A 72,089-nucleotide genomic window follows, 5' to 3' on the forward strand; every position below is an offset into this window, starting at 1 on the left:
AATTTTACTTCTGTTTCTTCTGTATCTTTTTCCAGAAAACCGTGTTTTCCCAAGATGAATAAAGAAGCATTGTTATTGCACAGGCTCCTTCTTAGAGGCTCGCCAGCCTCCCATCCATCACTTCAGGCTGGCCAAACCTCAAAGGCTCTGTCAGCCGCAGCACACAAGAGATGAGGTATTGTGCAGCTTCCAAAGCTGCTTTAGAAAAGGCAACAACATTTCAGTTTGCGATGCCATTGTCTTTCTTAATAGCTACCATGTAAGAAAAGGGAACACCATGCAGAGACAGCACAGCAAGTCCAGGATCTCCACACAGGTTTCGTTTTTCTTTTGGAGCCAGTTTCTTTTTTCCCTCCTTGCTAAGCCACTAGCTCCCTGCTCACACCCCTGTGGAGATCCAGTGATTCTTGGCTGATCTCTTATCACTGTGTGAAGAGTTCTTTTCTCTAAGTGCCATTTCTTTCATAGTGTTTTACCTCATGAAAGATTAGCTTCAATTCTTACTAGTTTTATATGAATTTTCCTCATGTTACTCGTCTGCCTTTGATTTTCCCTTTTTTTTTTTCACAGTTTGAAAATACCATTTTATTTTTTTTTTTTATTAACTTGAATATTTCTTATATACATTTCGAGTGTTATTCCCTTTCCCGGTTTCCGGGCAAACATCCCCTTCCCCCCTCCCCTTCCTTATCGGTGTTCCCCTCCCCACCCTCCCCCCATTGCTGCCCTCCCCCCGACAGTCTAGTTCACTGGGGGTTCAGTATTAGCAGGACCCAGGGCTTCCCCTTCCACTGGTGCTCTTACTAGGATATTCATTCCCTTTTTAATGTGGTAATTTTACATAGATATTTCTAACTTACTTCTTAGATTTAAATGGAGGTAGTTCTTCTGGGAAGAGATAATTTATTCCTCTATAAATAATGTAGGGAATGCCTGAAGAGCAGGGTTTGCCTTGCAGCAATTTGAGCTTCCTTCTGTGGTCTGAGGAAGCTTCTTGTCAGCTCTTGTCCATTGGCCTGATTTGGCTTCCTGTAAGTTGAAGGTCCCAGTGACTCAGAATTAACCTTGATGGAGATGGTGCTTCTAACTGTCGCTTCCCTGATACATCCATCTCCTCAGATGATGGAAAATTGGCAGGTGAAGATCTTTTTGGAGCTTAGAAACTTCGTCCTTTTTGACACAGAGATAGACTTGCTGGGAAAGGTGGTTAAAGAGCTATTTCAAAATACATTGTTATCTTTCTGGTTTGCCTTAATGTTAAACTGGGTTCAGGATAGTTCTGGATATCTACCCAGTTCTTCATCATGTGTTTACCTTTTTGCAACCTAGCATGAAGAAGATGGATAAAATTACATATTAGTAATATGACAGAATATTTGGAACATTCGGTAGTATGATACTATGTAATTCTCTCTCTTGCTTATCAATAAATTTCTATTATCTAATTATCTATCTATAATTTATTATCTCTCTGTCATGTATATGTCTATAATCTATCATCTATCTATCATGTCTATCATCTATCATCTATCTATCATCTGTCTATCATCTATTATCATCATCAACTATATTTTTACCACCCATCTTCCCATAGATTAAAAATATAAAGAATAAGGCTAGGTTAGAATAGTAGAACATACCTTTAATTCCAGCTTCTGGAGGGGCAGGTGGATTTCTGTAAATTTGAGTCCAGCATGACCTACAAAGCAAGTTCTAGGACAGCCAAGGCTAAACAGATAAATGCAGTCTGAAAAAAACAATAAACCAACCAAAATAAATAAATCAATAAATCATATATGGCTGTGTTAGCACAGACAGTTTCAATATACATGTACATATACATACTATATTCTGTATGAAAGTATTTAAATGAGGTTAAATAGATCTATTTCTTTAACTGTTGTTTATTTATGGTAAAAATGCCATTATTCTTTCCTTATGCTTTGTGAAATATGCAATATGTTATTGTTCTCTGTAGTTAACCCAAAATACAGTAGTAGCACACCAGAACTTCTTGCTCCTAATTAACAGTAGCATATTATTCATTGATTGCCCATTTCTCATCCCTCATATCTCTCTACTATCTCTAGCTTCTCGTCAGTTCCACTAAACTCTAAACATCTGTAAACTCTATTCCTTTAGATTCCACAGAGAAGTAAGACCATGTATGTCTTATTATGCCTGGATATTTTCATTTAACATAATGATCTCTGTTCCCCATCTGTGTTGGTACTTATGATAGAATGTCATTGTTTTATGGCCGCATAACATTACACTGTATATTTACCAAATTTTCTTTATTCATTCATTAATCTATAAGCATCTAGTTTGTTTTCATGTCTTGGCAGTTGTGGACACTGCTGCATTGGGTCCTGAATAAACAGATCTCTCTGTGACATACTGACATACATACTTCATTTCTTTGACTCTCTACAGTGTGATTGCTGGATCCCATGGCTGTTCTATTCTAACTTTGGATGATCTCTGTACGTTTTCATGGTGGCTAAATCTTCTTCTTGAAGTGTGCAGGGTTTCCTCTTATTCATAGACTTGCCAGAGCTTATGTTTAGAGTTTAATTCACCTTTCCTTAGTGATTAATAATGATGGAGTGGCTTTTTCATATAACTATTTGCCTCTTGTAGGGCTTCTTTTTAAAAAAAAGTTTATTGATATTATTTAATTATATTATTTGATTCTTTTTCTCTGGTTACTTTCATATGATGGAAAGGAAATCTGAGCTTGCAAAGATTCGCACCTGTCTGTGCACATCTCTTCACAGTAGGGTGATATCATGCATTGTACGGGTTTTTAATTTGCTGTTACTACATTCATCTCTTTGTCTTCTGTCATTCATTGACTATACAGACAGATCTAGATTTTCTGTGGCTCAAGAGACATTGATTCAAACATGCTTGTTTTATTTGTAACTTTTAAAAATGAAATTTTACCATTCACCTCTTTGACTTGTGCCATTAACTCTGACTTTCATGTAAAGTCAATTGGACAATGACCCATTAGTTGAGTAGTGTCCCTCACTTTAGGGAAATCTTTATACTGGTAACTGTCTAGAAGAAACTACTACTTCTTTAGTGTGAAATTAGAGAGAGGGGTTGGGGATTTAGCTCAGTGGTAGAGTGCTTGCCTAGCAAGCGCAAGGCCCTGGGTTCGGTCCCCAGCTCTGAAAAAAAAAAAAAAAAAGAAAAGAAAAGAAATTAGAGAGAAACAAAATTGTAATTTCCAGGATCTCATAAAAACTGAAGAAAATTCCATATATAAATTATTTAGTGATAATCTCTCTGATAATTGACTACTATATAAAGGAAGACAAAAGTGAGGGTCTGAAAATTAGTTGAGGAGGTTAAATGAATATATCATTATTGGTAACGAAGGGAATAAAAACAACTTGAGATAGGTCACAGAAATAGAAATAGCAACTGTTTACAACTCTCTTGAGTTACAACCCTTTCCATGAGTTTCCATGATAAGTTAAAGAAAAACTATAATGTTAAGCATAAAGATCAATGTGACTAATTTTCTATTAATTTGATGGAAGAAATCCAATGGAGTAATGAGTTTGTAAAAGATGATGGAAAAGAAAATACTTTTGTGTCTCTGAAACTTCAGATAGTTGATTTTGCCTCTGTCAGTTGCAAGGCCCAGGACGCTTTTCTTTGTCACCGGTAGTATGATGGATACCCATGGAATCTAGAGACCACAGTTCAGAAAAGCTGAAGAAAGTCCTCTAGGCACAGAGCACCACACTGCCTTTCTTGGTATGGAATTATCTTGCAGCAAGTGACAGTAACACTAAGATAGAGAAATGCTGCTCTAAAATGAAGGTGCAAACAGTTTGATGCTTTAGTCTGGGGCTCATAAAAGAAGGCAAACCTAAGAGCCATATTTTTAGGGGACAAATTTCATCCTGAAGCTTGTTTATTCATTTGTCTTGATGTAAAGATAGCATACACATACATCGCTTTCTCTTCTGCTAGGCAAGCCTTGTTCTTAGAGCACCAAGCCATGGCATCAGAAACAACAGTGGTTACTGCTCATAGGGTGGCCTTTAAAACACCCTACTCTCAAGTCTCCACATCTTTCAACTAGTAACTGGCTTATGTTAAGCGAACTGTGAAGCCAGAAGATAACAGCAACATGGTGGCCCATCCCACAGAATTTTCTTTAGTACTAGGTCAGCTCTTGGAAGAGAAAGCCACTGCCTCATTAGGAACATTTGCTGGGGACCTCTTGTCAGTGTGAAATAAACTACTATTTTGGGAGTTGAAGAATTTGTAGTTATAATAGTCATCTATTTCTGCACAACAAATTGCCCCACAATTTAGCAGCTAACAACAGCAAACATTAATTGTGACACATTTCCCATAGGCCAGGAATCTGGGAGCAGCTTTGCTGGGTGGTGCAGGCTCTGGAGCTCCCAGGAAGTTGATGTCAAGTTGTCAGCTTTGACTGCCATCATTGAAAGGCTTGACTGAGGCTCAAGAATCCTCTTCTAAGCTTACTCACAGGGTTGCTATCATTCCTCGACTTCTCATTGGCTGTTTTCCTGAGGCCTCTGTGTTCTTTGACACTGGAATTATCTACAAGCCTTCTGAATGTCATCCTTCCATGGCAGATGACTTCAATCAGAATGAATAATAGAGAAAAGGGATAAGAAGAACACACATACATGCACACACGCACACACACATACAGAAAGCAAGAGAGGGGGGAGGGAGAGAGAGAGAGGCCCATAGCAAGAGTGAAGGACTTATGATAGAAACATGCCTCTCTTGTAGCTGTTTCTCAGAGATGCTGTGCCATCATAGTGCGACATTGTGTCCTTATACTGTTCAAACTTGGTACGAAGTGGTAGAACACTTCGGGGTTGTGGACAGGATGGATTGTATGAGAAAATAATCCATTTTCTATAAAAAATTAACAGGAATTAACAGGAAAAGACAAGTACTTCAGAATTAAAGTTTACTAGGACAGATGTAAATCATTATATAATGTAGTCTAGCCTTATCTACACCAATAGCTTTGTTTTTCTTTCATTAAAAATATGTAGCATTTCTCTCTTTGTATAGATTCACTTGCAGTTAAACAAAAATTCAGTTAAAATGAACACACACATCAAAAGCAGCAAGTGTTTTAAAGAACTGGCGAAGAAATGGAATATATGCCCACCCCCACACAAGCTAATTAATTTGTCTAACTCCACAGCCAGGACATTTGCAGGTATGTTTTTCCTTAAGAGTTAATGGTAATTAAAAGTTAAATGGTATCTTGCAAGGAGGTCTATGATCTAACAGAACTCGCATAATTCAAAGGAGACTCAGTCTCTCGCTCTATGAGGACACAGGGAGAAGATGGGTACATGTCTTCAACACCAGGTAGCCAAGCTGGTATCCTGACCTGGAGATTCAAGGAGATGCTTTAAAACTCAGAGAAAATATTGCGGCTTGAGCTACCCAGAGTACAGTATTCCCCCGTGGCATTCTGAGCTAATGATTAACCATTTCTGGAGGTCACCTCATGTGGTACAGGAGAAGCACAAAGGACTATGTTCTGAAAGAGTCCCTGCTATGGCACAGAAAAAGCCACACATGGGGCATTCCAAGAACAGACTGCTGAAGACTTTCAGAATAGAATATAGAGTATGGGCTAGAACCCAGAATGGAGCCCAAGTGGAGCTTATGTTATTTGAATTCAACAAACAAGGGCTTCAAATAGTAACCACTGAAAATAACCGGAGTACAAAAGAAGCTCATAGTTAAAATCTAGACCTTTGTTCATCTCTGGCAAATAATGATGTTAATGTACGATCATCATTAAATAATGCAATTTTGACCAAGTTATATACTTGCCACTGTCACCTCTAAATTTAGGAAATTAAAATGCATGCTGCAAGGTCATTTCAGAGATAAACTATCATGCATAAAGAGGAACAGTGCAAAGTGTTCATTACATAGGGACGAGTAATTCAGACAGATACAGCATGAGAAATAAACCGGACATTTTAAATTCGTCTAAATTTTATCATAGTCTCCACTTACAATAATAGAAAATGATAATCACAATAAAAGTTAAAGTTTTGAGGTTTTATATATTGAAATTGTAGAGGCTGTCAGCTTTAATGATGACATCTTCACTGTCCACATTTGAATAAATGCAACATGATAGAAAATAATAATGAATGTCAGGAGCTCATAAACGATTTCACTAAAATTATCTCCTTAAAATTTTCATCAAGAATCTTTGACAAGTTCTAAGGTCATGTTCTCTATTTGATTCACAACAGAGAAGCTTAGAATTATCCTCAAGAAAATATAATCAGTTAATGGTGAGGAAATAATAAACTCAAGACTCTGCCTTCAAAGTGAAGGCATGATACCCGCTATAAGATATATTTTCAGTACAAAAATAATGAGAGAAGGGGCGTACAGAATGAAGACTACCAAGGAGTTTTGAGTTAGCAAGATGATCCGGTCCTCCATTGTTCTTCGCATAGCACCCTCCATCTAGGGCTTCTCGTTGTTTATGATTCTTAAGGCAGTTGTCAGAATTTTTTTTTATTTTAAAATGTTAAAAAGAACTGAAATTGAATAAAAGATATGGATTTGAAACAAAAAGTCCCTTATTGCTTGTATCAACAGCAAAGCGGGACATTGCACGACAGGTCACTGTTCGCTTATAGGTTTGTATTCTGGTCCTGTTGAAGAACATGTGCACTATATGTGTCATTGATGTTTGACCAGCCTTGGTAAGAGGACTTTTGCCTTGTCTTAGTGTATCTTGTTTTGTCTTGCTTGGCTATTGTCTCTTGGAAGCCTGTTCTTTTCTGAAGAGGAAAGGAATAGGGAGTGCATGGAGAAGGGAGGTAGAGGATAGCTGGAAAGGGTGAAAGGGAAGGGGTTGTGGACAGGATGCATTGTATGAGAAAAGAATCCATTTTCTATAAAAAAAGACCCTGATTTGGTCCAGCTAATTGTTAGCCACACAGATCCCTTTCACTATTTAAAATGAAGCATAGTTCAAACGCAGTGAATTTATTGTGTATAACTATGGATTTTCTGTACTGAAAAGCCTTGGAAAACTAGAGAATAGCTATGAAGGGGTTTTACATGGGTAGAAAGAAAGTTGGAAAGAAAATTACTGTTCTGTAATGGATATGTTCTGTAGATGCTTCGTAGCCTACACCAGAAATCATGTTTTGACAGAGATATAGGTAGGGGTGGTGAATACAGGTTTAACAAGTCAGTTTATGTGGTGGTTACTTTTTTCTTAGGATTTCACTGACTTTCCTTTCCTACTTTCCGCAATTCATTTCGCTGGCCTCTGACACCCCCTGCTGATGGTATCAGGTGGTTAATTGTGCTCAGAAAAAACAGATTGCAAAAGTGAGTGTGACATCACATCCTGTCACCACCTAAGTCTTTCACTTCTTTATCTCATAACTCAGCATTGGTCTGAAGAGGTTGGCCTGACTTCACAGTCTAATCAGGAAGTCTAGTCAGTCTAGAAAGAAAATACGTCCTATTATTGAATAGAGCCTATGAGCCAGGCACTTGGAAAGAAAGGAACTGCTAAAAATGTGGACACTGAGCTAGGGAAAAGATACTTTAGCTTCTCACAAAGGCAGGATTGCTAAATGGCTGAAGTGAGATGGGGCCGGGGTGGTGGGAGTCCTAACTTTATAGCATGTGCATGACTATACCTCCCTCAGGACTGTCCATTTCCACAGGCCTGTGCTGCCTCCTTTCTACAGCGTCCCCGCCCCCTACGCTCTCTATGCTCTAGATTTTAGTGCTTTTAATACTGCAGTCAGCGACAGGTGGAAGGCTGTTATGAAAAGCACAGGCAGAAACATTCTTGTTTAGCCTCTTTTTATATCTTTTCCCCCTACAGATTAGGGTATTTTTCTCAATTATGCGTACTTATTCATTCTGCCAAAAATTCTTTTAAGGCTGTTAAAGATGTAGACAATTTTCTCAGTTTGATGTTCCAAAGAAACCTGCTGTGTCTTTTTCATTCTTTGCAAAAATAGGCACGGTAGGACCCAGCAGCTGGGAAAGTCACTGAGAAGCTGAAAACTTTCTCTCTGCTTTGGCCATGGTTATTCTTCCATAGTTTCAGAATTCGAGCCGCACTTAATATGGCTGTTTTATGTTTTTCTTCAGAGAGTGAGCATGCTGTTATTTGTTTGTAGTTGTTACAGAAATAATCCCAACGAGAGAAATTATTCTTCAAATATTCACGAACACTGAATACTAAGTAATTCAGCAGCCTACTTTTTGAAAACAAAACCAAACAAAAATCCCAAAAAAGCCAAATAAACAACCCGAAGAAGCCTTACCAACAGAAAGAGAGTATGGAGTCTTAGAAGTATAAATACACATACATATGCATCAGCGACACTTTCTGTTTGAAATGAAAATATATTTTCTGTAATTTCCCTGGGGAAAATTCATGAGTATTTACCAGAAATCCTAAATTTACCTATACATTCTGATCTAGAAAAGTTTACACTTTAAAAATTCATTAAAATGTACCATATAACATTTTTTTTCTTTAAAGGAAAACATCAGAAATAGAGCTAATGATCAACTGTGAGGCATTTGTTGAATTATTTATGATATAATACAAAATAATGTACTATAGAGCCATTAAAAGGAGATCATTGATAATGACTCATGGTAAAGGGATTCAGTCATTCATAATTAATAATTAAAACACTGAACAAAAACAGAATCTAAGAACCACCAGGAACGCTATCCCAAATTTTTATAAGGAAAATATCTTATAAATATTTACCTGGAAATCTTCTCATTTTTACAGCTCTCCCACCTGAAAGTTATTATTGCCGTTTCTGTTATCTTTGAAATGATTCATTAGCTTCTACTCATGATGTCTTTTATACATGCTAGAGGAGTAAGATTTGTGCCTTAATGATTGCCAGTAGCTAACTGATACAGGTGTTAAGTAAACGAAACTCAATCTATGGAGATTACTAAGAAGGCAAAGAAAAGGTAGGATCTTAGGTGTTAAAAAAAAAGAAAATATTTGGAAACATCAAATTCTTGGGATAAGATTGACATAAGACTAAAGACTTTTTTGATCTTGTAGCATGGGTGTATTCCCTATGTCTCAGCGCCTTCTTCCCTTTTGTATTGAATTAAAATCATCTTTGTACATGCTTTTAATCATGATTTATATTTACTATGTAGTTCAGAAGACAATAGGAATGTAAATGTTTTCCTGAGTTCCTTGCACCAACTTTTGATCTGACTGTAGACTTGCTTGCAAGGTTTATCTTGTGCCTGGTTACTTGCTGAAGCTACAAATTATACCCAAGTGTTTTATCATGAAGCTTCCCTGCCTTTGAAATGTAGGAGCTTATTGTAAGCAAATGTGAGTGACTTCCTCCTGCACTATTTCTCTTTGCTTTTCTTCCAGGCATTAACTTCATTCTCTAGGAATAGTTATTTACCTCACTCCTCATCACTACGTTTTGAGTAGATTTTATCCACCTTGGTAGGGAAGGTGTGGTGGCATAAAGCATGGCGCTGTTTACTGACGTCTCTGTAGAAAAGGAACTATGATCAATACCTACCCCACTATCAACAGTATTTTTCAATTTCTAACGTAATTTCTGGAAACCAGTGATGTTTTATTTTCAGGTTTATATATTTTTAAAATTTATTCTTCTTGTATGTAACACATTTCAACTGCAGCTTCTGCTCTCTCCATTCCTCCCAGCACCCTCATATCTCCCCTCTCCCTAAGACCCACTGCCCCTATGTTTCCTTTAAGAAAAGAGCAGGCCTCTCAGTGATAACAAACAAATACAGGATATCAAGTTGCTGTAAGACTAGGCATCTTCCCTTATAGTAAGGCTAGATGAGGCAAGGCAGGAGGAGGAAAAGGGTCCCAAGAACAGGTAAAAGAATCAGAGATACCCCTCTCCCACTTTCAGGGACCAACAATTACCAAAAGTTAAAAGTCCACAGCATGTTTGCCGAGGACCTATCACAGACAAATTCAGGTTCCATGGTTGCTGCTTCAGTCTCTCACAGCTGCCATGAGCTTTGATTAGTTGATATTATGGGTCCTGTTGTCTTGATTTGTTTAGCTCCTATAATCTTTCCTTTCCCTATTCTGTTGGGTTCTCCTAGCTCTGCCTAATGTTTAGCTGTGGATCTCTGCCTCTGCTCCCATCAGCTCCAGAGGAAGGCTCTCTCATGTTTATTGTGCTAGGCAATGATTTAGCAGAAAATCATTAGGAACCACTTCATTCTAAAAATTACTATGTTGGCAGAAACAATACTGAGATTCAGTATAATTTTCCCAAAATTGTCACATGTAGTCTTAACAGTAATAGAAAAGGAAATGCTAACATTTTTAAGAAAGTGTAAAAGATAGGAAATAGGGAAATGATTTTCTGTCAAACCTTCAAAGCAATGTTACTCAGAGAATGTAAATATTATGCATACATCAGAATGAAACACATACTTGTTGTTTAGTTAGAAAATTACATAAGAGCTTAATATATGTTAAATGATAAAAAGTGATAATGACCTCAAATATTGAACTATGTTTCCAATAAAGTAAAATTGAATTGCCTACATCATTTTATTCTCTTTCACTTCCTATTGTTAATTTCTCCTATCTAACCTTTCTAACAGAAATATTTATCATAACATCTGCTATGGTAATGTATTATAAATCTAGAATCTAGATTTTGGAAGAAGATATCTCAAATTCTAGACTCTGTCTTGAATAAGCTAATAACTATGTACCTTAAATCAAGTCCCAAAATGCATCAAGAATCACACAAAATTAATATCTCAAAAGTTTATTATTTTCTTCATATTCCATTGTCACCTCATATACTTATAGAAGTTCATTCCTCGAAGAATGACTTGTATATCTTTAAATTTCCAACATACATTCTGGGTCAAAATAATAATAAAAAAGGATATTTTTTGGGAAAAGAAAGAAAGAAGGAAACACACAGAGAAAGACCTTGCCTACCTAAAAGCAAACAGAAAAGTTGGTTTTGTGTATTATCTAATTTATTTTTTTATAAAATTGAACATAACCAGCTTCAAAACTCACACACGCTATTCTACTAAAGGTTTCTTGCCCATGGCCATACCTTTTAATGGCACAGTGAGCAGATAATATTGCTTCTAGAGTGCTTCCTTGATCGATTTCTTCTATTTCTTCAATTTCCTTCCTTCCTTTCTTCCTTTCTTTTTTAAATTGGATATTTTATTTATTTACATTTCAAATGTAGTCTCCTCTCCTGGATTCCCCCTGAAATCCCCTATCCCATCCCCCTCCCCATGCTTCTATGAGGGTGCTCCCCCACCCACCCACTCATTCCTGCTTTCTTGCCCTGGGATTCCCCTATGCTGAGGCATCAAGCCTTCACAGGACCAACAGTCTCTCCTCCCATTGATGTCCAACAAGGCCATCCTCTGCTACATACGCATCTGGCATCATGGGTCCCTCCATGTGTACTCTCTGGTTGGTGGTGTAGTCCCTGAGAGCTCTGGGATACTGGTTGGTAATGTTGTTGTGGTTGCAAACCCCTTCAGCTCCTTCAGTCCTTTCTCTAACTTCTCCATTGGGATACCTGTGCTTAGTCCAATGGTTGGCTTGCAAGCATCCACCTCTGTATTTGTCAGGCTCTGGCAAAATCTCTCAGGAGACAGTTATATCAGGTTCCTGTCAGCAAGCACTTCTTCGCATCCACAATAGTGTCTGGGTTGGGTGTCTGTATATGGGATGCATACCCAGGTGGGGCAATCTCTGGATGGCTTTTCCTTTAGTCTCTGCTCCACACTTTGCATATTTCTCCCATGAGTATTTTGTTTCCCCTTCTAAGCAGGAGTGAAGAAGCCTCCACATTTCCTTCTTCTTGAGTTTCATGTGATCTGTGAATTGTATCTTGGGCATTCCCAAGCTTTTGGACTAATATCCACTTATAAGTGAGGGCATACGACATGTGTTCTTTTGTTACTGGATTACCTTACTTAGTATGATATTTTTCTAGTTCCATCAATTTGTGTAAGAATTTCATGAAGACCCAGAAATGAGTTCACACACCTACGATCACTTGATCTTTGGCAAAGGAACTAAAACCATCCAATGAAAAAAAGATGGCATTTTTAACAAATGGTGTTGATTCAAATGTCAGTCAGCATGTGGAAGAATGGAAATTGATCCATTCTTATGTCCTGGTACAAAGCTCAAGTCCAAGTGGAACAAGGACCTCCACATAAAACAAGATACACTGAAACTAATAGAAGAGAAAGTGGGGGAAAGCCTCAAACTTATGGACACTGGGGAAAATTTCCTGAACAGAACACCAATGGTTTATGCACTAAGGTCAAGATTCGATAAAGGGAACCTCATAAAATTACAAAGTTTCAGTAAGGCAAAGGACACTGTCAATAGGACACAATGGCAAACAACAGATTGGGAAAAGTTCTTTACCAATCCTACATCCAATAGAGGACTAATATCCTATATATACAAAGAACTAAAGAAGTTTGACTCCAGAGAATCAAATAATAATATTAAAACATGGGGTCCAGAGCTAGACAAAGAATTCTCAACTGAGGAATATTGAATGACTGAGAACCACCTAAAGAAATGTTCAACATCCTTAGTCATCAGGGAAATGCAAATAAAAACAACCCTAAGATTCCATCTCATACCTGTCTGAATGGCTAAGATCAAAAATTCAGGTGACAGCAGATACTAGCATGGATGTGGAGAATGAGGAACACTCCTCCATTGTTGGTGGGATTGCAAACTGGTACGACCACTCTAGAAATCAGTCTGATGGTTCCTCAGAAAACTGGACAATAGTACTACCTGAGGACCCAGCTATACCACTCCGCGGTATACTCAAAAGATGCTCCAACATATATTAAGGACACATGCTCCACTATGTTCATAGCAGCCTTATTTAATAATAGACAGGACCTGGAAAGAATCCAGATGTCCTTCAAAAGAGGAATAAATACAGAAGATGTGGTATATTTACACAATGGAGTACTACTCACCTATTAAAAACAATGCCTTCCTTCCTTTTTTATTTTGAAATTTTGAGATAGGGTTTCTCTGTATAGCGCTGACTGTCCTGGAATTCGCTCTGTAGACCAGGCTGGCCTTGATCTCAGCGATCTACCGGATTCTGCCTCCTAGACGCTGGGATTAAAGGCTTGAGTCACTACTGCCTAGCTAGCTTCCATTTTTATTGGGTAATGTTTTGCTATACGTCTTACTTTTCCTCAAAATTCTTCCTTTTGGGAAGATCTTCCTATAAGAAAGAAAGTGGTTTTTTTCTCCTAGGATTCTGTTCTCCATTTCACTGTAAAACCACATCTTTCCTCATTTCTCTAAGCTAAAATGAACACTAATCATATTTTTTTTTAATTTTTGCAATTGAACCCATTTTCCTGCTTAGCACTTATTGTTCACCAGTATTAGCTCCACCCCTTACCTTGTGTGGATGCTCTCTTAATTCACTTGAGTGTGTGCACGTAACCTCCTTTCTTCCACCTCAGCACCTTTGTGGTGAATGATTTTGCTCACTCTTCAGAACTTAGAAATACAGAGTAAACACATTCCCAAGAAATATTTTGCAATAACATTAATCTCTCTTAAATGTTTCATGACCAAGGGAAGCATGGCTGTGAGTAATGTATGTTATGATAAATAGGGAAGAAGGCTCCGTGAGTCAATATGTATATTCCTATATGAAAATAAAATATTAAAACAGTTAATTCTCCCAACATTACCCAAGTCTTATAAATAGATACCTTTTGTTTTTCACATCCATCTTGTCATATGAGATCATTGTTTAAAATCCCGTAAGAGCTCAATAATACTTTCAGATGCTATAAAGAAATATTTTATAATTTAGTATGATCGGCCCTCTTCATTATGGTATTATGTGTGTCTAAAACTTGCTTCTCATCTTAGACTGTCATTAAATAAGCCAGTGACCTGGGACAAATCTTTTAATACTGCTGACTTAACTGCTTCATCTTTAAACGATGAATAATAATATGAGTCCTGCCTGTCATAGAGGATTACAGCACGGCTCCACTTCAATAATAGCTTTCATTTTATTAGCTGAAAATCACTCTGTAATGGTGAGTGGCAGCCTGGGATTAGAGACATTCCAGCAAAAATTGGGACCAATTTTTTGTTCCTAGCATTTCCATTGTTGCCACGATCTCTTTAAATTAGCTTCTGAATGTAACGCAGAGGAGTGACACAGTTGTTCATTTTTAACATTGTTAGATAGAGGGATATTTTAACTACCACAATACCACATTAATCTAGTGAATCTCATTAGGAAAATAGCGTGGGATATTTATGCACTGCCTAAAGATCTAAGAGAACAGCTCATAAGACTTGCAATTATTGGTGAGAAGCCAGGGACTGAGAGTCTGGCTGAATAAGGAACCATTCACATCTCATGGAGATCCTGACTAGGAAGTAAGATTCCTTGGCTGAGAGAAGAAAATCATGGGTGGCAAAGTGTATGGGAGACAGGAAGAGGAAAAATAGGTGTCCACATTATTTAAAACATTTCAATTTTCCCTTAATTCTTTGCTGCCTTTAGAGAAGCCATTATATTGCATAGTTGGTAAAATTAATAAGAACTATGAGTGGGTAGTGCTCCAAATGCGAATGGCAGTGCCAGAATCACTTTGAAGAGATTATTGATTTGAACTTGTTCTGTCTGTTAGATGTCCTTGAATATAAGTACTTCCTTAATACAATTTAAGACTTCAAATGTAGTGTGAAAGTCAAACAGATGCCTAAGTTTTATTCATTTTTAAAATAATTCAATAATCCATGAATTCTTAAAATGCGTTTATAGGTAAAATCTACCATCATTCCCTCTCCTCCACTTCTCCTCTTATTCCCCTATCCAAAGAATTTCCCCCAGAACCTCTTTTGCTTTGTTTTTAAACACACAAAGTCCATTTATGTTCCTTGTATACATGAGTATAGGGTTATCTCTTGGAGTATGAGTAGCCTTTCCAATGCCCCATTCATGAAGAAAACTCACTCTTCCTCCTGAATCCATTATCTACTAATAACCCTCCAGCTAAGGGTTGAGGCCACTCTCTGTGCTGGTATTTTGGCTGTGATAATATGGCATGAAGGTCTTGTGCATAAAGTCTCAGCTACTATGAGTTCATATGGACAACAACACTTGTATGTCAGCAAATGGTGTCTTGGTACAGATGACCACTACCTCTGTATCTTTCAATCATTCCAAATTCTCATCACAAATGACCCTAATGACCCTGGGTGTAAGGGGCTGTGATGTAGATGTTCTATTTAAAACTAGGAACTCCAAAATCTCTTATTATGAACACGTTAAATAGTTGCAACAAGAAGTTTCTCTTATGAGAACTCAGAGATGCACTATTTTTTTAGTAAAAAGAGGTATGAAATTAGGATGAAGTTTATGTGTACATTTTGAAGAATATAGCATTAGGTAATGTCTGCAAATAATCATACATAAATGCAAAACAATTAAACTTAAAAGGAATTATCAGTTTGTAGAAGGTGTGACTAAAAAGACACATGAAAATAAGTGCCATATTCCTTTTTATGATGAAACATGAAACATTTCTGAATCTAAATTGTGATGATGACTAAATAACACACACATACACACAAAGATACACACACAGTCACACACATATCACACGCTCACACTCACTCTTGCAAATTCTTGCACATAAACATTTACACACTCACAAACACGCACACCCCACACACTGACATTCACACAAACGCATTCACACATGAAGAGACACACACACACACACACACACACACACACAGAGAGAGAGAGAGAGAGAGAGAGAGAGAGAGAGAGAGAGAGAGAGAGAGAGAGAGAGAGATTATAAAAGCCTTGGAGATCTGAGTAGGACTTGAGTCTGATTGAGTTGGGACATACCAATGTCAGTGTCTTGATCCCCACAATGTTCTGTTATTATATAAGATACAACCAGAAAATCAAGCTAGGTAAAAAAATGATTCTATTTATTGTTTTTGCAACTCAGTTTTAATCAAATTATTTTTAAGATTAAAAATACTTCATTAAGTCAAAATATAAAAAGTTCTATCAAATTCTTGTTTTTTATCATTATGCCAGTGCTATATATTTAGATCCATTATTATTCAACTTTTGGAGATCATAACCCTATATTCTGCAAAAATGCTATAATGTTATGATTTCTGCTTTGTCGTATAGTTACCACGACATATGATTTAATGCAACTTCATGACCAATAACCTGTATTATTCTCCAGTGTAGAGGACTGTTTTAATTAGTTTTCTGTTGTTCTTAAGTTTCTAAATAGGATCTTACTCAAAAGAAGGAGCCAAGATGAATGACAGTTTCAAACATTCACTTCAATAAGGATGACTCTGTCTTTCTGGAAGTCTACATTCTTTCCTATTATTCAGCTCCCACATGGGCCTTAAAGAGAAAAACTTGAGATTGCTAGCTGACTTACAGGGAAGCAATCCTGTGTTGTTTTTATTATACCTAATTACTAGCTTCTGGACTTGAAGTATTACCAGCTGAATTTATTTTTCTTATTTACATATGTACAGTGCATATTATATCTAATTATATATAATATATTACACACATATATTAAAACATATTATTGCATATGCATAATAATATATTATATATAATAAATAATAAATAAAAGTATTCATTATTTTCAGTCTATAGTTTAATGAAATTAGCAGTCAGTAACAATTGGGTCATCTCTAAAAATAAATAGCATCCTTTTGTTTTATAATAGCACCAGTGGGCTCAGTAGCATATAAAATTTGGTGCCTACAAATACCTCAAAATGGGGAAATCATATATTAAAATCCATTCTCAAGTAATTTCTGCTTTATAGTATTGTTTCTTTTTGAGAGTAGATACTGTGTTTTCTTTTTTGAAAGCACAAGTATAGGATTGGGCCCAAATGAATTTTATGAGGAGTGGGGAGGGTGTATGGTTATTATTATATGGATCATTTAGCATTTTAATAAAATTATAAGATTTGAATTAAAAATGTACCAAAAGAATTAAGCATTTCTGAGCTAAATTATATGAGGACCAACTAAGGAGTTTACATATCTTCATTTTGAATAGACATATATAGAAAGAAATCATAATGAAATACAACAAAATATATGAAAGTTTCATCATGGTACCCATGTCTTCTTTACCATATGTCTGTATTATAAACAGAAGGATATTGTGAGAAGCTTGAGAGAGAAACTGAAGATGTGAAAGCATTTATGAACCTTTGCAGTAAATACTAGAGCCAAGGTGTGAAGCAAAAAAAAGTGAAAGCATTTATGAACCTTTGCAGTATATACTAGAACCAAGGTGTGAAGCAAAAAAAATAAATAAATAAAAACCAAACAAATTTACAACCATTTTTTAAATATAAATTTTTGGCTTCCAATCATAAACTTACATCTTATACAGTTTTTTAAAAGTATTATGCAAAGCATATGATAGTTGGGTTTTCTATCTTTCCAGATTTTATAATACGTATTCTATTTTAAATTATTGATTACTTATTTACTTTACGTCCTGATCACAACTTCCTCTCGCTCCTCTTCTCCCAGTCCTTCCCTCTCCTCTTCCCTCTGCTGTTCCCATCCTTCTCTTCTCAGAAAAGGGGGGAGGCCTCCTATGAATATCAACCAGCTTTGGCATATCAAATTGCAGCAAGACTAAGTACATCTGCTTCTAGTGAGGCTAGACAGGGCAGCCCAGTTAAAGGAAAGGTAGCAATGGCAGGCACCGTAGTCAAGTCAGCCTCTGTGTCTGCTTTAGGAGTCCCACATGAATACCCAACTGCATAACTGTTAGATATGTGCAAAGGGCCTAGGTCTGTCCCATGCGTGCTCTTCAGTTGGCAGTTCAGTCTCTATGAGCCCCTATGGGCCCAAGTTAGTCGATTCTGTAGGTGTTTTTGTGGTGTCCTTGACCCCTCTGCTTCCTTCAATCCTTCCTCTCCTCTTTCACAGGATTCTTTTTTTTTTTTTTTGGTGTCTTTTTTTTTATTAACTTGAATATTTCTTATATACATTTCGAGTGTTATTCGCTTTCCCGGTTTCCAGGCAAACATCCCCCTCTCCCCTTCCTTATGGGTGTTCCCCTCCCCACACTCCCCCCATTGCCGCCCTCCCCCCAACAGTCTGGTTCACTGGGGGTTCAGTCTTAGCAGGACCCAGGGCTTCCCCTTCCACTGGTGCTCTTACTAGGATATTCATTGCTACCTATGAGGACAGAGTCCAGGGTCAGTCCATGTATAGTCTTTAGGTAGTGGCTTAGTCCCTGGAAGCTCTGGTTGCTTGGCATTGTTGTACATATGGGGTCTCGAGCCCTTCAAGCTCTTCCAGTTCTTTCTCTGATTCCTTCAACGGGGGGTCCTATTCTCAGTTCAGTGGTTTGCTGCTGACATTCGCCTCTGTATTTGCTGTATTCTGGCTGTGTCTCTCAGGAGCGATCTACACTTCTGCACTTCTTTGCTTCATCCATCTTGTCTAATTGGGTGGCTGTATATATATGGGCCACATGTAGGGCAGGCTCTGAATGGGTGTCCTTCAGTCTCTGTTTTAATCTTTGCCTCTCTCTTCCCTGCCAAGGGTATTCTTGTTCCCCTTTTAAAGAAGGAGTGAAGCATTCACATTTTGATCATCCGTCTTGAGTTTCATTTGTTCTAGGGATCTAGGGTAATTCAAGCATTTGGGCTAATAGCCACTTATCAATGAGTGCATACCATGTATGTCTTTCTGTGATTGGGTTAGCTCACTCAGGATGATATTTTCCAGTTCCAACCATTTGCCTACGAATTTCATAAAGTCGTTGTTTTTGATAGCTGAGTAATATTCCATTGTGTAGATGTACCACATTTTCTGTATCTTTCACAGGATTCTTATAGCACCATTCAATGTTTGCCTATGGATCTCTGCATCTGTTTCCATCAGTTACTGGTTGAAGCCTTTAGGGTTACAGTTATGTGAGGCTCCTGTCTGCAAGTGTAGTGAATAACATTAGTAGAGTCAGTGTGGGGTCTTTCAAATGACGTGAGCCTCAAGCTACGTCCTTCCCTCAAATTCTGTTCCATCTTTTACCCCTGTACCTCCAGTAGGCAGGACAAATTGGGGGTCTAAGGTTTGTTGATATTTATAGCAGAAGTTATTGATTGTTGGTGGGCAAAAATTGATAATGCCTATGTGCCAATAAATTTATTGATTTTCAGACTCATTTATATGGCATATACTTGAGTGGTTGTTAGAGTGTTTCTATTTTAGTGCTTGGAAGAAAAATAAACAAAGGTGTGTTTAATACTTTGGATGATGGGACATCCTGCAGTTCAAAAATAAAGAAGAGGAGATAGAATCAATGAGATGTGCATTTAGAAGAGATTATCCGGAAATAACAGAACTGAGACATTAGCACAGGACTTTGGAGCAGCCGAAAAGATAATAGAGGAAATAAATGTGGGAGGAATATTCCAGAAATTTCAGGAACTATAGAAGGCTAATATGATTGCATGGAGGGATGGTAGTGGCAAAGACTGAAGGAATGGCCATTCAGAGCCTGCCTTAACTGGGGATCCAGCAAATATATATATATGGTTGTATGTATATATATATGGAGTATGGATTTTCTTCATTTATTTTATCTTGAATGATACTCATGTAAGCTGATCACACTTTGAAGTTCCAAGGCCCGAGCTCCTATGCCATGTCATGACTTACGCTGAGTATTATGGGCTGTATTCATCAAGTCTCAGCTTTCTAAGCTTATGCACATAATCTTAATTTGCAAACAGGGCCCTGCACATCAACTTATCATAAGGTCATCACCTGGGCTGTAGAAACACACATATAATGAATTGGGAGAGGTAGTACAGTTCAGTGGTAATAACTAGGATCTATAGCTATGAAGCTAACTGGGTGGTAGACAGACAGATGTGGTTTGGAGCGATTAATGACTGGAACAGGATAGCAGCATGAACATCATCAGAATGTGCTTGAACTAGGAAGGAAAAGATTTGTTGGTACAATATATATTGTAAAAAAAAGAATAAATTGCAAATAATTTGCAAGTAATCACCATGAGGCTGGAATATCTAAACTGTGGATGAGGAGAAATTGTCAACTTCTGAGTTGGGGAATGTGATTAGGACATGGGGAGAGAAGTGGTAAAGGCTGTTGTTGGATTCTCTACACTTTGAGATGTCTGTTATGCTTTCAAGTGGATAATTAGGCAGCTTAGCATGAGTCTCAAGTCAGGAACAGAGGTCTCAGCTGGAAATATAACTAGTGTGAGTCATTACAGAAGAGCAAATGTCTGGCAATAATACGCTTAAAAGTTGACATTAGCAACAGGAAGGACATATATGCCCTAATGCCACTTAGAAAATACAAAAGGTCATGGATCTGACCTGTGACCCTTCTGACAATGGTTGTAGTCACAAGCTAGAAGTAAGAGCGGGGTGTATTCACTGGGAATTTTCTCATTCTCAACTCCAACATTTTATACTATTAAAACATTTCAAAAAGGCAGGCACACTACCTGAGAGAAATTTTATTATTTTTTTCAAAACAGATTTGATACTCTATTTTTTGTTCATATAATTGATAACAAAAAATAAGAATATGGTTTTGTCATTACTTAATATTTGAACTAATGACAATTACCTAAAATGGTGATTTAATTCTCAAGATTACAGTTAAAGAAGTGAAGTTATATATTTATGAAGTTCCTACATACCTATATTTCATCACACGACACACACACACACACACACACACACACACACACACACACACACACTCACGCACACACACACACACACACACACACACACACACACACACACACACACACACTCTTTGTATCTTAGGAAGATACTTTCTCCTCACAAATAGCCAGTGAGATGATTCAGTGTGTAAATGTGCTTACAAACAAGGCTTTTCAGTGATTGGTAGAAGAATAGAACTGACACCTTAAAGTTACCCTCTGATGTTCATACCCACAACACATCTTGCACACGCACACACACACACACACACACACACAGACACAGACACAGACACACACAGACAGACAGACACACACTCACCAATACACATTCAAAATAAAGTATATTACCATCAATAATGGTTTACGTATGTCATGATACTTCAGCCATCGCTTAAAAGAATCTCCTACATATTCATAAAAACAATAAAACAGAAAACATCATTACTTAAAAGACCCCCTAGCAACTATTCAAAGAACAAAGCTGTTGTTTCTACTTCTACATGCTTGGAACTTTTATGTAACCCTCTTCTCCAGACTCGAACTCAGGCAGGGAAGTGAAATATTGCAAATGTGTTAGTCCTTTCACCCTTAAGAAACACAGGACATTGAAAATCAACTTATTTTGAAATGGTGGATCAATCTCCAAAGACAAGGTTTTAATGACACTTCTAATTTTCTTACCCATTGTCCATACTTGCATAGCAAAAATTCCATCTACTTATAAAATTTTCTTTTGTAGATGGAAACAAAACTGTTCCATTTAGTGAATTCTGATTTCCTTCTCCCAAGGACTGAACTTCACACGACACTTGAATTTATTGTCATCATCTCTAGTCTTTTAAAAAATAAATCTGAAATATTGCTGCTTCCAATTCCATCTAGTTTTGGTTTGGAGTTTTTCTAAGGCCACTGATTTGTTACAAAGACGATTTCATATACCTGTCACCACCAAGGTTGTAGCTGTCATTCATTATAGAGGCCACAGGTACAATTATATTAGATATCAACACTAGTACTGTGCTAATGTATAATCAACATCTATACTAAGATTATGCATTTAATTTTCATTTTCAAGGTGATCCATAGATGGTCTGCTGAGGATGACGTTGTTCAGAAATGCTCACCAAAGGTTTTTAAGGTAAACTGTTGAGATGCTTTGGCTTGAATCTGCACATGGATCCTTGCCACCCAAAGTGTATCTTACGTGCATTCTTACACAGTGGTTGCCTAACTCCTGAATTGATACCTTGTTAATGACAATGCCTGGGTTCTAACTGGTGGTCTACAGCACGTCTGTGACGGTGTCTGTTTATTTGTTTAAAGGGTTCACTACTGAGGTTGCGAATCTCAGCACGTGCTGATGATTACTAAAATTCTGAACATTTAATTATATTACTGTAGAGGATTTAAACGCCTTTCCTTCAGTGTTGTAAAATGTATGGTTCAATAGTGTTTCCTCGGTTATAGAAGAAAATAGAAATTATCAGGCTTTGCCTATACCCACGTTTTTCTGAAGTGATACTTGAGAAATTTTGCTGTAAGAAATGTTCAATATAGTTCTATTGAATGCTAAAATTTAAGAACTACCATGTATTTATTTGCTTAACAAAGAACTGGAACAAACATGCATTCGTATATTCTTTGAAAGTAATTGCAACCTATTCTAGTAAGAGTCTATTAAAAAGTGGGTTTCTTTTAGGGCTTATCAAACGAATTGTTATTGAATAGTTTTTTAAAAGGTCTTTGGATAATTTCGTTATTGTTAGCCTATTCCAAGGTATAGAATACAAAGATGAAACTCAAAAGTCGGTTATATACTAAGAAATGTTCCCATAGAACCTAAGAAAATAATATTAAAATTTTGCAGCTATGGGCTGCTGATTATTTAAAAGCATGCAAAACACGGCAAACAAGAAAATAGCCTATAATGCCCAACATTTTAATATAAGCAAGAGATTATAGCTAAAATTTAACTGTGATAGACAAGGTAAGTCTAATGGGAGTGGATATTTTTAAATCCCTTGTCTCCTGCATAACCCTTCTCACCCCTATCGTAATAGAAATAATAAGCCTTTCATTGAATTTCACTCTTTCAAAGTCATTTAATCTAATCACCAAGTTTCCCTTTCTGTAAAATTGTTAGGTATTTCTGATTGATTTTCCTTGGGTTTTTGTTGCCCTCTGGTAGGCAAGTGATAGTTACAAGAACTCCTTCCGAAGGTCAGTTTGTCCTTCCAAGTCCAGCAGAGTTTACAAAGGGTTTTTTTTTTCCTACTAAAGACAGACTGAAGCAAAAGAACGGGAAGCAAATTTTCTGTTTTAAATACACAGAGGAACTTCAGACAGAGAAGAGCTGAGTCACACAGCTAATGGGCCACAGACATGGTGCCCCAGAGGCTCTGCCCTCCTGGTCCTGACAGTTGGCATTCACGCGTGTACTGTCTACTCACAGTCACCTTAGGGGAATCTGGCTGCAAAACCCTGCTCAATTACAGTCTCCGTTGCCATATGATCTCTCCTGCCCCCTGGAACAATCAAAAGCTTTCAATTTTATCTCACGCTGTGAAGACGTGAACATCATATGGTGGTAATAATTGGGGAAAATAGCTCAAACACTTCTAAAGTTTGCAGAGTTCATTGTCAGCTTTAGGACCCCAGCTCGTCAGCATTTTAATATTGAGGAGTGTTTGGGAATGATCCCTTAAAGCAACTCGGGCTCTCGGGTTGTGAGCAGTTTTCTATTTTTAATCTGTTTTTGTTGTTGTTTGATATGGAAAATTTGCATGAAAAGGAAAAGAGCATAGGAAAGATTCAACTGTCAATAAATTCTCACACAAGCTATGATTTTAGTTTACTTTGAAAGTACATTCGTTCTTAAAGTAGAAAAGCTTCCGATTGAAGTCCTAGTGTAGTCGAATACAAGATTAATTTATAAATTGAAATATTTCATAGCAAAAACAAATCCTGTGCAAATTTTGCATTCTGAATTATTTTGCACCTTTGTTCTCATCATATTAATTTTTAAATTAAAAAATTTAAGATATATGAAAGTTTATCACTAAAAGGTGGTTACCGTCTCTTTTTTTTCAAATTAAGAAGTGGATTTAATCCTCGTTACACTACTTTTGCAATAGTTAGTCATGAAATCTCACTGGTTATCATGGGGATTTATGACCTGAACTGACTTCCAAAGTGACAGGCACCTTAAGTTTAAGGGTCCCTGAAATTTAACAAAATTCTTCAAGCATTCCTGACCAGCAGTTTGTGGCTGTTTTTGAAATTTTGTTCTTACTATCTGGAGCTCTGTTTTTTGAGTGTCACACTATGTTATTTTCTGATTTTGAGTTTATCCATTCTAAAACGAGTACAGAAAATGCATCTTCACTCCCAAATGTTTGCAGCCCTTGTAAACAGGAATAATGACATCCAACTTAGGAAAGGTGACATGCATTTGGCACATGTGAGAGAGACAAGACAGACTTTTCTCGTCTTTGAAGATGCAGTTCAGTATCACCACCTATATCTGCCTTCTGGTTGCTGGAGGGTAATTTGTTTTTACCCCCGTTGTAGGCAGCATTTAGTACACCTGGAACTTGAAAATTACCTAGTTTTCTACCATACAACTGTTGTTTTATTATTTTTTTAGGACAGAATCTATATCTGATGTTTTTCATAAAGCACAAGAAGTAGGTGGTGTGGCCTTTCACCAAGAATACCACTCTAAAAACATCCTGGTAATCATGTACCATGTACATGCAGAAATTGCTTGTAGGAGTAGAAAAAGTTTATCATACTATCAGAGTTCTCTACAAGTTGAGGTAATTTAGAAATTATCCATCTAAAACTCTCACTTCATGTCATGTAAGTGTGCGTGTGTGCGTGCGCATGTGCGTGTGCGTGTGTGTTGAACTGTGCTGTGGATAGTGTTTAGAATATTCCTAAGACATGGTTTGTAACATCATCACAAAATAATCGATGCCAAGGACAGTGTAGGGTTGGTATTATGTGTTCCTGAGACAGGAGTCCAGCAGAGTGCACAAAGGCTGCTATCATTGCAAAGCTACTGCCCAGCAGGGCAGCTTTAGCAAAGAGATGGATGACACAGTTTTTCCCTCCTCCTGTGGACAAAGAGCTTGTCACCTCTTCAGCACATTCATTCTCCCCTGCATGGGTTTGTGCAGCCCATGCTGATTTTCAACCTTAACTTAAAAAAAAAGGTCTCCTTAGAAATTCCCCTTATTATGATTATTTTTAAGATTGGAAACTGAATTTAATATGAGTGCTAATCGTTGCTGACAGTAATTTCTCTTATATTAAAGATACACTTTGCTTTAGGAAAAGACTATATGTGAATTATGTTGTTTTTTCTCGCTCCTCTGAATCAATAAGACTATATTCAATAATTATTAGAATGCAATTTTCTATTGATGTTTCTGATGTATGGATTTCAGAATGCATCTACAAAAAGCCTTTACAAACCAAAGGGATCCTTTTCAAAAAATGTGTTCACTTAATCATTTGATTATTTGGAGGTAGAAGGTGCTAGAAACTGTCATTTCTTTGCTTAGTATGTGAGTACTTGTAAATATTTATATGACTTATAAATTAAGGAAGATTGCTATTGATTTTTTCAAGAACTTACGTTTTCACTTTTATTATCTGTTCTGTCTCCACACCGTGCTCTCTCTGTTTCTCTCTTCCTGTCCTTCTCTCTTCTCTTCCTCTCAATAATACATCATGGTGGAATTGCATACTTCTCTCAGGGGACATATATGTGGTATTGCTCTCTTCTGGTGATATTATCAGCCACCCATGATCATTGCTTTGATTTGTTACTTTTTAAAACACTGTGAAATCAGTGTTTTCTGATTATGCCACTGTTTTTCTGGGCTGTGGGACTATTCTTTAATGGTTTGCTCTCAGTCTTACTTTCTAGGGGAAAAGCAATAAACTCGCCATGTTCTCCTTTACTGTTCAGCTTTTGCAATGATAATTTTGCCCTCAACATCTTTTAAAGTTGACCAATGTAGAAGTCTTCCTCCTCCATACCATTCTGTGTTGAAAGATTTGAATGTGTTCAGTATGGTGTAAGTAATTCTAATTATTACTCATTGTGTTTCTGGTATTCAGTGTTTCCGATTGGCTCTTTAGGTAACTGCTAGCAATCATGGAAGTTTTTCTTTTCTTCTGGTATGACAAAATACTTCAAATTTATTATGTACACATATTGATCAAGACTAAGGATCTGACATTTATCTAAAATATCTGATAATCTGCGTGCGAGTGTTTATACATGTTTATGTGTGCACATGCATGAGTGTTAAATTCTAATGGCTGAAAAATTCATTAGCTGTAGACATCACTAGGCCTATATTATGTATCTATCCATCTATCTATCTTTCTATTTATCTATCTTTCAATCTATCAATCTATCTATCTATCCATCTATCTATCATTTACCTATTACTCATCTATCATCTATCTATCATCTATCTATGTCTATGTATCATCTATCTATATCGATCATGTATCTATATACCTATCATGTATCTATCATCTATCTATATTGATCTATCTACCTATCATCCATCAACTCTCCATGTGATACTTATCCCATCACAAACTGGAAGTTTATAATAAAATGTATTTATTCAATGAAACATACTATGAATTGCTATCTATAATTTTTATTTAACAGGATACTTGTGTAAGCAAATACATCTTTAGTTTACTACACAAAATACTTTATTCCAAGGGTACCAACGCAACTTATTATTTCCTTTAATCCAACCCATACCAATCACAACAATGAAGTATAATTCTAATATTTACAATATTTGATAAAAGTATTTTAAGTTTATTTTACATTCATTCCATAAGACATGCACTAAGGCTATATAAACAAATCTTATTGGTTAAAAAGGTTTGAATATTCTCACATGAAACTCAAGAAGGATGACCAAAATGCGAATGCTTCACTCCTTCTTTAAAAGGGGAACAAGAATACCTTTGGGAGGAAATAGGGAGGCAAAGTTTAAAACAGAGGCAGAAGGAACACCCATTCAGAGCCTGCCCCATATGTGGCCCATACATATACAGCCACCAAACTAGATAAGATGGATGAAGCAAAGAAGTGCAGGCGGACAGAAACCGGATGTAGATCTCTCCTGAGAGTCACAGCCAGAATACAGCAAATACATAGGCGAATGCCAGCAGCAAACCACTGAACTGAGAATAGGACCCCCGTTGAAGGAATCAGAGAAAGAACTGGAAGAGCTTGAAGGGGCTCGAGACCCCATATGAACAACAATGCCAAGCAACCAGAGCTTCCAGGGACTAAGCCACTACCCAAAGACTATACATGGACTGACCCTGGGCTCCAACCTCATAGGTAGCAATGAATAGCCTAGTAAGATCACCAGAGGAAGGGGAAGCCCTTGGTTCTGCCAAGACTGAACCCCCAGTGAATGTGATTGTTGAGGGGGTGGTAATTGGGGGAGGATGAGGGGGGAACACCTGAAAGGTTGAAAAGTACACTCAGTGAAAACAAGTTTATGGGTAATATCATTAGGTAGGTGAGTGTGTTATTCAACCACAAAGTTAAATGTGAAGAAGAGTGTAAGAAGGTACATATTGACAGAGAATGGATAATATTGGGGTGACTTTAGCTGAGACTCTGAGCAGTGGGGATATGGAAGCTGAAGTGGTCACTTCCAGTAGCCAAGTAGAACCTCCACCACCCCACCAACCCACTGACAAAATTTTTACCCTAAATGTGTCCTGTTTACAAGAAATATAGGAACAAATATGAAGCAGAGGCTAAGGGAATGGCCAACCAATAACTGGTCCAATTTGAGACCTATCTCATAAACAAGGACCAGTATCTGACACTATAAATGATACTCTGTTATGTTTACAGGCAAGAAGGAGTCTAGCATAGTTGTCCTCTGATAATCTCCACCCAGCAGCTGACTGAAACAGATACAGAGATCCACAGCCAAACTCTTACGGAAGAGTTAAGGAAAGAATTGATGGATGGGAAGAGGTTAGGAACTCCACAAGAAGACCTACAGAGTCAACTAATGTGATCCATTGGGTGTTCTCAGAGACTGAACCACCAGCCAAAGAGCATACATAGACTGGATCTAGCCCCCACCCACCATACACATTGAGCAGATATGTAATCCAGTCTTCATGAGGGTCTCCCAAAAACTGAAGCAAGGGCTGTCTGTTGCCTCCCTGTAGATCCATTCCGTTAACGATGCTTCCTTGTATGGCCTCAGTGGGAGAAGATGGTCTTAACCCTATGGAAAGACTTGATGTGCCAGGGTGTATGGATGCCGGAGGGGGGGCTTTACAGTCTCAGAGAAGAAGAGGAAGGGGGCTGGGAGAATGGAGTGTGTGAGGGCTGGATAAAGAGTGGGGAGGCAGCTATCAGGATACAAAATGAATTTAAAAATTAATTAATGGGAAAAAAGAATGGAGAGACTTTTCAGTCTTTTATGAAAAAGAAACATGCAATTATTAAGAGCCACAGATATTATAAATTTGCTTACTGAGAAAAAGAGGAACCTGAAATAAGTCATACTCATTAGCTTTTGGACTATATGGTGTTATGAAAATATTGGGCCAATCATGTCCTTACAATAGGAGCAGTTCCAAATTATGGAGAGGGATCTGTCAGTCAATAAGTGAGGTGAGTTAGAAATGCTGCTAGCTAGTTAGAAAATAGTGTCTCACTTCAACTGAATTTTAGTAAGCTTCTACTATATGCAATAATCTGTTATAAATACAACCAAACTACCAGTCATAAATCCTTTCAGTGTGACAGATCCTGAATTAAATTCATTTTCTGACAACTCAACTCAGTTTCACAATCCCATAGATATATATTCCATATTACCTATCCAATCTTACATAGGAAAGGATTGAAACATAAGAAACTTATGGGAACTTTCCATTAGCTCTAAATGCTACAGCTGGAATTTAATATCCCAATTTGTCTGTCAAGCCTAACAAAAATCCATTCTTACATAACAAGATTTAGAACATTCCACATTTACATAATGTTTCAAGACTCGTCTACACATATTAAGTTAGATTCCTCATTTTATTATCATACTAAAGTTGTAATAGCCAGGACAATTTTTGATTATGTAAGATTCTACTCGGTAAGCTGAATTTTTCTGATATCCCACCCTGTAATGACTGTTATAACTAATAGAAAAAAGATGTTAACAGGAACAACTTTCAACAGAATCATATACACATGTATATATGAATTTTTAACTTGTTATAAGATATTAACAAGTATATAGTGTTGTATTATTTTCAGTCAAGTATAAACTAGAAGACACACCCAACATTGTTAGTAGCATATTTATTCATAAGTAGGAATTTTTAACAAGACTCTTATTTTTCAAACAAATAAGCCACAGTAAAGATTAAAATCAAAGCCAGTACCTTCCCATTAACAGCCACAGGCAAAATAGCAAATATAAAATCATGGCCAGAATCAGGATAGTGATTAAGAATTTGTTCACATGAGTGATAGAATTAGCCTTAAGTAAATCCAAAGCTTAAAATTTCTAGTGAGCATAGTGTTGCTGTAGAGAAGGGTTTCCATGTTGGTAAAAGGCACTGAAGATCTGAATAAATAGGACTCTGTGCTATGCTTGTCAAAGGCTAGCTCAATACTGTGAAATAGAGGAAGACGTTCTTCCCGATACATCTAGATTTTATCTCAAGACTCTTACAAGACTGAACAGTCTTAAAAAAGAAATTAAGGGGAGACAGGATGCTCTACATGGGGAGCTTAGAGAACACAGGTATTTGAAGGGGAAATGGGAAAAACAAAGGGAGGGGAGTTAAGTTAGGGGAAGAAAGGACAGATAATAGAGAAAGAGAGAGAGAAGGGAGAAGGGAAGTAAGAGAGGTAAGTAACAACAAAGCTATTTGAAAATGCTCTAAAGAAGCAGATGGCTTTATATTTACAATAAGGTAAAATGTATAAGAATGTATTTCTTAAAAATGACAAGGGCAACAACTCATTTGAAGCACACAAATAGTAATAAAATGTTTTTAAAAGGCTTACCTTAACAAATAATAAAATAATGTAATGTTTTATAAATTAATATTGTGGAAATGTTTCCATGGCTAAATAAGTAGTTCAACCAAATTAAAAGTTCAAATACAGGCATATATATATATATATATATATATATATATATATATGAACATATGTCAGTAGAAACATTACTGTGGCAAACAATTTAGTAAGTGTGAAAAAGGCTATGTTAATCACATAAAATCCCATATGAAACTAAAACACTAAATAAATTTAATAAGCAAACATAAGGGAGTTAAGACAAATCAAGGAAATAAAGACTAAAATACAAATGCCTATTATCTTGGCAAAAATTATGGATTTATGGGAAAAGAGGTGACTCACACACACAGGAGAAATTCAACTGAATGTAAATGAGGAGACATTGCAGCATGGTTATTTGAGGTAAGTATTTTGTTGACCCCAATTAGCTAATTTCCCTTTTAAATAAATGTCTGTGGCAAAGAAAGCAATAGGAGAATAAATGAACTTATGTAAAGATATTTTTATCATGACACTGATTTCAATATCAAAGACCTGAATATATCTATAAAAGTCTGCTTTCAGTGTCTACATGATTCTTATATTCTTCCCTTAGAAGTCAACAACATAGCTTAAAGTGATTGAATTAAACTTATAGTACCGATTTCCTTAAATAGTTTGAGTGAGAAAACAAACATATAATATTATATACCGAATGATATCAGATAAAAATGAATTCTTCAATTCCATTTTCTCTTTACATAAAGCCTGAAGCCAGAGCTTCTTGAGTTCCAGGGCAGACTATGCTATGTAAGAATACCTTGTATCATTGAAAAACAAAGAAAAAGAAATCAAAAATTACCGAGTTCAGACAGTATTTGTCTAGGAGTTGATCTACTTGACGGTTCTTGAATTAGATCAGAGAATCATGCTTATTTCATTTTGTATCCTGCTTCAGGAAAAGCAAGAAAACCATAGCAGAAACATGAAGGACACCTAAACATTAGGCATAAACTCAGCTTGTTGACCTCAGACTCCTAAGAGCAACTCGAAACCCACATCTCATGATATCATCACACACACACTGTTCCTCAGAATGACCTGTTGGGTTACCTATCACCTTGTACTCCTTGTTCTCTGTTTCATATGCTGACAGGGAACCTGCAATCAAGTTCTTTGTGCCATTGTTTCAAACTTCCAATCCTGAAAATTTTCATTCTTTATTAATCGGTGTTACCAAATCCTATAATTTAAGCTTTGTAGTTAACCACTCTGCTTCATTTATTTTGTCCTACTGCCTTGATCCACCATTGTAAATCTAGCTAAGCTTTTACAAATACAGACCAGAATGTTCATTATTTTCCTACTTCAGTATATTCAATAATTTTCTCTCACACTTAGCCATGTCTCTCTCACCAGCTTTTGTACTTCTCTCAGAATATATCCGGGGTTCCTGTCTTTCTTCCCTTCTTCCCAGAGTTTTGGTTCAAATAAATCTCTGGTTTCTCTAGAAGCTATTCTTTTTTGAAGGAAGCATTTACATTTACTACATAATATGATTTTTTTATTTTCTACTTCTATATGTTCTCATTTTCCGTTGTCTACCTGCTCAAGAGCGTCTTATCCATCTGTTTAACATAGCATGTGGAATCACATTTCCTTACCGTTTTTTCTTCAAGGTGTCTTTCAATTTCTACATATTGTTGAAATATCTGTGCTAGTCAACCTTAAGTTTCTAAGTTGAAATACTTGAGAATAATAACTTTACAGGGGTGGTTTTGTTTTGGCCTATAAGAAGAATCAGATCACGATTTGCTGGAAGCATTGCTTTTAGGATTGTTCTGAGGAAGAATCATTGTGTCAGATGAGTTTGGAAGAAAGCTGATCATTTGATTGTCAGGGGATGTAAAGAAGGGTGGAGCAGAGAAATGGGGAGGAGAATGGAGGTTTGGGGAAGGGAGGGGGACAGGGAGATGGAGAGGGAGAGAGGTGCTAGATGTAAGATATAGTATATGAAAGCATGTCTACTTTGTTCAATTAGTCCCCAAATCTGAATAGTTCAGTAGACTACGAACTCATGAAGGACTTTTCCATCCATGAGACTGCACACTCTTCAATCATGTCACCTCTCAAGACCCTAGCTCAAACCTTTAGTGCATACATAGTACTTTGTGGGACACTTCATTCTTGAACCACGACAGTATATATGATTTTCAGTATTCATTCAGTTTTATCCTTTAGATTATAATTTATGAAGATACAGAAATCTTAGTTGATCTTATTCATGATATGCCTGGAACATGGTAACCATGAAGAAATAGCTGTTGAATTAATTAATAGGTGTAGAAATTAGAGCCTTGTCTGGATATAAAACGTATGTTCAATAAAGGTCCACCCAAAATCAATATTTTAATTCAATGCTTAGCAAAAGCTTCATTAGCCAGGTTTAGTGTTCATATTTTGGCTACTTTCCAGGTTGCTATGAAGTCAGATAATGATCTTGAGTTATTAGGATGCCGAGAAGGTGCATTGTATTGGAAAGGATAGGCAGAAAATATTTATTCCACTCATCAGATTTTCTCATGACTGCTCCCGGATTCTTCCCACCTACTTATATCGAGGAAAAGGTATATTAAAACAGATAATTCTGCCAAAAGAAATATATAAAATGTTCTAATTATTAGAAGTTACAGGTTTATTGTTGTTGTTGATGATGATGACACAAGGTTTGTTTCAGATGTATCAATTGAATTACCTAATGGAGAGACATTTATAGGGATGGAGGAACCAGTACCAGGGGCAGAGAAACATTGCTATGCTCTGAATCCATTATCATCTAAAATGAGAGTATGTGGTTTCTTCTGTCCTATATCACCTTTTTCAAAAACTGGGGCAGTGTAGGTTCCTAAACTTTACCATTTTGATGGCAACAAAATCCTGAATCTCTCAACAGCTTCTAGTTAGACTGGCAGCTTGTTAGCCCAAGTCTGGAAATCAACAAATTATTTGCCTCTTTTTCTGGGAGCAAGGGGTTCTGGTCTTTGGTGGGTGCTCACTCGCTTGGCCTTTCAATCAGACTCCTGCACTGTAGCTCTGCCTGTGTCCCCCTTTGTTTGCTGAGTTTCCTTTCCATTGTCTCTGTGTGGAAGAGCATAGGTTGATGATGCTATTACCACAACGCTAAGAAAGTTGAAGTTATGGACCATACCTGATTTCTAGACTCCTGAGGATCTAGCCACGCCTGGGGAAAACTTAGAAAAATATTACATATAATTTATTGACTTTATTGTTGTTGCCTATAATTTTAAATAGCTCGCTTCACCCTCTTGGGACCTTGCTCTCAAGTTGATATCTTGGGTTTATCGCTGTATTTTAACCCTGCGAAGTAAAACGTTGGTAACGAGATATGGGTAGCTGTCATATGCATTGAGATATTATTCTCAAAATCTATGTGTTTTGCTGCCTCTACATTGTACTCTATTGAAAATGGTGCCCATTCTATGTCAATAATGTTGTGATTTCATTGTTCCTGTTTGCTCCAGTAATTCTTAAATAAATGTTTGTAAGGACTTGGTGATAAGATGGCTTAAATACAATTGAATTCCACTGACTCATGCTCAAGTATTTTGCACAGAAACTTTATGATCCGAGTGTATATGACTCTAAAGTGTTTCATTACTCAACTCACTGAAACACTCACAACATGGTTACTTAGTGGACTATTAGGAAGGTGCGATGTTCCGTTTTGAAAAAAAAAATTAATAGCGCTCTGCACGCAGCAGCCATTATCACGATCTAACAAGCACACACCCTCATCTCCATCTCCAGGGCTCTAGAGCCGTGCATTAGACAGAGTTTCATGGAGACTGCACTTAATATTAGCCCACCCTTGTGCGCCACTGGGGACAAGCTTCTTATTGCCAGGAAAATTTTCTTGTTTTTGCAAGCAAACCATTTCTTGAAAGATGGCTAGAAGGAAGCTATTCTGATAACTTGGCTGAACTTCAGGAAATTTCAGCCTTGTCCAGATGGTGAGATACTGGTGGTGAGAAGCAGGTAAAGGCTGCATTTTAAATACTGCTGGCAGCTTTCCTGAGCCTCGACACCAGCTTCTTCAGCTTCTTTCCTGCAAAATCGCTCTGAAAATCATAAACTATGGCATTATGAATTTTTTTTTTTTTGCAAATCAAGGAAACTTTCCCCACCAAAGTGCTAGGAGACTGATCATGTCAAACGCACTGGAGCTTGACTTCTAAATCAACGAAATTGATTGAAAGAGGGTGCGGTTTGACTTGTTTGACTTAATCCTCACTAAGAGAAGACTGTGTGAAAGTATAAAAAGGGTAATTATTATGATGAGCTGTCAAAACTGAGAGACGTTTGTGAAGTGACCCCACTTGAGATGGGCAGTGTGGATTGTGTGCACAAGTGCTTGGGTAAGGCTCAGACATACATAAATTTTGCAAAATTGAATTCCATTTGACATGTAGTCACTAAAATTGCCAGCACTATTCCGGTTAGTTAGTGATTCACGTCACTGAATTAGGATGACAGCATGTGGATCCGATCGCTTGCTAGGAAACAGGTCTTTAAAGGGATGGCACTGGGTGCTGTGATAACCAGCTTTGATAATGTGATGCCAAACCGTCATCACCCTGGGATTCTCCCTCACAGACTGAGGCTGGAGCTGTTGCTGACAAAAGAGCCCTTCAAACGTCTAAATTCCTCTGTGCATTACACAAAGTCAACAGCCACCATGTTTATGAGGTCATTGTGTAATGCACCACGCTTTCTCACGGAACAGAATTGCAGACAGCAACTTTCTTTGTCTGTGTTCGAGATGCTCTTTTTCTAGCCTCACTATTCTGTGAAACTCAATGATAATGTCAAGACAATACTCCTTTGTGGCACTTTGTAATTGTTACTTCTTAAACTTCCAGCCTCCTGGGGGGCTAAAGAACAACCAGAGGCGATCAGCAAGGACAGTTCAACAGGTGAAGTGGATTAGCCGGAAGCTCTTAGAGAGAAGCACTGCTTCCGGGTTGGTTATACTAACTAATGAGTCTTCCAGCTAGTGTTGATTTCTACCAAACTGGCATTGTTTTTTTCTGTGCTCGCCTGACACCTTCACTGATGACTTTCCCTCTGGACCCTCAGCCCTTCCAAAGTCACTGAAACATATGTATTGTTTCTATTTCGGGAGAAATCCATCTGCCCTCACTGTCTGGAAATACTGTCTGCTGAAGCAACTGCCATGGTCCTTTGTTCCCTTCACCTTAACTGCTCTATAAATATGGATATGTCCCCGCTGTGGTGGGTGTGCATTACAGGGGGCAAGTGGACCGAATCCCTGCTGGCGTTGAGGGAAAGTGAGAACACCATCCCTTCACTTGTTCTGTACTTCCACAACTCCTTATTGAGCCCTCGCACGTGCTGTGGATTACGTTTCGTATAAAATATTTAATTTTTTCTTCCACTTCAGAAGCAGAACTTTGCTGGAGGTGGAACTAATCCCAGCTCAGAGCAAATCTTCCTTCCAGACTGTGGCGTGCACCCTTCACGGAGGTCACTGAGGAAAAGCTCTGCTTATTTGGGGATTTAAGAGATCTCAAGCAATGCCACCTTTCTCTACTTGAGTACTGGGGCAATTGAAAGATGCCGAAAGTCATTCAAAAAATGGGTTAAAACATAACCATATATATATTTACAGAAGTTACAAGTAGGAACGTGGTTTATATTTGGACCTAAGTGGGTCGGAGGCAGACTTGGCCCCTTCAGCAAAGGGTGGAAACTAGTAGACCGAAGAGGATCCAGCAGAGGACTTGCTTTTGCAAAGCGGCAGGGAAAAAGATGTGTCCCCAGTGCATCTGCTGCAGTTTCCTGTCCCTCTGAAGCTCTGGGAAAAAGACTGGGAGCCAGGCCAGGAGGATTGATTTCCTTTGCTAGGAAGGAAATGTAAGAAAGAAGAAACCTTTCTCCCACCAGCAGAATTTATGGCTACCATTTGCTGCTATGCCTACCTCAGGGTGGAAGGTCCTGCTGAATTTACTCACCCTCATTTCCTTCCTAAGGCCCGGCGTGCGCCTCAGCTTCCCTTTAGAGCTGGATGCTAGTTTTATAAACTGCCCTCTGGGATAAGTGCTTAAGCCAAGACATAGGCATTTTTACACTCCATCATTTGCAAAAGTTAGGCAGATTTTCACAAGTCCAATTCCAATATCAAAGGCAATGTTCTCTGTCTAAAGGGCTATCTTTACAAGGTATTCTTAAATCATGCAGAGAAGAAATCATTCTTAATAGGAATGCTTCGTGTTGTGGGAAAAAAATGTGCATTTATTGATATTGAAATAAAGAAAAAATATCCCCTAACCGAAGACACAAGGGAGACAGAAGATCTATGACAGACATAGGTAGTCTAGGGAAATCAGTACCTTCATGATGTGCTTCTTTGGAAGTGGAATATTTTTATAAAACAGAAACTGAGGTACAGAATACAGATCATTGTGGTCAGACTTAAGATGACAAGGTTAAGGGAGAAGAAAACAAAACTTCCTTTCAGACATTGGTAATTTGAGAATTGCCTTTGTTCCCACTATGGTACACAGTCACAGAAATCTAATAAACAAAAACATAAGGACACTTTGCTGTGTAGGTTCTTTAAGGATAAGACACTGGACACAGGGAAGACAGAGGTTGCCTTGAATGTCCATGTGCTACACAGTGGGAATTGGTATAACCTGTTTCCCCAAAACTGTGTCCTTCTCTATCTTATTAATCTAACACCTGCCTCTCTTATCGTCTTGGCTCAGTTATGGAAAAAGAAAGTTGTTGTTGAAAGGGGAATGTTACATTCACACACCGAACTCAAGATGATTGAAACGTCCTCATCAGGGGCCAGAGAGAAAGCTCAAAGGTTAAGAGCACTGACTGCTTTTCCTAGAGGTCCTGCGTTCACTTCCCAGTAACCACATGGTGGCTCACTATCATCTGTAATGGAATCTGATGCCCTCTTCTGGTGTGGTTGAAGACATGCTAGCATATTCATATACATAAAATAAATAAATACATCTCAAAAAATAAAGCTCATTTTCTACTGTTGTTGAGTTTATTTTATTTTTATTTTTTTATTATTTTTTTATTATTTTTTGGGGTTTGGGGATGCTCGCGTTGGAACCCAGGACACCTGTATAGTATACCTGAGTTTTTTTTCTTTCTTTCTTTCTTCTTTTTTTTTTTTTTTTACTACCAAGGGAAACTCACAAGCACAGCGAGGAGTTGCTAATGCCTACAGCTTGCTTTCTCCCAGTAATTTCCTGGAGAGTTTCTAAGGGAATCCTTTTTGCTAAATCATTCACATAATAAAATGTGGCTGTATCCCAAGGGAATTTTGATTCTTTCCATCCAGCATAATATCCTTGCAAAGAAAGCTGAATATTCATCAGTTCTAATAAGGATTAGATATGTCTTTCTATTTGAGGTAAACCAAAAGCTTCAATTTCAATGGTGACTAGCATTCTGGAGGGATTTGAAAATGACAGACAGGAAAGCAGGCACGGTAGCAGTAGGACACATGCATATGCCTTTTGAAACATGGGTGTTTTTACACAATTTTGGTGCCTTCTACTTGTTTTGTTAAAAAAAAAACAGGTTTATTCAAATACTCACACTGATTGCAATTACTATTTCTCAGTTCAGTTTGGGGTTGATCTGTTATAAAAGAGCATGGTGCACTGGAGGGTGATTTGCTCCAGTGTAGCTCTCCAGGTTACTGTTTGTTGGTCTGAAACAAGCACTCATGAATGCTACATCTCAGAGCACACTGTGTATAGCCCTTGGACACAGGCTCTCCCCCTGTGGAATGCAGAAGCGTATTCCTCTACTGCTTCACTGTGTGGTATTTAGCATTTTAACAAATGCTGACTTGAGAGGGATCCTCTTCTTAAAGGAAAGGATTAAATGCACATAGCATGTTTCTGACAAGTAGCACTAAGTATGTAGCTGGAAGACTGCTGGAGGCTCAAATCCAAGGCATTTTAAGCTGTATTATTTTTATATCACATATGAGAGAGCCAAACGGAGAATTTGAGTGCCTTTCCCTCTTCATTCAGCAATTAGTCTTTACACCTATTAGCTTCTTTGAACCAACCATATGGCTCACAGAGAGTGACCTATAACCCCAGCTCTCAGGGATTGAAGTCCCTCTTGTGGTCTCTGTGTGCACCTGCACACATGTATACACACACACACACACACACACACACACACACACACACACAGAGAGAGAGAGAGAGAGAGAGAGAGAGAAACACTAAATCTTTTAAAAATGCTTCAAGAAAAATAAAGTTTATAGACATTTGATGGTAACCTCAAATATAATATCAAAAATAAATTCTAAATGGTTTTATTTTTATAATAAATTAAATAAAAATTGGATTTTTAGAGGTCTAACAAACTATGTTTTAATAGGTTAATCTGTCCATAACAGATCCATCAGTATATTTCTAGGACAGCAGAATAGGACGTATGCAGCCAAACATTTTCATGAAATAATATAGGAGGCTTTCATGATGATTTCAATAAAACCTTTCCTAAGGTAAACTCTGTTTCAAGCACACGCGATGAGAGCCCATCCCTATCATAGTTACTGTGGAGAGTAGGCAATCCGCGATTTCCACAGATCATTTCCTTCCACTAAATTCCTATTTCTAGGAAATTTTATAAGTGACAATGTGCTAGAGTAACTAGTTTAAATCTGACAAAACAAAACAAAAAATCAGAAACAAAAAATAAGAACTTTTCTATGCAGGCAACAACAACAACAGCAATAGCAGCAGCAACAACAATAACAACAGCAACAGCAGCAGCAGCAGCAGCAACAACAACATCAGCAACAGCAGCAGCAACAACAACACAACAACAACAGCAGCAACAACAACAGCAACAGCAGCAGCAACAACAACAGCACAGCAACAGCAGCAGCAACAGCAGCAGCAACAACAACAGCAACAGCAGCAGCAGCAACAACAGCAGCAGCAACAACAGCAGCCGAAACAGCAGCAGCAGCAAAAACAACAACAGCAACAGCAACAACAGCAGCAGCAGCATCAGTAATAATAACATCAGCAGCAGCAGCAGCAGCAACAACAACAGCAGCAGCATAGCAACAGCATAGCAGCAGCAGCAGCAGCAGCAGCAGCAGCAGCAGCAGCAGCAACAACAGCAGCAGCAGCAGCAGCAGCAAGTCTCCCACCATAGCTGTGCTGAAGCTAAGAGACTCTAGGAGAAAGTTTCAAGTTCAGGAAGAAGCCCTCAGAAGTAAACTAGCACTCTTACCTCAGCTCACCAAGGACACAATAGTAAAACTGGGCACTGTTGAACCATCCTGGGCCTCTGTATTACAGCTATTCCACGGTCTTCTATTCCATATTGAAATGAAGGCACCTTGTACTGACAAAGTCAGGAATTATGCTCTTTTTTTTTTTTTTTGAGTCTGAACACTAACAACAGTTTTCTTCAATTCTTCATGAAGGTTTGCTAAGCTTTCTGCCCCTCTATTTAAACATTTAAGTAAAGGTGGCCACAGAATTTCTTCATGTGCTGCTTTGTAATAAAATGCAGCATTCGTCCTGTAGGTTGACATGCTGCTGTTTGTCCACCAGGGCATTTTATGGTGGATTTTGGTATCTTTTTAATGTCAAAAGCAAAACCCTGTGTATGCAGGGTTTAGGTGTTATTTCTCTGAATGTTTCCATGGTTTTAGCACTGCTGCATATTTTAATTTACATATCCATGTTTTAGTCTTGAATCAGTCATTTTCTCAATCAACCTGGATTTAACATTAAGCCTCGACTCCTTTTATTGACCATATACTTTGCCCATTGGAATTGTGGTTCCGTTGTCAAGATGAGGAATAGCACTGCCCACCTAAGTAAATTTGTTTTGAGAGTTTGATGACTGTATGCTGTGTCTTGGGGCAAATATGACTAACAGAAAGACATTGAATGAAAGATGATTTTCAGTATTGACTTCTCAATAGTATGACATTTCTTTGTTATTATGAAGAAATTTGCTTGACAGCATGAATCACAGATAAATTGTGTGTAGTCACGAATTGTTACAAATTTATATTAATATATTTATAGATTTTTACATATTATCAAAAGTCATATCACATTAAATATACATGTATAAATGTATATGTCATTCATTGATTATAGTTAAAATTAGCTTCAAGTTTTGTTCAAAAAAACAAAGAATTAAAAACTGATTTCATTTTCACATTTTATATGACATATTTTCTTAGTGTATTACAAGGTTAATAACAAGTATATATCTGTTATTGCATTTTTATGGTACACCTACAGTGTTTGAGTCAATCTAATAATATGCTTGAAGCGTGTTTTATAAGATAAATTTTATAACTTTTATCCACCTCAGTCTCAATTATTTTTTAAATATGAGCTTTAAGGAATAGAGCATTTCTCAAAATTCAACTTGAGAGTATTTGAAGTTAAAAATTGGTGTACACCAGACTGGACTTAAGCCTAAGCACACATGGACACATGTACAGATTGGCCTTCATGTGGTTCCAGGACAACTGGAGCAGGGCCTATCCCCGAAGCCAGTGCCCATGTGGGGGATCTGTTCCTCCACCTGAGCTGATTGTCTGACCTCAGTGGACGAGCATGCACCTAGCCTCATGAAGACTTGATGTGCCAGGGTTGGGGGATAACCAGGGGACCCCATCTACTTAGAGGAGATGGAGGGGACGATTGTGGGGAGGGATGACCAGGAGAAGGGCAATGAGCGGGATGTAAAATGAATAATAATAATAATAATAATAATAATAATAACAACAACAACAACAACAATAATAATAGTGTATAGAAGACAAGGCAATGTTTAATTCAAAAAGTAAGGACTTTTCCAACACAGAATATTTCTATTGTTTTCCTGAAAGAACAGAAAATCAAAATCCATACTAACAAGATTTGTAAAAGGCAATGTCTCTTTTCACTTAAAGTGAGTCATGAATCAAAGACAATTTTGTCTTAGCCAGGACAGCCTGGCTAGACGGACTCCGTGATTCACTGCTTTAGGTAGACCAGTTATGACAATAGTCATCAGACACCTTTCTCCTCCCACCGAATCTTTTTCCAAAGTGTGATGCAATTCAGACAAACTATTCATGCTTCTGAAAAGAGTAATTCAACGTTTTCAGTGTACTTATAATGCTGCTTCTCTGTTGCCGCTGCCTAATTCTGTAACATTCCCTAATACAATACCACTAACAGTCACTCACTGCTCCCTGCTGCCCACAGCTTCTAATAACCACTAATGTATTTTTGTCTCCATGAATTCACTCATTTCAGACATTGGAAATGAATGGAGTCATAGAACATGTACCTTTGTGTATCTAGTTCCCTTCACTCAACCTACCATTTTAAAAACTCATTCGTGCTTTGTTATGAGGACTACATAATACTTACAGAGGATACGTTTTGTCCATCCATTTACCAGTTGGTGGTCATCTGGGCTGTTTCCACCTTTTGACAGTTATGGATAATATTGCTGTGAGTGTTCATGTGGTAATGTTAGTTTGCGCATGCTCCTTCAGTTAATAGCAGCATCACAGAGGAATATGGCAATCTAGGAGTGATTTCTGAAGTATCCAAACTATTATTTCATATTAGAGGCAGCATGTTAGAAAGATTACATAATTTTTCTACATTTTTAATCATTGCTTTTTGCTTAGAAGACATAATGAAAATTCTGTGTTCTAGGTTCAGGTTTAGAAATAACAACAGTATCTTCTTATGCTCAGTGTTTTCACAAACGTTATCCATTAGAACTATCTAATGGCTATCTTAGTAGACATACAGACAATAACAATGCACTATACATAAAACACCATTTGAAATTGTTGATATAGCTAATTACAACTTTAAATTACTTAACCTTATAGGTGTATTAAGAAATAGTTTTCTAATAAGTAGTGAAACAGCTTATGTAAATTAGAGTGAAGAATACTTAAGTCCTGTATTAGTTAATGTGAATAGATTATACTTTCAGATTTGAATTCACATGTCCTTGGAAGATAATGCCTTTAAATAATGTTCCCAGTTGTACTCTGAAAAAGTCCTCCAGAGGGAATTTAGGGTAAAGAGATAGAGTTTGACTTTGGAATACAAGAGTTGGCAACTCCCCCACATCTCTCAGGCCCAATAACTTTAATTTATCTCATTACACACAGGAGATTCAAGATAGCATCTAAAGAGTTATTCAAAATTTTCTGTAATCATCACATCTAGTTACCGCTCTGTGAAGGCAGAATCAAATTATATCCTCACCTTGGTCACATAGCATTTAATTCCCTTTTGTCATTTCCCCACAGCTTTGAATTTCTATTATTTTATTTTTGTGGAAATAGATGTTTTTCCTCATACAGTTCCTAATTACAGTATCTTCCTCCTCTACTCCTCCCGGTTCCTCACCACCTGCCTCCCATCTGGATCTACTCCCTTTTCTTCATTAGGAAATAAACAGGCTTCTAAGGGATGATAAATAAAACGAAATAAAATAAAACAAACAGTAAAGCATTGGAACTGGATAAAACAAACAGAAGGAAAAGATCCCAAGAGAAGGCACAAAAAACAGATTCCTACTCATTTTCGCACTCAGGAATCTTAACGTGTAAACAGAAGCCATACAATATACTGAAAGAATACAGCCCAGTCCTGTGTAGGCCCTGTGTATGGTTTCTCAGTCTGTAAGGTCACATGAGCTCTGATCATGCTGACTTAGAGGAACCTGTTCTCTTGGTGTTCTCCTGCTCCTCGGATCCTTGTATTCTTTCTGACTCCTCTTGGAATTCCCTGAGCCCTTGGGGGAGAATTTTTATGGGAATATCCCATTTAATGTTGTGTGTTCCCAGTAGTCCCACACTCTGCATAATGTCTGGGTTTGGATGCCTTATTTGTTTTCATTTGATACAGAAGCAAGATGCTGTGATGATGTCTGAGGAAGATACTGGTTTATGAGTATAGCAGAATGTTATTAGGAGTCATTTTATCACTACTTTAAAAAAAGTAGTATTTGGTTTTACTGTAGGTCCCTGACTACAGAGTCTCAGGTTCTAGGTTACCCAAAGAGTGTCAGGTGGGTTTCCTGTCAAGGAGCGGGCTTTCCGTCAAATAAAGTATTCATTGGTTACTCCCATTTGCTGGAGCATAATCTCAAAGTGAGGACACAATTGTAGATCAAAGGATTTTAGGTAGCTTGGTGTTTGTTTTTCTCTTTGTAGCATGAAGAGTAACTTCTTGTAGCAAAGAAGCTAGAACATAGGTTTGAAAGCTCTCTGTATGCAGCAGCTTGACTTCTCCATGTTCAGTGAATAACGTTGGTGTCCTCAGCAGTGGGGCCATGCTGCCAGTTTGTGGAGTGTTGACAGCAGCCTGGGTCTTTCTGGGATTACCATGGAATCCCTTTGGGCAACAATTTAATTAGATATATACTAATCTCAGTACTGGAAACTTTATTTGGTGATAAAAATGGGTGGTTGATCCTAGGTCTTCTGCTTTATTTGGTGATTTTATTTAAATTGCCTTCATATATGTATGTGTTTTACGAAGTTTCTCCTCTGGTTTTTTGTTTGTTTGTTTGTTTGTTTGTTTTTTTACCAATCATTAAGTGCTCTTCAATTTTTGCTATTTCTCCCTGTATTCTGCCCACACCCTTCTCTCTTCTTCTCTCTGCTTTCCAAATTGATCCCTTTTCTTACATTCCAGTCTCCTCCAGTAACCTTAACCAATAGGTATCTATTTTATTCTCCTTTCCTAATGAACTCAATATACTCCCTAGTTCCTTACGTTGTATCTAATGTCTGTGATTCTATTGATTATAGTTTGGCTATTAGTGACTTAACTGCTAATACCCACATTTAAGTAAATGCATGCCATCTTTATCTTTCTGAGTTTGAGTTATCACATTGGAAAATTTTTTTCCAGCTCCATCCATTTCCCTGCAAATTTCATGATGTTATTTTTTAGTGACTAAGTAATACTGTGTAAATGCACATTTTCTTTATCCATTCCTCTGTTGAGTTCCATCTAGGTGGTTTCCAATTTCTGGCCATTATGAATAGAGCAGCAACATATTTTGTTGAACAAATGTCCTTGTGGTAGGATGAAGCATCCTTAGGGTATATGCCTAAGAGTAGTACAGCTAACATTGAGGTAGATGAATTGCCATCTTTCTGAGGAACCACCAAACTGACTGATTTCCTTAGTGGTTGTACAGGTTTGCATGCCCACCAGCAATAGAGGAGTCTTCCCTTGTTGTACAACCTCGCCAACACAGGTTGTCATGCGTAGCGTTCATGTTGGTCATCCTTACAAGTGTAAGATAAGGTCTCAAAGTATTTTTGATTTGCATTTTTCCAAGTGGCTAAAGATGATGTTTATTAAAATGTCTGTCAGCCATTTGAATTTTCTCTTTTGAGAATTCTTTTTTAAAATCTGCCCCTATTGTAATAGGGTTGTTTTCTTGATAGCTAGTTATTTTGTAGTTATTTATGTATTTTTGATATTATATCACTATTAGATAGATAAATAGTAAAAATCTTTTTTCATTTTGTAGGCTGCTGCTTTGTATAAGTAATGGTGCTTTCTTTTGTTATATAAAAGTTTCAGTTTTATAACATCTCATGTATTATTTATCTTAGTGCCTATAGTATTGGTGTTCTATTCAGAAAGTTGTTTCATGTGCCAAGGATTTCAAGGCTATTCCCAAATTTCTCTTCTATTGGATTCGGTATATCTTGTTTTATGTTGAGGTCTTCAATCCATTTGGAACTGAGTTCTGTATAGGGTGATAAATATGGACCTATTTGCCTTCTTCTACACTAAGAAATACTGTTTGACTAGCACTGCTTGTTGAAGACGCTATCTTTCTCCAGTCTGTTTTTCTGGCTTCTTTATGAAAAAAATAGGTGGCAATAGGTGTGTGGACTTAGATCTGTGTTCTCAGTTTTATTCCATAAATCTGTATGTTGGTTTTTATGCCAATACAACATGGTGTTTATTTTTGTAAATTTATAGTACAACTTGAAATCAGAAATGATGAGCTCTCCAGCAGTTCTTTTATTACTCATAATTGCTGTAGCTGTCTCAGCTTCTGTTTGTTTGTTTGTTTGGTGTGTGTGTGTGTGTGTGTGTGTGTGTGTGTGTGTGTGTGTGTGTGTTTCTATATACAAGCTGCAGACTGGCTTTGCAAGATCTCTGAAGAATTGTGTTGGAATTTTGGTGGCGATTGCATTGGATCTATAGATTTTGTTTTGGTAGGATAGACATATTTATTATGATAAATCTATCAATCCATTAACATGGAAATATTTCAGTCTTCTGATATATGCTACAATTTCTTTCTTTAAAGACTTGAAGTTATTGCCATACATGTCTTTCATTTTTTAGTTAGTTAGCCAAAAATTTAAAAAAATATATTATTTGAAGCTACTGTGTAAGGTGCTGTTTCCCTGGGATTTTGTTGTTGTTGTTATTTGTTTTTTGTCTTCTGCCAGTCATGCTGGCAAGATATCATGGGTATATCTTATTCTGAACAATTCTCAAGCATACCAAAGTGTAAGAGCCAAATAAGGAATGCTGAAAGTGGGGACGTCTTCCCCCGGTAGAAGTAACATACAGACTAAGCTGGATGTATTTATAAATACCTCTCTCTCTCTCTCTCTCTCTCTCTCTCTCTCTCTCTCTCTCTCTGTGTGTGTGTGTGTATGTGTGTGTGTATAATAAGAAAGAGACTATGTTCAAAAGATCAAGAGATCAAGGGGAGGTTTATGGCAAGGATTTTAGGAAGGAAAGAGAAGAAGGAAATATAATTATACTATTATCTCAAAAATCGAAAAAAAATATTAAACATTAGTCTAGGCATTGTCAATATAAGTGCCAAAGGATGCCAGTTTTGTGGCACAAAGTAATTTCAAGAAGTATTTGCATATCCTCAATAATAAATTTCATTGTTTAACATAGTTGTAAAGCCATACGAAAATTGAGCAGAAGGATAGAAATGGCATTGGCAATTTACCTTCTACATCTACATATGCATGGGCTTCTTAGTACTTAATATTCCTCACCATGCTGTAACATTTGCTACAAGTGGTCAAGTAAAAGTGAGAGGTCACAGTCACTCAATTAGCACAGCTTATAACAGAGTTCAAGATCATGCTCACTCACTGATAATTACTTATGCTAGAATCTATTGTTTACAGTGGCCTTTCTATGGGTTTGAGCAAATTTATCATGAATTACACAGGCCAATAATATACTCTGAAATAGCCCATATTCTGTCTTTTATTCCTCTCTACCCCTCCTCCAGGAACAATTAAAATTTACATCAGGTAAATACTTTTGCTTCTTTTTCCCAATGTTGTGCAACCTGAATCAGCCTTTTCAGAATGTTTCTGCCACTTAGTTTCATTCATCTTAGGTTTCTTTCATGTCGTTTGAAAACTCAATAAGTCATTTTATCTGTTGCTAAATAATATTCCATTGTCTCAACTATGATAGTTTATTCATATTATTACATTTCTTGTAGATACAGAAATAGTGAGACATTTAGGTGGAAGAGTAGAAGAAATAAATATAAATGTAATAATAACGGGGAATATTTCAGGGGAAGAGGTCCATGGTGTAAAGGGAGTTGACAGTTCCCATAGCAGACTTTGTATTAGGCAAGCTGGAGATTCTCAAATGCTCTGCAGTCCAGACTCTACAAATCCTGTATATTTGGTGTTGGTCTTTATTACATCATAACACTACATTCTATTTTCCTTTCTTGAGATATCCTCTTATTTGGGTAGTAGCATATATATTCAAAACATGAAATCTATTATCCACATATAAGAAAGAAAACATACAATATTTGTCATTTTCAGTCTCAGTTACCTCAGATTTTTTTTCTTTAGCCATCAATTTACCTGCAAATTATAAATTTTGTGATTGCCTGCATTTCTTCCCATTTTATGATTTTGGGAATGAGAGATGAGAGGCAGATTTGGGGGTGTTAATCATATATCTTCCCAGACTGTCAGCTTTCTGAATGAAAGTCAGCTTAAAGACTCAATTTCTTTCTCTTACAATTAACATTTGTGGTAACAGCACAAACCCTGGTAAGACTTTCCAATGGTACTATATGCATTAACAAACACTACCACCAAAATCTCCCTATAGACTCCCTGGTCCTTGTGAAGTCCATGGAAAGAATTCAGAGAAATCATGCTTCTCTTGAACAACATTGTTTTCTCAATATGCCCATTTGTTCATGGTCTTTATCAGAATACTAATATATTAAAATCTATTACATGGTTATGTCTCCACACAGGGCCACATATAGGACCCAGATCTCCTTACTTTTCTAGCAATCATAGTTTTTAAGTTTTAGTTTCTGGCATTACAGGTTATTAATTAAAAAAGATGGATCCATCCCCAATGACTTTCTAGACTGCTAATACATACCTAGCAATCCAACACCTCCAAATATGTATATAATGTTTGGGTTTAAAAAGCAACCTCCTACAATAGTTGTATAAGATCTAACTAAGTCATGACCTCGGGACAAGATCTTTTTCTGTCAGCAATAATGGTCATGTACTCTTCATTATGAAGAGGTAACCTTGAGTAGTAGTCACTGGCATAAAAGAGAAAAACCAGTAAAGTGATAGCTAGGTTCCTATGAACAAAGATATTGACACCCCTTAGTAGAAGAACTCAGAGGGATCCCTCCCAGAACTTCTACCCATGTTCTTCATTGCAAACAGTAGTCATGTAAGACTCTAAAACATGGACCAAATAGAAAACTAACTGAAGTTGGAACTAGCCGATGTAGTTTACATACTTGTGAATAAGATGTTGTGTTAATGCAGATATCTGGGATTCACCCTCACTTCTGTAATTACTCCCTCATATACTTTCCTGAAAGTTCCATGAGCTAATTTGTTCACCAAGTAGAAGTTTCATAAAATGGCTTCCTCATGAAGATATTTTAGGATTTAAAAAATTAACCAAAATATATTGTGTGCAAAATAGATTAAAATAAACTATGTAAAATACCTTAGGTTTATTGCAAAAGTTAGAAGAAAATCATTCCAAAGCTTAGTCCCATCTTTCTTGGGTGACTAGCTTTGCGTGAGATTCATGGCATTAGTGTTACTCTTTTTATTACTATCTATATGTTTCTTGTCCCTCTTCCCAACCCTCTATTTCTCCCTTTTGGATGGTTGCATACTATAAGGCCACTGAGCCTCACTTTCTTCTCAAGGCATCGTCTGGGATAAAGTTGAAGTCCAAAGGAACCCTAATCAATATGTTTACCTATAATCTGAAAGTACAGACTGTATATAACTTTCTTCAGCATGAACTAGTTATAATTTAGAATATGAAAGTGCCTCCATCCATCTTTTCTAGCGTTTACCACTGTTTTTAATTTAAGCTTCCACTCTCTCATTGCTCAAAAATAGAAAAGCAATTAACTTTATTACATTAATCCTTTATTTTAACACTTTATTAAAATTCCCTTTTAGTTTAAGAAGGACTTTGTTGTTGATTCAGAGTTTCTCAAAAGATGATCATATTCTCTACAAAGAAACTCCCATTTCTTCATTCATTTTTTACAACATATTTTTATTGATTATTTGGGGATTTCATATCATGTATCCTGATCACAATCAATTTACAGTACTGTCAGGTCTGCCCCAAAATGTTGTGATCACTGTCCTCCTGGGAAAAAACGTCCAATCTGTGTTGCCCATACACTCACTAAATCATGGTCAAACTCCCGGTAACCAACCCCTTAAAGGAAACTGAATCCTTCCCTACTTTCACCTCCAAGATCTTCCTTTTCATATCTCATGTCAAGGAGAATTTTTAGTATAAGGTTGAAAGGGAGGTGCCAGAGTAAACACAATGTCCTTTTTCTTAACATTAGCACAAAAGATTTGGGTTCCTTATCATGAATTTAATTTAGCTTCAATTTTTCTTTAATAGAATTTTTTTCATGTTGAAAAACTTCCCGTTTATGACACTATCTTAATCGATTCTGTTAATATTTTTTCTTCTGCTATTGACGGTACTATATGGATTTTACAGCATGTAGATGTGATTTATGACATTTATTCCTTTTTTAATGATGGATCAGCTTTAAATGAATCCTACCTCATTGTGGTTTATAATTCTTTTCATTCTACATTTGAAATGGGGGAAATGCTCTGATTTCTGTAGAGATCAGGCTATGTTCTGCTTGAAATTACTTAATATTATATGGAATAGTTACTATTTTCTGGTCTCTAACTTGTCCTAGGTGACTTCACATTATGGATCAGCAGCTGACTCCACTTTAAGTTTGAATGCAAATGCAAGATGACTTTGCATCTTGTTTATGCTTATATGTAGTACCACTTGTTCAGCAACAATTATGCAGCACAAAATAATACATAGCTTGCTTATTTTACAAGTAAAGTATTTACCAATAAGTTTATCACTGTAGGTTTGTTTTACCCAGGCATATGGGTTTTTGAAATGATTTCAGAAATCAGGATAGAGAATATACCATTACCACTGTATACAGCACTCATGCTTATATACCAAAAAGGATATATAACACTGATGACAATAGCCTCACATTCTCCTGTTATGTGACCACCCAGTGCAGGAATCAAGTGTCTTAATAGGCAACATACTCATGAATATCCCTAGGACTTCAGCCCTTGTATACTGGGGAAAATGAACAGCCTTGTTTTGTCTCTAATCTTAGTGGAAATACTTTATGTTTCTTTCCATTTAAGTTGATGTTGGCTATTGACCTGGCATATATTGCCTTTATTCTAATAAAATATGTGTTTGTATTCCTGCTCTCTCCAAGAATTTTATCATAACATGATAGAATTATGTCAAAAACTCTTTCAGCATCTACTGAAATGATTGTGTAGATTTTTTCTTTCAGTTTGTTTATGTGGTGGATTATGTTGATGAATTTTTATATGTCAAACCACCCCTGTATCCCTGGAATGAAGCCTATAAGATTGTGGTGGATGATATCATTGATGTTGTATTGGCTGACTTTGACACAAGCTGGAGTTATCACAGAGAAAGGAGCCTCCCTTGAGGAAATGCCTCCAAGAGATCCAGTTGTAAGACATTTTCTCAATTGATCAAGGAGGGAGGACTCAGCCCATTGTGGGCGGTACCATCCCCAGGCTGGTAGTCCTGTGTTCTATAAGAAATCCGGTTGAAAAAGTCAGGGGAAGCAAGCCATTAACACCCCTCAATGGCCTCTGCATCAGTTCCTGCCTCTAGGTTCCTACCCTGTTTGAGTTCCAATCAGGACTTCCTTTGGTGATGAAAAGCACTATGCATGTGTAAGTTGAGTACATCCTTTCCTCCCCAACTTGCTTCGTTTTTATGATGTTTTATGCAGGAATAGAAACCCTAACAATGACAGAAATTGGTACTGGGAATTGAGGTATTGCTGTGATATGTGATAGGCCTGGCCATGCTTTTGTCAAAAGTCCATGAATATGGATTTTCTGATTTTGGATTTGGAAAGCAGTGGAATGCTTTAAATGGTGTTTAATGGGCCATCTTAGTAGGAATATGGAAGACTTTGTTGCTGAAAGTAATTTGAACTGTGAGTACCTGGCCCAAGAGGTTTCAGTGGAGAATTTCAGTATGTGACCTAGAGGCTGTTTTTGTAGTATTTTGGTGATGAATGTGGCTTTTTGCCCTTCTTTGATGAGTCTGTCTGAGGGTAAGGTGAAGAGACTCAGATTAATTGCATTGACAAAGGAAGTCTCGGAAATGCGCATCATAGACTTTGTTCTCTGGTTAAGTCTCATGAAGAGCATTTTGAACAAGCATAGCAAGCTTAGGAAGGAAAACATATATATAGTTTGAGTATTACCAGGAAGTGAACTGGAGTTGAATCCTGTGTTCTAGGAGATAGCAGATTAAGGAAACAGGATTTTGGCGAAAGATTTTACCCAGCTAAATTTAGATCTAGGCATGTTGGTACATACCTTTAATCCCAGGAAACAGGCATGCAGATCTCTGAGTTCAAGGTCAATCTACAAAGCAAAATTCAAGACAGCCAATCATAGGCAATGAAGGAGTTGGAAAACAAGAAAGCTAGAGATAATGTAATAGAGTAAAGAGTCTTATGTTCCAGCCCCAGCAAGAAGTACGACTTGGCAACTTCAGCTATGCCTTTAGAGTGAAAAACAGAAGGGACTATTGGGATAATTCATGTGGTTAGCTGTAGCTAAGAAACAGGCAGTGACTAAGAAGAGACCATCACCACTGAGGTAAAATCTTCTGGGAAGTCTACTCTGAGAGCTCAAAGAAGCTGTGTTCTAGAGATAGTGAAAGTTATGTCTTATGCTGCAGCTGTACTAGGTAATGTGTAAGAAGAATCACCCAGGTGGTAATGGTTTTGAAGGCGTGAGGGGGTCATGAAGAGTAGCTGAGGCTCAGCACTGTGAGAAGCCATGGAAGTCCATTGGTGGAGATGCAGCCTCAGTGGTAGTTTATGTCTAAGATCTGAAGGGGTGATGCAAAGTACTATTGGTGATGCTTACTTGCAGCAGAAGACCCCACTGTGTTGGAGATGCCATACCAAGGAATGATCAGCAACATCAGCAGCAGCAGCAGTGCATCATACTGAGCTTAGAGTGCTACAGAGTACAGAACTAGAGAAGTGACACAGTCGTTTGGAGGAGCCCAGAATATCATGTGTGGGTTCCAGACATTGAAAAAGGAAGCTGCCACATTGAAGTTGCCTTGGAGACCCATAGATTTTTGAGATGTCAGAGCTATAGGATATCTGCTGAAGAGTATAGCTAACAGGGAGTAGAACCATCCCAGGAAAAGAAGTTTATTGCAGTCAATATAGATGAAAAAGGAGTTGGAGATCTGAAGACCACTTTGACATTAGACATGGAGATGCAGAGTTTGGACTTTGTCCAGGTGGCTTTCTGTCTTGATTTGGAGATAACAGTTAAGTGATTGGATGGATCTCAGAAGAGACTTTTAACTTTGGACTTTTAACATTTTTGAGACTGCTATAGAATATGGGGACTTTGGAAGTTGGACTATATGTACTTTCCTTTATTATTATATAGTTAGGTATGGCCCCCATAGACTCATGTGTTTGAACAAGCCTATGGGGATCAGGGAGTAGAATGTGATGGTTTGTATATACTTGGTCCAGGGAGTAGCACTATCTAGGAGTTGTGTACCTGTTGGAGTAGTTTATGTCACTGTGGACATGGGCTTTAAGATCCTCTTCTTAGCTGCCTAGAAGCCAGTCGTCTACTCTCAGTTTTCAGATAAAGATGTAGAACTCTCAACTCTGACTGCATTTTGCCTGCTTAGATGGTACCATGGTCCCACCTTGATAATAATGGACCGAACCTCTGAACCTGTAAGCTAGCCCCAAATATATGTTGTACTTTACAAGACTTGCCTTGATCATGGTGTCTGTTCATAACAGTAAAACCACAATTAAGTCAGATGTGTTCTTAGATTCAATTTGCAAGTATTTTATTGAATATTTTGCATCAATGTTCATAAGGGAAATTGGTCCGAAATTCTCTTTCTTTGTTCAGTCTTTGCATGGCTTATGAATCAGGGTGACTCTTTGTCCATAGAATAAATTTGGCAATGTTCATTTTATCTATTTTGTGAACTAGTTTGAGGAGTATTGGGATTAGGTCTTCTTTGAAAATCTTGTAGAATTCTGAACTAAATATATCTGGTCCAGGACTTCTGTTTGTTGGGAGATTTTTAATGACCTATTCTATTTCCTAGGGGATTATAGGATTATTCAAATAGTTTATGTAATCTTGATTTAACTTTTGTATTGGTATCTGTCTAGAAAATCATCTATTTCTTTTAGTTTTTTCAATTTTGTGGAGTATAGCCTTTTGAGGTAAGATCTAATGATTCTTTGGATTTCCTCAGTGTTTCTTGTTATGTATCCCTTTTCATTTCTGATTTTGTTAATTTGGGTACTGTCTCTGCCTTTGAGATAGTATGGCTAAGTGTTTTTCTATTTTGCTGATTTTGTCAAAGAACCAGTTCTTGTTTTTGTTGATTCTTTGTATTCTTCTCTTTGTTTCTAATTGATTTATTTCAGTCCTGAGTTTGATTTTTTTCTTGTCTTCAACTCTTCCTGAGTATATTTGCTTTTTTCCCTAGAGTCTTTAGATATACTTTTAATGTGTGAGTATGAGAACTCTCTTATTTCTTTATGAGGTCACTAAGGGCTATGAACTTACCTCTTAGCACTGCTTTCATAGTGTTCTGTAAGTTTGGTTATGCTGTGTCCTCATTTTTGTTGAATTCTAGGAAGTATTTTCTTTTTCCATTTTTCCCTGATCCAGTGTTCATTGGGCATCGAGTAGATAGTTGCTTAGTTTCCATGAATATGTAAGCTTTCTGATGTTTCTGTTGTTGAAGTCCAGCTTTAATCCATAGTGATCTGATAAGATGCATGGGATTATTTTAATATTTTTTTTATCTTTTGAGGCTTGCTTTGTGACCAATTATATGGTCAATTTTGAAAAAGGTTCTGTGAGGTGCTGAGAAATTATATTCTTTTGTGGTTGGATGAAATGTTCTATAGATGTCTGTCAGGTCCATTTGAGTCACAACCTCTGTTTAGTTTCATTATTTCTCTCTTTAGTTTTTATCTTGATGACCATTGGTGAGAATGTGTTATTGAGTTCTCCAACTATTAATGTGTAGGGTTTGATGTGTAATTTAAACTTTAGTAATGTTTCTTTTATCTGTAGTTCCTGTTCTCTTTCCAAGGTTTTTCCATCTCCAGGATTGCCTCAGTTTGTGTTTTCCTTATTGTTTCTATTTCCCTGTTTCAGGTCTTGGAAGGTTTTATGCATATCTTTTACGTTTGATTTTCCTGTATTTCCTTAAGGGATTTATTCATGTCCTCTTTACAGGCCTCTATTTTTGGTATAGAATTAGATTTAAGATTCTTTTCTTGTGCTTCAGTTTCATTAGTATATCCAGCGTTAGTTCTAGCAGGATATCTGTGCTATAGCCATGCCAAATTGCCCTGGGTCTTATTGATTGGGCTCTTATGATGTCCTTTAGGCATCTGTTGTGTTTTGTTTTTTCCTGGTATTGGCTACATGATCCTGATGACAGAAGAAACTTCTCAGGAAGGTTTAGGGAGCTGTGGGCCAGACAATGGAGGTCAGGCTACCCAACTCTGCTCTCTGTGCCTCGGGCAGACCCCACTCTGCAGGCTGTGTCCCAGTTGTACCCAAGTAGGGTGGTGGGTGGATCTGACTGGGATGGGCTTGGTGGACCATTAGTCTTGGGGCTCCTGCAGGTTTGCACAGGGAAGAAGGATACTCTTAGGATCCTCCAGTCTAAAGAGCAAACCCAGAGCTAGACAATGGGGCTTAGGGGACCGTGTACAACTCAGATCCGCAGGCTATGCCCCAGCTGGACTACCGAGTATCACAGGCATATCCAACCAGAATGAAATTGGACAGGAAAGGGTTCCAAATTTGTTAGTTTCAGAGGCCCTGAAGGTTTCCACAGGTAAACTGGAATCTCTTGGGGTCCTGCAAGGCTCTGCCTGACCAAAGAGCAAGCTCAGAGCTAAACAATGAGGCTCAGGGGACTCTATGCAAATCTATAGATCCCCTTGTTAATGTTTTAATATTATTGTCCTTTAAATTCCTTCTTGTGCTTCCATGATTTATGCATATTGAATCCATTGTTTTTTATTGTTTGTTTGTTTGTTTGTTTGTTTGTTTTTTACAATGCATGGGCGCTTTGTGTTGTTAACTTCACACTATGTGCTACCTTGCTCTACCAATTCAATCTATACACAGTGCTTGTATCTATAGGGTAAGCATCAAGATACAACCACTCCTCAAATGTGACAGGTTTTAAACTTTCAAACATCTTGAAATCATCCAAATTATTCTAGTGTAATGTTTTCAAATAAGAAGAAAGAAAATTATGAATTGAAGTAATCTTTATGAGAAAAATCTCAAGAAGAAAATAGTATCCATTTAAAGTGAATATAGAGAGGGCTTATTAGTTAACTTAGAATACGTATAAACACATTAAAAAATAGAGGTCCCCAAATAAGGAAAATGTATGCATTTTGTGTTTAAGACCATATTAAGCTCAGAAAATTCATTATTTGTCCCATCAGTTATTGGATGATTTTAGCTTCTTTAAAAACATTCTAGGAAGAGAATTCATTCTGTGTAAAGTGTTCTCAGAATTCAGAATCGCACAGGTGACCTCTTGGGTTCATGTTCTTGAACAAAGTGTCATTATGGTCTGGAATATTAAGTGCCTGTGTTAATGCTTTTCATCTCTGCCTTAATGTGATTTGGATGCATCCTGTTTATAGTTGAATAAGAAATGTGTCACTCACTATTGAATTTGTCAACTTGCAAATGCTGCTGGGTGCTTTTCTATCTCAGGTGAAAACAATTCTCAGCACAAAGTGGCAGGGTGTCCTTCTGTAACCATGGAGACAACATGAATTTGGGAGTTAAACTCATGTGATCCAGATCAGTAGAAAATAACTCTGTCAAAATCATAGAAAGCACAGTTCAGCCTTCTGGGAGGGAAGTAAAAGCTAATACATGCTCGAAGTACTATAGATTGCCCAGGTAATTTAAATTCACAAAAAAAGTCTCAGAATCAATGGTTTAGGGCAACTCTACAACACAATATACATATATCACCCCCTACACACACAAACACACACATTTTTATTGCAAATATTCATACCTGCAACAGTAAGTAGAAGTTTAGACAATTAGAAAGAAGGCTATCATGAAATGTAAGCCAGACTAGACTACATAGTGAAACTACCTCATTAGTATTATCAAATCAACTTGAGATTTTACTTCTCATTCTGAGATTTGTCTGTTCTTCCGATATTCTTCCACTCATTTTATTTAATTTCTTTAAAAACATTTTAAACAAATTCCAGTCTTTATATATGTCAGTCCATGATTTCACCTCTAAAGACATTTTCCCTTCCCCGGGTCCCATTCTCTTAGTAATTACTATTATTTCTACAGAAAGTGTTCTTTACCAAATGTCTATAGTCAGCCATGGCATTTTAGAATAGTCAATTAAATTTGGATTTCAGATAAATATATTTTGAAAGTTAGGTATATGATAAATATTATACAGCACATAATTATGATACAGTTATCCAGGTAATAGTATAAAAATATCAATATATTTCCCAGAAGATATATTAAAATTGTGCATTGTTAATCTAAATTAATATGTAACAGTGGCACTTCATTTTTATTTACTACACTTGATAACTCTACTGAAAGCCTAGATCTCTGAGAATAAAGTCAAACTTCTCACATTTTTCTATGAAGCTTCAAGAAGGCCGTCTTTGGGAGCTGACAATTCTCTCAGACTGTTCCCTCCAAAATTCCAGCATTATAATTGCCTTCTTTGCCTAGAAACTTCCTAAACCATCATATTTAATGCCCTAAACTGTTTTCTCCAAGCATTCCTGATTTCCCTTATTCTAGTCTCTTTGTTTAATACACCTTAACTCTTATTTCTTAATTTGTTTGCTAGGTTTCCTACAAGTAGCATCTTTATAAACATATCAGAATTTGTAAATGGTTGTGAACTGAAAACAGTCTAGCACACAAAATCATTTAATAAATATTTCTTAAATGAACTGATAGTAATGAGGCTACTAAAGATATAAACTGAGATATAAAAACAATGTCCACGTAATGGGGAAATGACATGATGTAAGTAATTGTGGATCAAAAATAAAAACTAAATATATCCTATTAAGTAATCTATTGAAAGAGTTATTTATGAGAAAGAGAAGTGCCTATATGCTAGAAATGAACACAGAACATATTTTGTCGTTGCATGTGAGAAATGTTGGTCCAGGTGCTATATGAATCATTATTACTTTAGAGTTTCTTTTTTTCTTTTCTGTTGACTGTTCAGAACTGTGCAGTATGTTTCTGTATGACTCTACCAATGTCAGTAAAATAGCACACATGTTCAAGTGAAGAAGAGAGCATCAGAGACATATTTGACATTTACATTGTGATCTTTATACAAGGGTCAATGTTGTTTATCTGGATCTATATTGTGGAACAGGCTGTTCAGGATATTGTATCATTCAAAAGCCCAATCTATGTTCAAGTATACCTGTGCAAGTAAAATATAATCTCATGAATGTCCTAGATTCAAGGCCTCATTTTCATAGATTAGACAAGGTTCTTCTATAAGCTTTCTAAAGAAATTAAAGTTTTTGTAATAGTACTGGGGTAGGGATTGAAATGGAGTAGAAATAGTTTTATCTTTTATGGTATAAGTGTGATTTCTCCCCTTAAACAATCAAGTGTTTGTGCATTTATCAAAGACAAAAATTAGAGCATTAAAATACTACTGACAAATTCTTCACAAACTGTTTACCACTATCGTATGTCAGAATACAGTCTAAAGACATAAGTATTTATTTTTTATGGGTATATACAGCAGGCTAATGGAACAAAGAAAGCTGAAAACAGAAGTTCATGCCAGTTGCATAGTCTCCTATAATTTCTCAACTTGATGTGAAGTCATTGCTTTATTGTTAGCTAAAATAGAAATGTAATCTAAACAGGTGTTCTGTACAATGCAAGAGCAGAGCAAGGGTCAAAGATGTATCTGATGAGTCAATAACAAAATGTAATAGGAAGAACACTTTCTGGATGAAGCATCTAGAGAAAGACAATTGTATACAAGCTTGATAAACAAAGGCAAAGAGAAGTTACTTTCGAATGTAATAAACCTTACTAACCTATTTTTGTTTCCAAACCATTTTTCATAGTCTATAAAGGTTAAGTTATAGTGACTGTAATTCATTTTCTTATTAAATTATTCATAATATACAAATTTGACAGAGATAAAGAGAGTAAGTAATGGGGGTTAAATAATAGAGAAGCATGATACAGTAGTCAGCTTTCCTTCGTTATAATGAAAGATCTAAGACAAAAACTTTATTTTGGATTATGATCCTGGAGGGTTCTATTTAAGATAGGTCTGGGCTTTGAAACTCTGGTACATGTGGTACACAATTGTGCAATGTTTGGCAGATCAAAGCACCTACCTCATGAACCTGTAAATAAAGAAATTTTATTAGTGTCTGACAGTCGTCTTGTAGTTCATTTGGAGGACATTTTCCCAGTCACTTAAAGACCTTTCACTAAGTCCTGCCTTTCAAATAATGCATCACTTCCCAACAGCATCCTTCTGGGAAACAAACCTACAAACCCTGTACTATTAAAGATGACAAACATCCAAGCTACTTCACATGGTATTTAAAGTGCATATCTATCTATCTATCTATCTATCTATCTATCTATCTATCTATCTATCTATCATCTATCTTTCTATATAACATCTTTATACCATATGTCTGTCAGAAGAAGTCTTATATTTATACTTTGCTCTCTTTTCCTCCTCAAGTAAAGTACCTGTTATGTTTCATCCACAAAAATGAACAAAATGATTTGTTATTATTGTGACATGGAATGTTCCTGGATTGCCAGTACATAGGAGCCCATTTTAAATATGTGTGAATCATTGGTTACTTTATAGGAAAGAAATACAAGTCATTATCTGAATGGAGTCAGCTTTGCTTCTTATAGAACAGTCTGGACACATTTGCTGTCTTTACAACCTAAAATCTCACTAGGGGAAGATATCCAGGCTTAAAAGTCATTAACAATTATAACAAAATAGTTAAAAGGAAATTTGTTTAAAAGAAATAAAGGACAAAAACCATAAGAAGTGTGTCTCAGTTAAATCTCAAAAATAAAAATATAATTTGCAACTTAGAATAAGCCTTGTATATTATGAAAGGAAATTATCTAGAAAAGAGGGAGAGACATAAAAGTCATTGTTTTAATAAGAAGTGCCAGTTACTTAATTTGTAAAGAATAACTATTTTTTGTTCTCTCTGTACACAGAATTCACCAAGTAAAATAGATTCTAGAGGAACAGAATCAGACACAGCAAATAAGAGAGGATAGAGAATATACATTGCTTAGCATATAATTCTGAAATAGTCTCTTATTTTCAGCTCAAAAACAAAAAACAAATAAAACCCCTGTCCTGTTTCTCAGCTATTTCAATAATAAGCTATAAGTGGAACAATATTTTATAACCAAGGAAAGAAGATGTTGGTACAATTAAATACGTTTCGGGTTCCATTGCTACTACACACTGACTTTTTGACTTTGAAAGGCTACTATGTCATTTTACAGAATAAATCTGTTTTTGCAGCTTATAAAGTAGAACACTGATTTTGCAATGCAACTTCATAATCATTGGTAAGGTCAAACTAACATAGGGATGTGTGTTTTGTCTTACACCTGATGTCTGGTCAGCGAAGGGAGGGTCAATTCTCATTTTCAAAGCTATTCTTTGTTTTTAAAGATGCTATACCTGCAGGTAGTCATCAGGACGTTTAACGAGAGGTCTGTCTGTATATGATGCCACCACTGTCACAGTTTGCCATGTTCTTGCTTGTTTAATATGTCCCAGGACTTAAAGATGGCTTAGGTTCACTAACAAGACTTGCATAGAAATTTCTGGCATTGTCATACACAATTCACACTTTATGTAAAGGTTATTGCTTTATATGAACTGTTAGCCATTCAACTTCAATATAAGGAATGCATTACTTTGTTTTTAGAAAATATATAACATACCATGAAATCAGTATATCTATGTATATCCAAGAATAATATTACATGCTGAGAGAGATGTAGGTGACAAGAAAAATATTCCCTGCAAACACAAGGAATATTTTCATGTTATAACTCAAAAAATGTGCATTTTTACCTTCCTACGCTGAAATCCTGTAAAATATAATCCAAATAAGCCACCTTTTCATTCTGTTTTTATGATAAAGAGACACATCACTTGTTAGAAAATGATCATCATGGCATTCATTTTATTGTTCCTACAGTTTGTGTCATTTTCTGTAGTCTAAAAATAGAAGGCATTTGAGAGACTAATCCACTGGCACTGAAATACTTTAAGTATAAATTATTATCCAAAAGTTCAAATATGTATATTACCATAGGAGTTGACATAATTTGAACTAGGTAGTAATATATATTAAGAACTTATAATGATAATTGAAGGGTAATTTATTTATTTATTTAAGTAACTTATGTACTACTAAGGGTCTCAGGAAATTTTAGATGCTTTTCTTTGCTTATTGTCTCCAAGACTATTTATGTTCAATGCATCTCAATTTGGAAACTAAAATTTGAATGTTTGAGCTGTAGATATTAGCAAAATTTCACCTCACACGTATGAAGCCTTGAGTTTGAGTTACAAAAAAACCCAAGAAAAAGAAGTTATTTTTTCCACAATGTATAAAGTATGTTTTGAGTTGTGCTCTGTGGAAATGTATTGAATACTATTTAAATTTTAAAATTCAACTGAGTTCATTAAGTTGAAAGTCTAGATCTTGGGTTACAATGAGCACAGAACAAGAACTTCCTAGCTACTTGCCAACAAGTGACTCCAGAAAGCTATAGATTTAGATGCTTTGCTGTAACTTATATTTTCCAAATACTTCTTCTTAGTAAATGTCTGTTTTCAGGGATATTTCAGGGGTAGCCCAGCCATAAATAGAGTATCCTCATCTGTGATGTGGTATTATTCTCCTATGGTTAATAAAACACAGACCAAAGTTAGCTAGGGAGAAATGATTATTTCAGTTTACACTTTGTCTTCCAACACGTAGGGAAGTCAGGGCTAGAGCACAGGGTGGGACCCTGGAAGAAGAAATGGAAACAGAAACCGTAGAGGAATGCTAATTATTGCCTTGCTTTACATGTTCTTCAATCTGTTTTCTTATGCATCCTAGGACTACTTGACCAGGGGTTGGAAATAGCCGTGGGGGGGGGGGTTGAGACTTCTTATAACAACAATTGCATCTTTGCCTGCCCCCTTTGCTGCTACTAAATTCAGCCCCCTGTGTAGGAAACCTTGTCAAGTTCAGCTTCCAGCTTGATATCTAGCCTTGGAACCATGTAAGCTGCTGTGTGATGATCAGAAGAAAATACCCTTAAGTTTCTCCTCAGTAATATTGGTCTCTTCTTAACCACAGCTGATTTCTCAGCCTCAGCTAATAAAAATTTATTGTACCAGTAAACATTGTTTTCAATTCAGTTGTGCTAATTTTTATCAATCCCAGCTGAGTCCTGGACACAAGTTGAGCAGAAACACCTTTTTTTTCATTTTTCATTTTTTATTTTATTTATTTACATTTAAAATGTTATCCTTCCTCAAAGTTTGCCCTCCACAAGTCCCCTATGCACTCCTCCCTCCCTCCTGCCTCTATGAGGGTGCTCTCCCATCCACCCAATCACTCCTGCGTCAGTGCCCTAGCATTCCCCTATCCTGGGTCATTAAGCTGCCACAGGACCAAGGGGTTCTCCTCTCAGAGATGCAGGTAGCAATCCTCTGCTACATATCTAGCTGTAGCCATGGGTACCTTCTGTCTACTCTTTAGTTGGTGGTCTAGATAGCCCAGAAACATCTTAATTCAAACTGTCACAGAAATGGTCCCAAACAGTCATTGAGAGTTCCCCTGTCTTCTCTCAAAACTCTCCAAGCCTGGCCTCCCTTGCCTGCATTACTCTCAGGTTACAACAACAGTCCTTAAGCTCTAAAGCACCCAGACAGTTCTATAGGCTCAAAGATTCCTCCCCTACAGCAATGCCTTGCCTTCTGGTAACAATTTCTGTTTTTGTTACTTTTCATTTGCCAGATAAAACTTTGACCAAACTACAACTGGGGAAGATGGATGTTTATTGAAGCTTAAAGTTTACAGTCCATTATGTAAGGACAACTACTAGTTTGCCTTGCATCATTTGCTAAGCTTCCTTTCTCAACCACTTGCTCTGGATGGGCAAGGCAACACCAAGAGTGGGCTGGGCCCTCATATGTCAATCATTAATCATGAAATTTACACAAAGACATGACCAAAGAAAATCTGTGGGTTTGTGTCAGGTTGAAAAAAAATAACTAGTCTATTACCTTATAGTGGTTTAACAACTTTTCTAAAGGTTTTTGAAACAAAATGAAGCCATTGTGGTTTTCGCTATTAATAAGTTCAATAATTTAATGAATAAACACTTATAAAACTGGCTTTGTGTTATTTTACTTAGGAATATGCTAATGTGTTTTAGCACGTTTAAGAGTGGTTAAGTTAAACTATGTTGGTAATAATTTAGTTGTATTAAATGTGCTTTAGATGCGAGATGTTATCTTGGTGAACATGGCTGGATGAAATTCCACTGCAAATATATGGAATCTCAATAAAGACCAGTAGAAGCCTGAATAGAATTCACTCTCTCTCTACTTGGCTGACTAAGGTGGAACAATGATTTTCTCCTGCTTTCTGTGTTTATGGATATCAACCATTTTTGCATGGGTTGGTATTTATAAAATTGAGTATGGATGTTAGAATTTGGAGGTATATTAATCATATTGTGGTTTGAATATAAAATGTTTCCATGGACTCTTGCATTTGAATACTTGGCCCTCAAATATTGTTGGTTCTATTTTGGAAAGTTTGGAACCTTCAGAAAGTAGGGACTCACTGAAGCAACTAGATTATTGAGCTGGGCTTTTATATTTTATAGCGTGACCCCATTTCCTCTCATCATTTTTTTAGTATAGATGGAAAATCACCAGTCAGCTTGCAATACTGCCATTATGCCTTCTCCAACATAATGGGTGAATTCTCTTCCTAAATTTTACCCAGAAATAAATCTGTCTTCCTGTAAGTTTCTATTGGTCATGTATTTGATCAAATCATTAAATTAACTAATGTTACAAGTCCCCTCTGACTGCAAGTATACATTGAATTTATATATTACATACATTCTTTGTTCTAGAGTACTTTTTCTATTTAAATTTTATTATTTATAGAAATATATTCACGAATTTCTTACAAACTTGTTTGATCTGATTATTTTTCAACAAAAATAATTAAGGTTTTATCTGGATATGTTTGTAGATTCATACAGTATTCCTTGAATATTGGACCAGAGTCCAATGGAAACTTGGCTGTACATCATGAACACATGAGTTATGTGGTACGATAGCATGAGCCAATGCAATGAATACATTGCATTGTATACAAGTAAGGAGAAAAAATTAAATAGAAAATGTAAATTTTAGTTTCCTAGAAATCTGAGCCCAGGGCTTATTGTGCACTCTGGCTATTTTTGTGGCTGATTAAGTCAATTCAGTGGATTAAAATGAGACAGATAAAATTCTGTCTGCACTGCCAGCATCTATTCAATAAATGTCCAGTCCAGACAGATGCAGTGCAAAGTCGAGACGTGCCAGGTCACCAGCTTTCACAGGGCCTGATGGATGTTACCATGTGAACAACACTCTGTCAGGATGCGCTCCGTTAAGGATAGCAACCATTTCTGGGGAAAGAGAAACCATGCCCATTGATACATTTTGGAGTCAACCCCAAATAAAACTCCCAAAGAAATCATATACTGATAATGTTTTTGTTAATGAGTGTCAATATGTGTTTGATGAATTTTGGGGTATTTCAGAAAGCACCTGCAGCAGATGGCCGGCACTTCTCAGCTGCTTTTATGATCTAGCTACAAGTATTTTAAATCCCAGCTGTCAGCCCATGAGCCTGACCATGAATGTTAAAATACACAAGCACTTGCCCAAGGCAAAACATACTGGCAAGGGTCACTTTGTTAAGGGGATATGACTCAGCTGACCTCTGGCTCTGGGTTACTTAAAGATGCCAAAGACATTTCAGAAAGAAGGTGACTTTGCCTATTTTATGGTATTTCTAGGGCTCCATACTGACAGATTTTTTTCCTTCTAAGACAAAAGTTCTAGGACTTTTGGAAAATGAATCAATAGAACACATTGGTATAGATACTAAGGCAATACCACATTTTAACCTTTTCATTTGCATAGAACATTTGAGGATCACAAAATAAATATGAATGGGTAATCATGTGTACATTTTACCATCTATATTCATTACTTTTAACTATGAATATGGATAAAAAATAAATATTTTGCATTCCAGAAATTCTCCTCTGTTACTTCATATGTGGTAGCAACCATATTCCTCTTTTACAACCAAGATCAATCATCTTGACCAGATTTGTTACCAGGTATTAATACTATTACTATTCATATCTAGTGTTAATTATGAATTGTACTAATCCATTGATTCTTTAGGGATTATTGATTCTTGGTGTCAAAGAGCACCCTAGAAATTTATTTCAGTCTGTCTAAATAAAATCTTAAGATTATGATCAGATATTATCAGTATAGTAAAGTATAGAAAAGGGGACAGGTTACTTAAATTTTGTTACTTTTTAAACTAACATTACTAGTTGTATATTTATTCCTCTCTTCATCCCAACAATATCCATACAAGGAAATGAAGTAATATTTCAATACTGTATAGCAACTCCCTTGATAAAGGAATGTGAGAAAGAAATAGCATACAAATATGGTGGGAATGAGGTGAAACTATTCCTAATATTAATTAGGGACAAGTTAGCACCCTCATTTAGAAGAGTGTGAAAGACATTTATTGTTTCATTGAATGTTGTCATCTATACTTATTTTGTCACTCAAAATCATTAACTATGTCTCAGTTGATAATCATGACTTGCTCTCTGAAATCCAGTGTACTGTTTTATTTTTTTTTTTTTGCTACATAGCCTTTATTTATCATTTAAAACTCTTCCTATTCACTATGAAAGTATTGCAATACTCTAAAGGGATTAAGAGATAGAACTTCTTCTACAGTGTTCAGTAGACAGTAATACTGTATGGGATGCAATCTTGATAATATACTATTATCAAAAGACACGAACAATCTATAAGTGTTATATGTAGTCAGACTTTAACATTGTGTACTTTTAAGCAAAGCTAATTCATCTGTGCAGCACCAGTAAGGATGTAAATTGAAGTCATCAAATCCCGTGGAAACAAACCTATTTTGGTCATGTAATCTCTGAAGATGAGAACATTGACATTTCCAAGAAATCACATTTACCACATTTTATTTTCTAGATAGTATACCTGTAAATAACATCTCATATGTGACATGTCAGAACAGAGTCAGAATAACTTGCAGAGGCTTATTATATTCAATAACAGGCTGTAGTTAACATTGTTCACTCTTGCCTGGCCTCGGAAACTGTTCCACACTTTTTAAGTGAAATTTATTTGCACATCCCATCTTCGAAGGATATACACAAAGTAGATAAATTTGATGATCTCATTTTTCAAATGAGGAAACTGAATCATAATAGGTGACATAAATTAGTTTCTGTGGAATCACAAATCACACCAATAGTGCCTTATAATGTCATTTAATTAATTCACGATTCTCAATTTTAGCTAATTAGGTTGAGCTCATTTTGGAAAGTTTTTTCTAATTGGTGTCTTAGTAATGTTTCCTGTTGTTGTGATAAAAATCTTCTGCTAAATGCAACTTAATGGAGAAAGGGTTTATTTGGTTCACAATGGTAAGTTACCATCTGGCCTGAGGGCAGCAGCAGCAAGAGCTCAAGTGCACGGGTCACCCTGCGTGCTAAATCTGGAGCAGACAGCAATGGATTCTACATGCAAGGTCATGCTCAGTCTGCTTTCTCCACTCTTAAACAATTCCAGCATCACTTGCCCTGGTAATGTCTTCCAACCAATAAAATGAAGATAATCTATAGCAAACATGCTGGCCAACCTCATCTATGCAGTTCCTCACTAAGACTTCTTAGCAGGTAGTCTCAGATTGTGGCAAGGTGATAATAAACCTAGCCATCACAATAGGCTTCCTTTATATTTTCACTTATTTTTCTTTATTATTAAAACATATTCATTCTACAGAATAATGAGTACTTTTGTTGCATTTTTTTGACAATTTTCTAGCCTATTTTACTACTTACTGACTGGATTATTTGTCCTCAAATATATATTCATTGAGGTTTTACATGCTGGACATAAAGTATTTGTTGGATAAATAGCTGGAATTTTTTCCCCATTCTGTAGGTTCTGTATTTACATTCTTAACTTTTTTTGATGAAAAAAAAAGTTGTTAATTCAATAGCCCAATAAGGTTGATATCTAATTTCAGGAAATATAACTTTTAAGTAAATGTATATTCATAATAAAATGTTATCACTTTCCACAAAATGTAACTGTGTTTCAAAAACTATGTAATAAAAAAGGGTAAATGTTTTTAAAAAATTACAAAAGAAGTTCTATAAGATAGTACAAGATTAACATTTTTCATGTCTTAGAGACGAAGGGAGGAGGGACACAAAATTAAAACCACTTAGATGTTGGTTATTTATTTATTAGAACTTTTGCCATTCCACAGTATCACATAAATTGGGTGCAATAAGACTATTTTTTTTCCAGAAAACTAAGGTTTATTGTTGGGTCATACATATTTATCATTCTTTTTTTTAATAAAGATTTATTTATTTATGTATATGACTACACTGTAGCTGTCTTCAGACACACCAGAAGAGGGCATCAGATCCCATTACAGATGGTTCTGAGCCACCATGTGGTTGCTGGGATTTGAACTCAGGACCTCTGGAAGAGCAGTCAGTGCTCTTAACTGCTGAGCCATTTCTCCAGCCCCATATTTATCATTCTTTAAGCATGTATATATCTACATTGATATTTCTAATGCTCTTGACTTCAAGTACAGAAATTAAAATATTTTTAAAATAATTTGACCAAAATAAAAGTACCATATTTATATCATCTTTTGTTAGTATTTGAAGCCCCCACCTTGATGAAAAGCTAAGACTAGTTATTAAAACATTTTCTCCATTGTGTTTTGTTTCTTCCAAATACAAAAATGGGACCAAAATGCAACAAATAGGATGAAATACCATTTACCAATCCCTGGTTTTGTTCCCTGGGACATTACAATATTACTAAGAAAGACTTTGTGTACACCTATTGTTTTGTGTTTTCTCCTAGGAGTTTTAAAGTTCTAAGGAGATTGTACATAAAGGTATTTCATATATTTTCACTTGAATTTTGGAGAGTGTAGTGAGTTCTGGGGACAGTTTTCCATTCTCATACATGTGGACATTTAAATGTTAAGTACTATTTTTAAAGAGAACATGTTTTCTCCAGTGTGTGATGTGACTATATCTGTCCTTATTTATTACTAAAGCCTCTACAATAGTCTATTCCTGGTCACAATACATCAAGTCAGGTGCAATGGCACTAGATTAACACATGGCCACTGGTGCTATTATCAGTTTCTCTACTCATATACAATTCACGCCCATTGCCCAAGGAATGGTGCCATCTTGGTGATCAAATCTTCTCATCTCAGTTAACAAAATCAAGTCAATTCTCCATAGATACAGCAACCTGTTGCAGACAAATCCCCATAGACATGGCTATCACCAGTCTATTATAAACAATCTTTAAATGAGACTACATTTTCAGGTGATTTTAGATTTTGTTTTCAGTAACTCTCTTTTCGCTATTATTCTTCTGTAGTACAGTTTGAAATCAAGTATTAATATATTTGATACTGGCTTAAGTGGCAGTCGGCATGTAGAAGAATGCAAATTGATCCATTTTTATCTCCTTCTACAAAGGTGGATCAAAGACCTCCACCTAAAGCCAGATACACTGAGTCTATTAAAAGAGAATTGGGAAAGAGCCTCAAGCACATCGGCACAAAGGAAAATGTTCTGAACAGAACACCAATGCCCCAGGTTCCAAGATCCACTGTAGATGAATTGGACCTCATAAAATTACAAAGCTTCTGCAAGGCAAAGGACACTATCATTAGGACAAAAATGGCAACCTATAGACTAGGAAAAGATTTTTACCAATTTTACATCTGACAGAAGACTAATATCCAATATATACAAGGAACTCAAGAAGTTAGATTCCAGAGAACCCAATAACCCCATTAAAATGGGGTACAAAGCTAAACAAAGAATTCTCAACCAAGGAACTTGAATGGCTGAGAAGCACCTAAAGAAATGTTCAACATCCTTAGTTATCAAGGAAATGCAAATGAAAACAATCCTGAGATTCCACCTCACACCAGTCAGAATGGCTAAGATAAAAAACTCATGTGAAAACAGATGCCAGCGAGGATGTGAAGAAAGAGGAACGCTTCTCTGTTCTTGGTGGGATTGCAAGCTGGTACACCAGTATGGAAATCAGTCTGGTGGTTCCTCAGAAAATTGGACACAGTATTACCTGAGGACCCAGCTATATCACTCCTGTGGGAATATACCCAAAAGATGCTCCTGAATATAACAAGGACACATGCTCCTACTATGTTCTTGGCAGCCTTATTAATAATAGCCCAAAGCTGAAAAGAACCTACATGTCCTTCAACAGAGGAATGAATACTGAGAATGTGGTACATTTACACAAAAGAGTGTTACTCAGCCATTAAATTATTGACTTCCTGAAATTCCCATGCAAGTAGAATGAACTAGACAATATCATCCTGAGTGTGGTAACACAGTCACAAAAGTACAAACATGGTATGTATTTGTTGATAAGTGGATATTGGGATAAAAGCTCAGAATACCCTGACACAACTCATAGACCATATGAAGCTCAAGAAGAAAGAAGATCAAAGTTTGGATGCTTCAATTCTACTTAGAAGGGGAAACAAAATAGTCACAGGAGGTAGACAGTTGGAAGGACTTGGGAGGAAGAAAGCAGGGGAAGAGGAAAAAAAGGAGGGGGCAGGATTAGGTGTGGGAAGAAACAGTGAAGATGTACTGAGAGCCAGGAAATTGAATAGAGGTGTGTAGCAATGGGGTATGGGAAACTGGGGATAACCAACAGAAAGTCCCAGGCACCAGGAAACAGGAGGCTCCTAGGACTCAATTGGGATGACATTAGCTGAAATACCCAACAAAGGGGAAAGGTAACATCCAGAGGTTAGACACTGCTGCTGGTTGAGGGATGGGGCTACACACCCTTCTCAAAATTTTAACCAAGAATTGCTCCTGTCTAACAGAAACACAGGGACAAAGAGTAGAGCAGAGACTGAAGGAAAGACCATCCGGAGACTGTTCTGCCTAGGGATCCCTCCCATATGCAGCCACCAAACCCAGTCACTATTGCTGATACCAAGAAGGGCTTGGTATGATAAGCACTGATGTAGATGGTAGGACAAGAGCCTGATATGGATGTCTCCTGAGAGACTCTGCCAACGCCTTAAAGATCCAGATGTGGATGCTTGCAGCTAACCACAGGACTGGGTGCAAGGACATCAATGGAGAAGTTAGTGGAAGGATTGAAGGAGCTAAATGGGTTTCAACCCCATAGGAAGAACAACAATATCAACCAACCAGATCCCGCACCCCTTGCCTTCAGACCTTCCAGGGACTAAACCACCATATGGCTCCAGCTGCATATATACCAGAGGATGGCATCAACAGAAGGGGAGGTCCTTGGTCCTGTGGATGCTTGATGGCCCAATGTAGGGGGATGCTAGGGTAGAGAGGTGGGTGTGGGTGGATGGGTAGGGGAACACCTCCATAGAAGCAGGAGGGGTAGGGGAGGTGGGATACAGGGTTTTCAGAGGGGAAATCAGGAAGGGGGATAATATTTGAGATGTAAATAAAAAACAATAAAAAGTTTAAAAATATATTTCTAGTTTAGAACTCTTTGCTTTAGATTGTTGTTTCAGATCTTTTATTTCTATATTATAATTTGCTTTACATTTCTAGTTCTGAAGAATATCATTGCAATTTTCATGGGTATCATATTGACTATGTAGACCAATTTTGGTACTATAAGTATTCTAACCCTATATAACTTCAGTTATTCTGGGGACATGAGAGCTGTTCTCGTATTCTAGGATTTTCTTTAATTTCTTTTGTTATGGTTTTATAATATTTATTTAGATGTCTTTCACTTTTGGAGCTTTATAGATTAAAGGATAATTAGGGTAGTCTCCTTCCAGGAGCTCAGTATATCTATGTTGAGATGTTAGTGGTGACTAGGTCCAATTCTTTTCATCATTCGTTAGACAGCTCTGGGCTTGTTAAAATGCCAGGACTTGATGGACAAGAAGAGCAGATGTGAACAAGTCCCAAATCACTAATTGACACAACTCAAAGTATATCACATTCCATTAGGAAAGCAAGACAAAATATCAGCCCATGGATATGAAGTTGTGTACTTTACACTTGAGTGGAAGGGATAGATTCACATAGAAATGGAACATGATAATGGTAAGATTACATAATTGTGCTTATATCATCTATGCAGGATAAAAATAAATAAATAAATAAATAAATAAATAAATGGAGTGGTAATAGGAAATTCTACATCTATTGAAATTTTTTCATTTTCATATGCATTTTGTCCGTGACATTCTTTCCATGTTCTCCAAGGAAAATATTATATATATATGTATATATATATGTGTGTGTATATATATATATATATATATATATATATATATATATATATATTTCCAGAAGCTTTTCTATGACTGCCTTTAGGTGGTAAGAGTAGGGCTGCTTTATATACCTGAGTTGATGAAAAAACTCTTTAAAAGCTTTTTCTTAATATGATGTTCAAAGAAAGGGGTGCGATGAAGGTCAAAGAACACCTTCAGCAAATATTTATTTATTTGTAATAAACTGAGTGAATTTTTAAAAGTTTGTTGTCCTCATGCACCAAGTAAAGAAACTTCCTTGCTTTTCTTTTTGAGTCTAAAGTTAAAATTATGGGGCAATTATTTAATGAGATTTTTATGTAAGTCAGCCATTTTACTGTGTGAAAACAAGTGTGTTGGAATAAACGTAACAGGATTAATACGCATATCTGCTCTGACAAGCTTAAATAAAGCCTTGTGAGAAAAGAGGGAAATCTCTGAGACTCAGCTTTAGGAAATTGTGGAAAATTTGCAGATATTATTCATACGTTCAAAATGTTAAGAATATAGTGGGACCCAGGGATCGCTGCATTGGAATTTGTTAAGTTAGGACATATTCTGGAAGAATAGCAATTTAAATGATTCACGGGATTGAGTTTTCAGTAGGCACATATGAAAATATAAAACAAAAATCAATGCAGAGAGGATGGAGGAATCAAAGTCAATTAGAGATTTGCAAAGGAAGCATACATCTGGGCATGATGTCCAAAGAAGACATAGTTGATCACAATTCCAGATATTTCCTTATCAAATGTACAGACACAAATTGGCTTCGCTTGTGAACATCCTTTGTAGGCTAAATAGAAGGGAGCAGAAGAGAAGTACTTCATAGAAACCAGTGCACAGAATGTTTCTGAATAAAGTTGCTCATTGCAAACAGCAACATTTTGATGACAACCTGCTGCAAAAGGCCGGCTGTGGTGTCTCATGCCTGTAATCCCAGCAGTTGTGATGCTTAAGAGGGAGGAATACCTTAAAGCTGAGTGTTCCATAGTGAATTCTAAGCTAGTCTTTATTATACAATCAGATTCTGTCACAAAAAGTATCTACTGAAAACACAAATATGAGCATTCAATTTATTAATTACTTTGCAACCTATAGGCTTTTGGTTATTAAAATAAATCCTAAATATTTGTAATTGGCTTGATTTAATATTATATTGAATGCATTCCCACTACTGCTAAATGTTCTAAAAACATGTTTTATAGGTCATATATACCATGTTGTCACATTAAGTTTTAATATATTATTTTATTATTTTTCTAATATTTATTGTCTAGAAAAGTCTGGTTTATAGACATGCATGTAGAGGATTATCTTGATTTTGTTACTTGAGGTTGAGAGTGCCTGATCAGTCTTGTGGCACCACTTCTTGGGCAAAGAGTTGAGGATTGTATACAAGTAAAGAATTTAAGGTCAGCACAAGTTTGTTTCATCATAATCACTCTCCCCAAATGGCTTATTAACAGAACTCTCATCACCCTGATACTGTCTGTTGATAGGATCCTCTCATAACATCACCTGAA

This window comes from Rattus rattus, chromosome 11 (assembly GCF_011064425.1).
Source record: "Rattus rattus isolate New Zealand chromosome 11, Rrattus_CSIRO_v1, whole genome shotgun sequence".
Classification (NCBI taxonomy): domain Eukaryota; kingdom Metazoa; phylum Chordata; class Mammalia; order Rodentia; family Muridae; genus Rattus; species Rattus rattus.